This window comes from Panthera pardus, unplaced genomic scaffold, assembly GCF_024362965.1.
Source record: "Panthera pardus isolate Hobbes unplaced genomic scaffold, ASM2436296v1 HiC_scaffold_13, whole genome shotgun sequence".
In the NCBI taxonomy this organism is placed as follows: Eukaryota; Metazoa; Chordata; class Mammalia; order Carnivora; family Felidae; genus Panthera; species Panthera pardus.
In genome coordinates, this window is record NW_026526688.1 from 179,043,066 (window position 1) to 179,115,154 (window position 72,089).

The window sequence follows — 72,089 nt, forward strand, 5'->3', positions numbered from 1 at the left end:
AGTTTGTTCTCTGCATTTAAGAGTCTCTTATGGTTTGCATCTCTTCCTCTTTGTAACTATTTTTCCCCTTCCCTTCCCCCATGGTCTTCTGTTAAGTTTCTCAAGTTGAGTGAAAACATAGGATATCTGTCTTTGTCTGACTGACTTATTTCACTTAGCATAATACCCTCCAGTTCCATCTACGTTGCTGCAAATGCCATGATTTCATTCTTTCTCATTGCCAAGTAGTATTCTATTGTATATATATATATATATATACATATATATATATATATATATATGTATATATATATATATATATAAACCACATCTTTATCCACTCATCAGTTGATGGACATTTAGGCTCTTTCCATAATAAAGCCAATTATATTATGCAACCAAGCAACTAGTAAATGTCTTATTTATTTATACTTTTCAAATGAAAATAGCAAGTCCATCAATAAATGGTTACAGGAGCATTATATAACACATAGATCAATGGAACATACTAGAAAGCCCAGAAATAAACCCACAATTAATCTTTGACCAGAGTCAAGAATATGCAATGACAAAAGTCTCCTCAACAAATGGTGTTGGGAAAACCGATGTCAACATGCAAAAGAATGAAACTGGACCACTTTATTATAGCATACAGAAAATAAGTTCAAAGTGGATTAAAGACCTAAATGTGAGAACTAAAACCGTCAAAATCCTACAGGAGAACATAGGCAGTAACCTCCTTGACATCGGCCATAGCAGCTTCTTACTAGATATGTCTCCTGAGGCAAAGGAAACAAAAGCAAAAATAAACTATTGAGACTTCAGCAAAATAAAAAGCTTCTGCACAGTGAAAGAAACATTCAACAAAACTAAAAGACAACCTACTGAATAGGAACAGATATTTGCAAATGACATATCCAATAAAAAGTTTGTATACAAAATATATAAAGATCTCATACAATTAAACACCCAAAACACAAATAATACAATTAAAAACAGGCAGAAGACATTAATAGACATTTCTCCAAAGAAGACATCCAGATGACCAGCAGACACATAAAAATATGCTTATTAACATCACTAATCATCAGGAAATGCAAATCAAAACCACAATGAGATATCATCTCATACATGTCATAACGGCCAAAATCAATAACTCAAGAAAAAAACAAGTGTGGATGAGAATGTGGAGTAAAAGGAACCCTCTTGCACTATTGACAGGAATTAAAATCTGTGCAGCTACTGTGGAAGACAGTATGAAGATTCCCCAAAATATTAAAAATAAAAATACTCTATGATTCAGTAATTGCATTACTGAGTATTTACTCAAAGAATATGAAAATACTAATTTGAAAGGATATATGCATCCTTATGTTTATTGCAGCATTATTTACAATAGTCAAATTATGGAAGCAGCCAAGTGTCCATTGACAGATGAATGTGGTATATGTATACAATGGAATACTATTCAGCCATAAAAAATGAAATCCTGGCATACCTGGGTGGTTAAGCAACTGACTCTTGATCTTAGCTTGGGTCTTGATCCCAGGGTCATGAATTCAAGCCCTATATTGGGCTCCACCCTAAGCATGGATACTAGTTAAAACAAACAAACAAACAAACAAACAAAGAAGAAGAAATCTTGCCATTTGCAGCAACTTGTATGGATCTAAAGAGGGTGATGCTAAGCAAAATAAATCAATAAGAGAAAAACAAATTCCATATGATTTCACTTATACACAGAATATAAGAAACAAAACAAATGAACAAAACAAAATAGAGAAAGAGAGAAAGAGAGAGAGAGAGAGAAACCAAAAACCAGACTCTCAACTCTAGAGAACAAATTGATGGTTACCAGAGAAGGGGGGTCTTGGAAAGGGTAGAACAGGGAAAGGGGATTAAGAGTACACTTATCTTTATGAGCACTGAATAATACATGCAATTATTGAATCATTATATTGTACGCCTTAAACTAACACAATACTGTATGTTAACTACACTAGAATTAAAATAAAGTCAAACAAAAATTAAAAATGAAATAAACTAAACCTAATGTTAACAAAAGATGTGGTATATATAATATTGAAATAAAATATAAAACATATTCAACCATGAGAAAGAAATCCTACAATTTATGACAACAGGTATGGACCTTGAAGGCATTATGCTAACTAACATAAACCAGACTTAGACAAATAAATTATGGCATCACTTATATGTGAAATCTTAAAAATCCAAATTGATATAACTAGAGAGTAAAATGGTGGTTATCAGGGACTGGGTGGAGGAATTAAGATGTTGATCAAAGGTATAGTTAAAAAAATTTTTTTAACATTTGTTTATTATTGAGAGACAGAGAGACACAGGGCGTGAGCAGGGGAGGGATAGAGAGAGGGGGAGACATAGAATCTGAAGTAGGCTCTAGGCTCTGAGCTGTCAACACAGAGCCTGACACGGGGCTTGAACTCACAAACTGCAAGGTCATGACTTGAGCTGAAGTTGGTCACTCAACCAAATGAGCCACCCAGGCTCCTCAAAGATACAGTTAGAAGATGAAGAAGTTCTGGGGGTCTAATGTAAAACATGGTGACATACAAGATGTCACTATATTGCATAACTGAAATATGCTATGAGAATAGAATTTAAGTGTTCTCCCACACAAAAAAGGTGAGGTGATGACTGTGTTGATTAACTAAACCAAAGGAATCCTTTCACAGGGTATACTTCTATGAATCACCACAGTGTATACTCTAAAATTCTTATAATTTTGTATGTCAGTTATACCTCAATAAAGCTGATTTTTTTTAAAAGAACAAAATAACATTAGTATTTAAAGATTTGAACAGTTGTTTCTATTTTTGAAAGGGGCGATACAAAAAGCAAGTCGGTCCTCCTGCCCTTGCTGACTTCAGAAATTTTTAATGCTTCTTTATAATTTTTTTTCAAGGATTGATTTTTTTAGTGCTGATATACTTAAGAAAGCGAACAAATTTTATATTATGTAGTTGTTTATTCAAGCTCCCATCTACATACAAGTAGTCATTTATCAATACAGAAAGTTCATATAAAAAACACATTAAAACCTGGAATATGATCACCATTGGATTTCTCTCATGTTTCCTCTTTCCGGACAGGAGTATTTCTTGGTGAACTTTATGAGGATCATATTATTCTATCTTATTAAAATTACTTCTACACTTAGCTCAAGATACCAGATTTTTTTGAGATTCAGGAGGCTTTCCCTGATTCAAATAATATGGTTCTTTAAAGAAACTTTCACAGTTGAGACATAATTCTAAACTGGCCCTCAATGCCTAAGTTCAAATCATCTCTTTTTTCCTTCCTCTTTTTTTTTTTTTTTTTTTCTATTTCCACTGAACATTCACATCACCTGCTCTTCATCTGTTCCTTTTTGGTTGTTTTTTTAAATTTATTTTGAGAAAGAGAGAGAGTGAATGAGAGAGAGCGAGCACATGCACTAGCAGGGAAGGGGCAGAGAGAGAGAGAGAAAGAATCCCAAGCAGGCTCCACACTGTCAGTGCAGTGATGTGGGCACCAACTGTGAGATTATGACCTGAGCCAAAAGCAAGTGTTGGACACTTAACCGACTGAGCCACTCAGGTGACCCGTCTTCATTTGTTTTTCTGTTTTCCATATAATCTTCTATTTTATACTTATTTCAAATTTTCTTTCTCGTCCACTCATTCAATCCAAACATTAGAGCCACTGTCTATAAATCCAACTTAATTGTAACCTTAAGTCTGTCGTGGTGTGGCATTGTATACAGAAGCATATTTTTCAAATACGCGGGAACCATATGTCCTACTTGATGTTCTCCAGAGAAAAAGAACCTACAGGAAGGCCTCCAAGCCTCCTATTCAGAAGTCGGAGGCAGGAAGTGGCAACGTTCTGTATACTATGAATTAGAAACATCATTACCAGGAGAGAAGAATGAGGTCATGGGATTTCATATTTCTGTCAAGTCTTACAAACCTACTCCCTGAGGCTCACAGCCTCTCACTATAATCTGCCTTTGAGTCCACCAGGATTAATCCAAACTTGCCATGTATCCCAATATACTTTACTAACCCTGAGAATACACAAATCTGTGTTTACCCTTCATTGCTGGGGCACTCACACCTAACTAATTTTCTTAATCAAAATGTCCTCATGTGTCCCTCAGGTTTAATGTCTGTCATCTACAAAACACCCTGCAGCTTCAAACTCTTCTCTGGACTTTTCTTTTATTACGTTCTAACTTACACTGAATGAGCAGCTGAAAGAATGACTAAGGGGCACAGGAATTGAGACAATCTGTTGAGCAAACTTTTCTTTCTTCATTTATTTTTTCCCCAGGAAAATTCTTTGTTTAAATGAAATGAGACCGTCATGGTGTAGCCCTAAATATATGCAAAAGGTTAAAGTGTTGGTTGAAGCTGAGCAGATAATCTTCTTGAACACTTTGGATATACTTAACATGTTTTGAAAACCAATAGTTTAAACAAATTGCCTTATAAGAAAAAGCTAAGGGCGCCTGGGTCAAGCATCCAACTCTTGATTTGGGCTCAGGTCATGATCTCACGGTTTCTGAGTTTGAGCCCTGCGTCAGGCTCTCTGCTCTCAGTGCAAAGCCTGCTTCAGATCCTCTGTCTCTTTCTCTCTCTCTGTTCTTCCCCTACTCTCAAAAACAAATAAACATTTTTTTAAAAAGCTAAAAGGAAGGTCTAGCCTACAAATATTAATCTTTAGGGAATGATGGAGCAATGATATCCAAAAACTGCATTGATAGAGAATGGACCCTGCTGAAATTTAAAAGCACTAGATCAATCATAATACATGAAACCAAAACCAAACAAAACAAAGTGATTCTACATGATTGAGAAAATTTAAACTGTTAAATCTTACTTCTGGAGTGATTAAAGCCAAGTGTTTAGAATATTGATTTGTAAGCAGGTTAAGGAATTTACAGAACTTCTTTTTTGGGGGGAGGGGGGTGGAGGAAGCCTTCTTGAAGCATTCTCCAGGCAAGTGATAATTTGAAAATCCAAAACAATATCTACCTAAGAGCAGAAAGTCAAGATGTGTAATTGGGTCATCCAATGGAATCAGGAGAATTGTTAGCAAAACATCCCCTGAAGCAATGAGGATTTCACAGTTCACAATACGATGGACTGAATACAGCAAGGGTCCACTTCTGTTCTGTAAACCGGTCTGCCAAGGTGCTCAACATAAGCAAGAGTGTTATTTTATTAGTGACATTATTTTTTAAAATTATCAGTGTGCTCTCACATCCATGAACTGAAAGCCCTTGTAAGGCTTTCTGGCAATGCAAAATTTAGCCAATTGAGAGGCTGACATTCACTCCAGAAACATAAAGTCGATGGTAGATAAATGAGTCAGAGCAGTGCCTTCAGCAAATTCCAGCTAACGATTCAGTTATAATTAGTGTTTTGGAAACACCATCCATGTTTGACTCTGACAGGGAGAGTTTTAAGTGTTTTTCTCTTTAAAAAGAAGAAAAAAAAAGACTGTCTTTTTTTGGTCACAGTTGTAAAATATGTGTGTGCAAAACTCCTGTCACTCATGAAATCTCTGGATCTGACTGTCAGAGGAACTTCAGGTATTTCCAGGCTGTTAATGAATAGGCCTCCATATCTGTATCTTGCACCTGAAGTCAAATGTCACAGTTAATGTGCACTGAGTATCAGAGTATGTTCCAACAGAGTATACAAGACACTCCAAATAGCAGCACCCCACAGTCCTCTCAGAACCAATGAGTATCAGGAACCTGAGGTGGTTTTTCTATGTATTTCCAACTCAACTGACTGAGAAGTGAATAATTCAATCAGACCAGGTTTACATGACATTTGATCTTAATGTTATTTAGACAATACCTTAAAATAAAAATTGGGATATACTGCTGAGCAATGCTATTATTTATTAATGCCAGCTATTTTAATTACTTAATCCATATTCTAATATTTATGCATATAATTTTCTCAGACTTTGTTTTTTATTTGAATGCCAGGATCCAAAATAAGTAAGATTCAGCATCTGTCATTGAGCTAAGAGTTTGTTACATACAAAAGTAATTTGACAAGTTTAACTCCAGGTTCAGAAACAACTTTTTTGGAAGAGGGAAATAAATACACAGTAGAATATTTTGCTTATAGATGAAATGTGCCTGTTGTGGATAATTTTATGAGTTAGTTTGGCTGGGACACCATACCTAGGTATTTAGTCAAATATTATTCTGGATGTTTCTTTGTGTGGGTGGGACTTATTGAAGCCTTTAAGAGAACACAGACTGATTTCCTCTCTTGAAGAAAAAATTCTGCTAGTGGACTATTTTTAGACTCAAACTGTATGTATAACTATATCTATTCAATCAGAAGACACAAGTGAGTGAATGGTTACAAATTAAAACAAAAAACAAAAAACAAAAACAAAAACAAAAAAAAAACAAGACTCATCTATAAGTTACCTTCAAGAGAGTTACTTCAAATATAAGGATGCACACAGATGAAAAGTGAAAGGATGGAAAAAGAGAATCCATGAAAATAGAAATGAAAAGAAAGCTGGAATAGCTATGTTTATATCTGACACAAGAGACTTTAAAACAAAGACCGTAGTAAAAGAGAAGTATGTAATGATAAAGTCTCAGTCCAAAAAGAGGATACAACATTTGAAAATATTTTATGTACCCAACATAAGAATACCTAAGTATATAAAGCAAACATTAACAGCCCTAAAGGGAGAAATTGATACCAATACAACAACAGTAGGGGGTTATAATATCACACTTACATCAATAGATACATCATCCAGATGGAAAATCAGTAAGGAAACACTGGCTTTAGACAACACATTAGACCAAATGGTCTATATAGATGATATGAATAGACATAGATAGATATAGATAGATATAGATATAGATATAGATATAGATATAGATATAGATATAGATATAGATAGATGACTAGATAGATATAGATATAGATAGATAGATATAGACATAGACATTAGGTATATAAAGAGGGAGAGAGAGCAAGAGACAGCATTCCATCTATAAAGCATCAGAGTGCACACATTCTTCTCAAATGCACCCAGAACATTCTTCAGGATAGATCATATATTAGGCCACAAAACACGTCGCAATAAATTGAAGAAGATTAGAATATCAAGCATCATCTCTGACCACAATTGTATGTAGTTAGAAATCAATTGCAAGAAAAAAAATACTAGAAAAACACAAATATCTGGAGGCTAAAGAACATGCTACTAAACAACCAGTGGTCCATTGAAGACATCAAAGGGGAAATAAAAAATACCTTGAGATACATGAAAATGGAAGTACAACAATCCACAATCTGTAAGATGTAGCAAAAGCAGTTCTAACAGGAAAGTTCATTGTGATACACGCTTGCCTCAAAAAAAAAGAAAAATGAAAAAGAAAAGAAAAAAAGAAAAATCTCATATAAACAAAATAACTTAATACCTAAAAGAACTAGAAAAAGAAGAACAAAGCCCAAAGGAAGATAATAATAAAGATCAGAGTGGAAATAAATGTAATAGAGGCTAAAAAACACAATAGAAAAGATCAATAAAACTAAAAGCCAGTTCTTAAAAAAATGATAAAATTTAGCTAGCTCCCCCCCAAGAGAAAAAGAGAGAAAAGACTTAAATAAAATCAGAAAGGAAAGAGGAGAAGTTACAACTGATACCACAGAATCACAGAGGATCATATGGGGCTACTGTGAACAATTTTGCGAATAATTATGCACCAACCAATTGGACAACAAAGAAAAAACGGATAATTCATAGAAACATACAATCTTCCAAGATGAATAATGAAGAGATAGAATATTTGAATAGACTGATTACTAGTAAGAAGATTGAATCAGTAATATAAAACCAAAATCCAGGAGCCAGTCAGCTTCACTATTGAATTCTACCAAAAACTTAAGGAAGATTTAATGCCTGTGCTTTTCAAACTCTTCCAAATAATTGAAGAGAAGGGAATGTTTCCAGGCATTCCAGCGTGGCTCAGTAGGTTAAGCATCTGACTCTTGACTTTGGCTCAGGTCATGATCTCACGGTTTGTGAGCTCCAACCCTGCATCAGGCTCTAGGCAAACAGTGCAGAGTCTGCTTGGGATTCTCTTTCTCTCCCTCTCTCTTCCCCTTCCATTCTCTCTCTCTCTTGCTCTCTTTCAAGATAAATAAATAAGTAAATAGATAAATAAAGAAAATTGAAGAAAAGGAAATATTTCCAAATTCATCTTACAATGCCAGCATTACCCTGATACTAAACCCAGAGAAGGACATCACACACACTCACACACACACACACACAAATTACAGGCTAAAATTAGTGATGAATACATGTAAAAATAATCAACAAATTATTAGCAAACCTAATTCAACAATATATTAAAAGGATCATATATCATGATCAAGTGGAATTTACTTTAGACATGCAAGGATGATTCAACATCCACAAATCAACCAACATGGTATATACCACATTCACAAAATGTAAGATAAAGGTCATATGATCATCTCAGTAGACACATAAAAAGTTTTTGGCAAAATTCAACATCCACTCATGATAAAAACTCTCAACAAATTGTGTATAGAGGAAATACGTCTCAACATATTAAAGGCTGTATATGACAAACCCACTCACTGCTAATATCATATTCAATAGCTGAAAGCTTTTCTTCTAAGATCAGGAAGAAGACAAGGATGCCCACTATCCCCACTTTTATTAAATATACTGAAAGTCCTAACCAGAACAATTTGGCAAGAAAAAGAAGTAAAAGACATCCAAATTGGAAAGGAAGAAGTAAAACCATCTCTAGGTGGAGAGGGCATGATACTATATACAGAAAACTCTAAGGACTACACACACAAACAGACACTCACACACACACACACACACACACACACACACACACACACACCCTGTTAGAGCTACTAAATGAATTCAGTAAAGTTGCAAGATACAAAATTGATATATAGATAAATGTTTAATTTCTATACATTAGTAAGAAACTATCAGAGAAATTTTCTAAAAACCCCATTTACAAAAGCATCCAAAAAAAAAAAAAAACAACACCTGGGAATAAATTTAACCCAGGAGGTATAAGACCTATACACTGAAAATTATAAGGAATTGATGAAGGAAATTGAAAAAGTCACAAATAAATGGAAACCTATTTCATAGTCACGGATTGAAGAATTAACATTGTTGAAATGTCCCTACAACTCAAAGTAATCTACAGATTCAATGCAATCTCTATCAAAATTCCAATGGCATTTTTCACAGAACCAGAACAAGTAATTCTAAAATGTGTATGGAACCACAAAGACCACAAACAGCCAATCATTCTTGAGTAAAAGGAACAAATCTAGAGGTATCACATTTTCTGATCAAACTACGGTGGTATTGACATAAAACCAGGTATAGATCAATGGAATAGAATAGAAAGCCCAGAAATAAACACAGACACACACACACACACACACACACACACACACACACACACACACAATTAATGCCAAAGAAGCCAAGAAAATACCATGGAGAGAGGACAGTCTCTTTAATAAATGGTTTTGGGAAAACTGGACAGCCGCATGCAGAAGGATGAAACTTGATCCACTGTCTTATACTATATGCATAAATTAACTCAAAATAGGTAATAGAATTTAATTTAAAACCTGAAACCATAGAAGAAAACATATGTAGTGAACTCTTTGACATCAGTCTTGGCATTCAATTTTTGGATCCTACTTTAAAAGCAAAGGCAGTAAAAGCAAAATAAATAAATGGGACTACATCAATCTAAAAAGCTTCTGCACACCAAGCAAAACCATCAGCAAAATTAGAATACAACCGGTTAAATGAGAGAAATTATTTACAAGCTTCATATCTAATAAGTAGTTAATACCTAAACTATATAAAGAAATGGAACAACTCAATAGCAACATCCATCTGATTCATAAAAAGGGCAGAGGATCTAAATAGATATTTTTCCAGAGAAGACATACAGAGGCCAACAGGAACATCAAAAGATGTTCAACATTATTAATTATCAAGGAGATGCAAATTAAAAGCCCAATGATATATTACCTCACACCTATTGGAATGGCTATTATCAAAAAAACAAGAAACAACAAATATTGGACAAAATGTGAAGAAAAGACTAATCTTGTACATCATTGGTGGAAAATAACATTGATGCAGCCAGTGTGGAAAACAGTATGAAGTTTCCTTAAAACTTAAATATAAAGGACCATATGATCTAGTTATTCTACTTCTAAGTAGTTATCTGAAACAAATGAAAACACTAATTTTAAAAGATATGTGCCCCCTATGTTCATTGCACACAATAGCCAAGATATGGAAACAACCTAAGCATCTATCACAGATGAGTGGATAAAGAGGATGTGTAATATGTACAATTGCATATTATGCAACCATAAAAAAAATAAAATAAAATCCTACCATTTGTAACAACATAGATGGACCTTGAGAGTATTATACCAAGTGAAATAAGACAAATAAATACAAATACCTTATGTCTTCACTCATGTGGACTTTAAGAAACAAAACAAAACTCATAGATACAGGGAACAAATCAATGGTTATCAGGGGAAGGTAGTTGGGGGTAGATGCAATAGGTTCTGAAGTACGTTAATGGTATGATGATGGATGGTAACTAGACTTATTGTGATAATCATTTTGTCGTATATACAAATATTACATTACTAAGTTGCACACCTGAAACTAATATAGTGTTATATACTAATTTTACCTCAAAAATAATATAAAAAAGAATACAGTGCTATAATGATCATTAACCCAACTGCTAAACAAAATGAGAAAAAACTCTAATATAAAGCTAATTTAGGAATGCCTAGAAGAAAAAAAATTGAAATAGTATAAAAAAGATTTAATCATATCCCACAAGTGACAAATATCTATGTAGCTATTTTAATTCTTGCTGTTGGGTTTTTATATTGTTACTGGGCACCAGAACCAGATTATGTTCCATACAAATCATACTTGGATATGCTGTAGATCCAGGAGGGCTGGAGTCCCAGTTAGCCTGACATTTGAGAATGTAAACTAACTTTAGCTGAGACTGTGTGTGAACAGTTGCCAATGAAAGTACACAGTCAATTCATCCATGAGTATATTATCAAGGTCCATGTGTATTTTAATGTTCAGTCAAGTTCATGTATCAGAAAGTGTATATACACATAGTTTTGAATGGATCCGTGGCTGTATCAGATAAAACGGTATGTGACTCACTTTATGTGTCATCTTTCATCATATATATATATGTATACATATATATATATATATATATGTATATATATATATATATATATATATATATATATAGCACCATGTGTTGTCTTAATAGTTCAGCAGTGGGTCCTATATTAGGCATGAAGCCATATTTCTGAGATACTCTAAAAGTCATCTTGCTAGATTCACTGATTTCATAGATAAGGTTTTTATTTATGAAAAACATACAATTAGGATTGTATAGCAAGAACTAGAAGAACTGTATATAGAACTAGATATTTTCTCCATAATTATATTTATGTGAGGTATGGCGTATGAAATCAACAAATATGCAAAGCAGTTGGAACGTTCCTTAGTGAGACAGCATTTGTACAGTCACTCCTAGAAACCCAAATAACTTGTAAACATAGAGATAGCAACTGTATGTATATTAAAATTTGCAGATAGCTTTCCATGCATGTAAGAATTGATTAGGTATGGTCCTTTGATGGAAGAACTTTCTGGTTCAGTGTCTCTTCCCTAGAATTTCCTTGTTGAGTCTTCCTCATCGGGGCATGCTGTCTCTGTTTCTCCTTCCTGTATTTATTTTCCAGTCTAGGCTCCCTAATTCCAACTTCTTTCATGATTCACTCTTCTTCCATTCTTCTACTACCTTCTTCCTCTGAAATTACTCTTCCTCCTTGATAGCTTTTTTCCTCACTAAACATTTGGGGACTTGCTCAGCATTGTGTGTACTTTGAATTATCAGAGAGTTCAGGCTCGTATGCAATTTCTGGAACTTTGTAATAGATTCCTAATTTGTCAGCCCTACTTCAGCCCTACCTACATGGATCACTCTCTATATGGACACATTTTTAAAACTTAACTCAAACTAGTTCAGTTCTCCTGACAACCTTTAGTGTCTCCCACTTTTCACAGCATATTTTTTTTTTCAAATTTGATCACATCACATAAAGCCCTCCAATTGTCTTATCTCTACCTCTTTGGCCTTATCTCCCAGACAAGCTCCCCCTGGTAATTTTTATTTATTATGGCTTGTATAAGCCTCTGGGACTAGTTCAATCCAATTATCCATAGCATTGTCCCCAGAGAAAATAGATCAAGTGTTCTAAAAAAAAAAAGTGACTTACAAATCACTTTTACTAAGTTCTATATGCAGGACTATTTTTTAAACTTTAACTTGTATCCACTAAGTATCATATGTCTAAGAATTCTAGGACTTTTTAGGGCCTCCACATCTATAATGGGAATTTTTCCCCTGATCAAAAAACATTTTGAACATGTCCTAATATTATATATTACTATGATGAGAATGGTAAGAAATTCCAATTGCATCTGTGGAAATTTACATTCCAGGAGCAATTGTAAAATTTCAAAACTTTAATTACTTTTTATTATATGTGGTGTATCTATAAAATTTTTCAAAGTAGAAATAACTATTCCTACAACCCTCTTAGAATAAGAAAAAAAGAAAATCAGAACCTTTAAACACTGAAGAAGAAATATTCATAAGGTGTTTATTACCACAAAGAATAATTTTAAAAACTATATACAAATTAAAACCATAAAATTGAATCCTCAAACAAATTTGACTTAAAAGGCAGATCAATATTTAAATTCTTAAACACCACTCTATTTCATACTTTTAGTATTAAGATAACATTGAAACCTGAATTGAATTTAGCTTCTTCCTGGTAAAATAGAATAACAGAAATTTGCTATTTAAAATAAGAACTGGGAAAAAGTGTTTAAGTCAACAAAAATCCTATATTACATGCATATATGAAGCCAAATAAAGTTATATAAACATCCTTTTCAAAATAAAATGCTAGCTTAAATATATAATTGTATGAGGTGCATCTGGAGATACTTGCTCAGACCATATTCAAAATATGATAAACCATGGCTTAACCCAAGAGGATAAAGAAAAGTCTCTATAAATTCCTGTATGTTAGACAACAGCTTAGACTGCCTGCTTATTTGTTACACATCCACCCAAATCGAACTAAATAAATATCTTTTAATAGCACAGTTTGATAACAGTTCTGACAAAGAAAACTGCCATCGGCAACTTCTAGCTGCCAAAGAATACTGCATTATTATAAGGTATTGGCCAAAGATATGGACTCACAGAAAAGCAATTAATTAGGCTCATATGTCTGTTTCTATTTTAATGCTAGAATTAACCATTTGATTGACTCATTTTATTAAAATACGACATTCATAAAATAGCTTCAACTGAAGTCTTGGGACTTTCTTGCATATGAGTGCTGGCTTCTTTTTCAGTAAGGAGGCCCAAGATTATCCCATTATATCCAAATTCATTCAAACTTCAGCCAACCCAGATATCCCTCTGAGCTTCAGCCTCAAGTATTCATTTATTCAGCAAATATCCACAGCCAGCTACTATGTGCCAGGCATTATGTTAGGCACCAGAGACATGTTATCAGCATTTGCCCGGGAAAATTTATGTTAAAAGCTATCCCGAGTAAAATGTTTCAGGGACCGGTTTATCTTGAGAAATGTTGCATGTTCTGCTATGCTCTCAAATAATCAGAGCCTATCTTTTTTTTAATTTTGAAATGCTTGCAAGAGTGTATAGTTAAAAACAAAACCACACATATTAGAATGGCAACAATCTAAAACAATGGCAACACCAAATCCTGGACTATCATTCATTGCTGGTAGAAATTCAAAGTGGTCCAAGGGTGCCTTGGTGGCTCAGTCGGTTAAGCAATCTGACTCTTGATATCAGTTCAGGTCATGGTCCCAGGGTGGTAAAATCAAGCCCACCTCGAGGTGAGTGTGGAGTCTGCTTAAGATTCTCTTTCTCTCTCCCTCTGCCCCCCTCCCCCACTCTCGCTCTCTCTCCCTCTCTTTAAAAAAATAATGCAAAGTGATTCAGCCATTTTGGAAGACCATTTGGCGGTTTCTTATAAAACTAAACATAGTCTTACCATGCAATTCAGCAGTTGCATTCCTTAGTATTTATCCAAATAAATTGAAAATTTATGTCTACACAAAAACCCAAACATGCATGTTTAGAGAAGCTTTATTCATAATTGCCAAACTTGGAAGCAACCAAGATGTCTTTCAGTAGGTGAATGGATAAACTGTGGTACATCCAGACAATGAAATATTATTCAGTACTAAAGAGAAATAAGCTACCAAGTCATAAAAAGACATGAGATTTGAAATACATAAATAAGTAAAAGAAGCAAATCTGAAAAAGCTACATATTTGTATGATTCAAATGGCACAACATTCTGGGAAAGGCAATATTCTAGAAAAGGTGAAACGATGGACATAATAGAATGATTAGTGGTTACTAGGGGTTAGTTAGGAGGGAAGGATAGTTAGGGAGGGCTTAGAGGGTTTTTTAAGGCAGTGAAACAATTCTGTATGATACTATAACGGTAAACACATGTCTTATACATTTGTCAAAATCTACTGAATATATAGCACCAAGAGAAACCCTAAAGTTAAGTTAGGACTCTGGGTGATATGTCATGTACATTCATCAGCTCTAACAAATGTACCACCCTGGTGGGGGTACGTTGATAGTGGAAGAGGCCTTGCATGTGTGGGGAAATCCCTGTCTCTTCTTAATTTTTCTATGAACCTAAGGTGCTGTAAAAAGTAAAATCTACTAAAAAAAAAAAAAAAACCTTTTGATTTACTTGATTATGTGACTTGTGTCTCAAGAAATTATTACTATTTCTTTGTGGGATGAATAATCTCCACACATTTCAGAAACACTTAGCCCATATGATACAAAATGAATCAGAAATAACAGTTTCCAAAACAACTTACAAGGAAACAAAAGCTACTATAACCAGTTATTTTGGCAGGTTGACTAAATCAAGGAAATCGGATTTCATCTTGTATTCTCAGTAGATAAATCAGTAATAATCTCGACTCATATTTTAAGCAAAAACTCAATTTTAACAAACATTTTCCTTTGAAGTCAAGATTTGCAACAATATAGGTGATACTCTCATTAATTCACTTATTTAATTTTATTTTTTTTAGCTACAAATCTATGTTGGCAAACTTTTTCTGTTAGGGGCAACGAGTAAATAATTTAAGATTTGGATGCTACCGTGGTCTCTGTCACAACTCACTTCTGCAATTGTAATGTAAAATGCAGTCACAGAAAACCCGCAAATGAATGGAGAAAGCTTGTGCCAATAAAACTTTATTTATAAAACAGGAAGCAGGCCAAAGTTTTGCTACTCCTGGCTAGCTGGTAAGGATAAAAATTTGAAAATTACTGCCTTAAGGAAGTTAGAATCTCATGAAGGAAATATATGTTTGTATTTCATTTTAACTCTTGTTTTATGGAATTGTAAAAGAGGAACGATTGACCAATGAAAGAAAATGCACAAGTGAGACATTTTTTTTTTTTTTTTCTCATGCTTCCTGGGTGAAGAGTGCCTTATCATAGCACAGGTTGCTATTTCGTTAAATATTTGGTTGCTCAAAAGAAGATTTGTCCTCTTCTTTACATATTATTCTGGAACGTATGGGATTACAGATGATATTCATTAAGAACTCACCCACACACCTCCTACTTTCTTTAACAACTTATGGTAGAGATATATCAGAAGATATGATGGAAGGGTGTGTGGGAGAGTCAGTAATTATACTTAGCCAAGGAAACCCACCACAAAAGGCAAAACCTGCTATTGAAAAGTAACAAGGCTGCAAAACAGAACAACCAACAATGAGGCCTAGAGGTAAAACAACAGTAAGAGGGAAGAGCATGTGACATCCTCCAGGGGAAGACAAAAGGGATTACAGCATATCTCACATCAAGAGTCTCCCCTGGGGAGACTCAACCCCAACTGGTCTTGATTGTGAGGTCATCACTTCCAAGATTTGGCCTTCCTAGTTTTCTTAAAGTCAGGGTAACACTGGAGACTTGGGAAATTAACTACCAGAAAGTGAGGGAGCTTTAAAAAAAAAAGCTTATCTTTGTTTTGTTTTAGAGGGTTTTTTAAGCCTTAAGAGTTAATTGTGTCTGAGGCACTGATAATACGTTTGAGGTGAACATAGAAATTAAGACTTTAAAAGATAAAAGTCTAAGCCCTTCTTCCATGCCTGGGGGGTCACCCATCAACTGTAGGGTGACGGGCACTAATGAAGGTGGTATGGGTTAGTTTTGGGGCTCCCACCATCTCTGGAGTGGGAATCTGGCTCTTCTTTCCCTGGAATCTGCAGTCACTTCAGAGCTTTTGAGTCTATTCAGCACGGCCCTCCACAGGCCTACAAATCAAGACTCTGCCCCATCTGTTTCCATAAGAATCGTGTTAGATTATCAGTTCTAACAAGCCCCATTGCTCTTTCCCATGCACATGGACACTTCCTAGCAAGACCTGTTGGTTAGTTGTATATCTTTGGCATTTTTTATGGTACCAGGTGACTGTAAAGGCCAGGACATTTGTTGTGACTGGCACCCAATATTTGATTTTCTCTTTTAAAATCATGCCATGGAAATTAAGATCTGGGTGTTTCTATTCCCCATTACTTTAATACCTCCCTCCTTCCAGATTTGCTATACCTACTGCACCTCAACCTGAGGGTGCTCTGGACTTCCCCTTCTTGGTCCTTACTAGAGACCTCCTTCAGCAGGTTGTACACACCTCTGTCTAAGCTGCGGCCCCTTCCAGGCATTTGGCTTTATCAGTGCATAACATGAACCAAGCTTTTCACTTCTGTGGAACACAAGTGACTACCTTCTACCCTTTTGCTTCCCCTTTATTTTAATATACTATGAGCCATTGGATAAGAACTTGCTAATGACCAGCATGATAGCTTCATAGTCTGGTTCCAGGGATATGAGCGCTTCTTTCTGAGCAGGGAAATTATTTAACATTGGAAGTGGTTTCCTCTGAACATCAGATCTTGGGTATAAGAACAATTAAAACTGGTAGACCTCCCTCCTCTTGCCTAAAAGAAAATACCCCTGTATTTATCAAGGTCCTTATCTAGCCCCTTGCCCAAGGGTTCACAGTACAGTGTTTGTTTTTTTAGAAGCCCCATTTGCACAGATGTTCAGTGACTCAGAATGCTCTACTGTCTTTTCTTTAAGAAAGAATTGAAATAGGGGCACCTGGGTGGCTCAGTCGATTAAGCGTCTGACTCTGGGTTTCAGCTCAAGTCATGATCTCATGGTTCACCCTGCATCAGGCTCTGTGCTGACAAAGCAGAACCTTCTTGGAGATTCTCTCTTTCCTCTCTCTCTGCCCCTCGCCCGATCACACCCATGTGCTCTCTGTTTCTCTCTCTCTCTCTGTCTCTCTGTCTCTCTCAAAATAAATAAATTAATACTTTAAATACAAAAGAAAAAAAGATTGAAATACACTCCGATTGTACCTCCTTCCTCCCTTGCAACTCCTGCCTGTGTTTGTATGGAATCCTAAACCATTCTGAGATGGACATATTGTCTGTAAACCCCGGGGTAACTGTCAAGCCATGATCCAGACTTCAGGTTGTTCTCTATAAAATGCAAAATAAATGTTTCTATTAACAATGAAACAAACAAACAAAAAAGATTTCCTAGGGAAAGTAGTCCAAAGGCCCTAGGGCTGGATGACCTGTTAAAATAGATCACAGAGCAGACTAAAGCTTTGAACAGGAGTCTGAACTTCATGTTTCTCAACAAGCATTTATGGAACATTGACATGATGGTTAATTTTGTGTGTCAAGATGACTGGACACAGGGATGCCTAGATAGCTGGTAAAACATTATTTCTGAGTATGTCTGTGAGGGTATTTCTGGAAAGAAACAGCATTTGAATAGGTAGACTAAATACATATGATTGTCCTCACCGGTGTTAGTAACCATCATCCACTTTGTTACTGGATGTTACCTGAATGGGATTAAAAAAAAAAAAAAGGAAGACTTGTTTTGTTTTGTTTTGTTTTCATCTGGGACATCTATTTGCTCTCACCCTTGGATATCAGTGCTCCTGATTCTTGGACCTTCAAATTTGGACTGGAACTACACCACTGGCTTTCCTGGGTCTCTTGTTTACAGATAGCTGAACATGGGGATTTTCAGCCTCTGTAATTGTGTGAGTGAATCCCTCATAATGCATATCTATCTATCATCTATCTATATATCTATCTATCTTGTTGGTTCTATTTCTTTTTTTTTAATGTTTATTTATTTTTGAGAGAGAGACAGAGACACAGAGAGAGTGTGAGCAGGGGAGAAGCAGAGAGAGAGAGGAAGGCACAGAATCTGAACCAGTTTCCGGGCTCTGAGCTGTCAGCACAGAGCCTGATGTGAGGCTTGAACTCACAAACCATGAGATTATGACTGTGCTGAAGTCTGCTGCTCAACCGACTGAGCCACCCAGGCGCCCCTTGTTGGTTCTATTTCTTTAGAGAATCTTGACTAATACAACTGAGTATGTTTATATTGCCACTAATAGTTGCTGTGGGTGATAGAAGAGAGAGTAAATAATTCAATTTCAGAAATCTTTAAGTTGGGGGTATAGGATATATAAATAGATATAAGTATGAGTGTTAAGCAGTTACATAATGTAACCCACAAATCCCATCTTCTAGAAAATGTTTTTTAAACATAATAGTACCATTGTACAAATCAAAGAGAAGATAAAAATTAAATACCATTTTAGTGTATTTTTTGAGAGCTCAGTTGGCAATTAAGTTTGAATATGTGAATATTTAGAAAGTATATGGTTCAATTGAGACTGAAGGGACGGGAATGAGAATGAGAATATACGTCATCATTTCAAGTTCAGGAAATTCCTGTTCTCATATTTTACTAATTTATTATGTTATGTTCAATAAATCCCTAAGCATCAGTTCTTCAGGCTCATTCTATGGTTTTCTACCCCAAGCACAATGAATGCCTTACTAGTTTTACCACCATCTAGTGGTAAGACCAAGTGATTGAAAGTAAACTCTGAATAGAAGAATCTAAGTATAGATGAGATACATTCCACTTCGACTTTACAACCATATAGCTGATAATACTCGTTTCAGATTCTTAGTGCATTATAGAAGCAGACAGGGTGCTAAACTTTGTAAGTGAGAGGTTTAAAACAAAAATTTTAGGAGATATTTTAATTTTTTTTTAAACTGATTATTTATATCCTCAAAGAAACCTCAAAAGAGTACCTGGCGGCGCCCGGTTCTTCAGTCGGTTGAGCTTCCGACTTCGGCTCAGGTCATGATCTCACAGTTCATGATTTCGAGCCCCCTGTTGGGCTCTGTGCTGACAGCTCAGAGCCTGGATCCTGCTTCAGATTCTGTGTCTCCCTCTCTCTCTGCCCCATCCCCACGCATGCTCGGTCTCTTTCTGTCTTAAAAATAAATAAAACATTAAAAATTTTTTTAAAAAAAGAAAAAAAGAGTACCTGTACAATTGTTTTATATTTGGTCTTAAACGCAGGAGGTGTTTTTTTTTGTTTGTTTGTTGTTTTTTTTTTTTTTTTGTTCTCTGAAAGGAGGTGGAGAGAATAATCTCACTCTAATTGTGGCTAAATTGTGAGACGACAGAATACAAATGGATGGTAAATAGCGGATCTAACCAATGGCAAAGCTAGTGTTCAGAACTGGATTGCAAAAGTTAATCTAAACCAGTGGTTTTGCTAACAGGAATTGAGCCAACATTTTTCTGTGTTTTCTTAAGAGAAATCTTCAGCTAAAATAATCAGGTAAGGTGTCATATGATGCTCCTTTATGTACATGACTATAGATACTATTAATATCAAAAGAAAATTTTAAAAATAAAAATTAAGAGTGATTACAGTAATAAAAGAGGGATAGAATTGGTTTTATTTGTTTTTTGTTTTGTTTTGTTTTTTGAGAGGAAAGCTTTAATATTCATCTGAAGTAGTGATGATAAAATGCTTCTGGAAACACTGTAGGAGCAAGATGACCTAATGTTAGTCTCTCTTCAGACAAAACAGAGTCAGGAAAACAGGTGTTAAGGCACCTTGTGCACACTGATACCAAGTACGAGTTCATTGATAGAATTATGTTGCCTCTGAGAAAATACCAATTAACATGGAAAACAAAATTATTGTAAATGAATTAATTAATGTGTGCAAAACATAAAAACCTAAAATGGAAGCTCTGAAAAACACTTTAGAAATCATTTAATCCAGTTCTCTCATTTTCAAATAAAAAAAAATGAGGGAGCTAATTCTCCTCAATTTTTTTCAATTGTCAACATTTGACCTAGATCGAACGTGTGAAACTTTGCAGACCTAATATGAAAGAATTACTGTTGCATCTACGTCCCCATTAGTCTCTACATGGTCCTAACCAGTTGTTTGTAATAGCTGTGAAAACAACCCAGATGTCCGGTGTTCTTACCTTCTCATACACTTACATCTTTTCCATCTGTTCGTGTACCCACTTCTACCTAGATAGAGGTCAACGCAGCATGAGTTGTCTTAGGAGAACTTACACAAACAAAAATCTTAGTGAGAACTATTCACTGTGTCCATTCAATTAACAAATATTTACTTGCCATCTTCTAAATGCCAAGCACTATATTAGGTGCTGGGGATAAATAATCAGCAAAAAGATCAATGGGCTTTGCCCAGATCTTGTAATATAAGGGAGGAGAAAGACTAATGGAATAAGCAAGAAACCAAATCATATAAAACATTACTTCAGTGGATAATTAATGTGGTTGGGGAAAGCAAAGAATGCTTCCCCATGAAATTAAGATTTAGCTGAGATTCAAGACAAGAGTCTGAGTTAATTTAATTTAATTTAATTTAATTTAATTTAATTTAACTTTATTTTAAAGTTTATTTCTTTTGAGGGGTGCCAGGTCACTCAGGTGTTTAAGCTCCGACTTCAGCTCACGGTTCATGGGTTGGAGCCCCGCTTTGGGCTCTCTGCTGACAGCTCAGAGCCTGGAGCTTGCTTCAGATTCTGTGTCTCCCTCTCTCTCTGCCTCTCCCTTGCCTGTTCTCTGTCTCTTTCTACCTCTCAAAAATAAATAAACGTTATTGTTTTAATGTTTATTTATTTTGAGAGAGAGCACGTGAGTGGGGGAGGGGCAGAGGGAGGAGAGAGAGAATCCCAAGCAGGCTCTGCACTGAAAGCACAGAGTTAATTTTAAGAGCTGGTGTATATGTCGGTATACATACAATCAAAATGTATAGTTTGGAGAACTGAAAGGAGGTTTACAGACAGTACGTTTTTCTTAAGTAAGAGTAAGATCACTCCCACTACAGAATGGAAAACTCTTTGGAAAGATTCCACAGAGGATATATACTCACCACTTAGGAATGGATAATTAAGTATGGTATACTCTCAATGAAATATGTGTCAGTCAAAATAAATGGGCTATTGGAGACATAGAGAAATATGAATGTATTGCTGTAACAATATATTGGTGGAAAACTATTTCAATATAACATTCTTCTTTGCATCTTTTTAGGATTCTTTAAAAATGATTAGCTCACTGACTGTACAGAAATGGGCCCCAGGTGAGATTTGGCCAACAGGCAAAATCTACACACATGTACAAACGCACACACACTGGGCTTCATGATAGTAGTTGCCTCGGGTTGAAAGAAAGGTGGGATGGGGAAAAGACCATAGATAGATGTAAAATGTGTTAGTGCTTTAGCTCTTAAGTTGAATGATGAATTAGAGTTTATGATATTAAAGATTAAAAAATACAAAAAGAGAAGGCCATTCACAGACTAATAATGATATTATATTTAAAACTTTAAAAACACACGTCGTAAAATTCAGTTGAAATGCCTTAAAAGTCAAGCATACAACAAAGATGAGAGAGAGGGAAAGGGAAAGACAACAAAAATTAAAACACGGAGCACTAATATTGGGCTGGGTTGAGGCTGGCAAATTCTTAAAGGCGATATCCTGAATCATGAGTGAGTTGTGTGGGTCTTTATGTGTGTATGTATATGATGGATGGATGGATGGATTTATAAATTAAGGTTTGCTTTGAATTCTCTTTTGGGGATGGTGGGGGAGGAGTGACACGAAAAGTTTGCTTTTCTATAAGACCACTCCCACTATACTATGGAAAATTCTGGAAAGAACCAACAGAGGATATAAACCCACCATTTAGGAAGCTATAGATGAACCCAAAGTAGTTTTGATAGTATCTGAGGTAGCGTAATAATTGTGGAAATGGGGGGAATTAAGCTCACCTTTAAAATATGTAAAAGGTAACAGATAAAGTTTATAAACTAACAGAACATGCACATTGAAGGCAAAAAGATTTCAAGAAGGACTGTCAAATTTATGGAACCTGGAAAATTAGATAGTTTTTAGAGCTAGGCTTAGGGAGTAATTTATTTATTCTAAAATTTATTAAACATTTATTAAATACTGATTTGTGAGTCACCGTTGTTCTAGGTACCAAGATAGTAATGTAAACAAGAGCTGCAAATTTCCAGCTTTTGTACAGTTTCCACTTTAGTGAGAAGAGCCAGGTAGCAAAGAAACATGCAAGCGGATAAATAAGGTCGTTTAAATTCTACATTCTGTAGAGGAAATAAAACAACAAGATGAAATAGAGAGTAATGGGGGAGGTGATGAAGCTATTTTAAACAGGAGATTCACAGATTTCTCTGAGAATGACACTTCAGCAGAGACCGGAATAGTAACGTCATGAGTTTTGGTTTTAGATAATGTTCTCCTTGAGGGATCTTTGAGCTATTCAAGTAAAGATGAGAAAGATCCAGTAAAAGAGACAGAAAAGCAGTCATGTAAGAAGAGATGCACCGCCTCTGTAGGGGAGATAAGGAGGGATTAACCTTTCACATCCCCTAATACCCAAGTTTAATGTATACACATTTTCACCTTCCTGTTTCTAACAAAAATTTGTGAAATTTGGTAAATGTAAATGCAAAATGCCCAATTAAATTTGAATTTCACCTGAATATGGATAGTATGCATGGATGTATGTATACTCACGCACCATTTGGACATACTTGTACATAAAATATTTAATAATTATCTGAAATTCTAATTTAATTGGACATCTTGTATTTATCTAGCATCCTTATTCCAAGAAACACTCAGCTTTCCTAACTTCCTTCTTCCATCCACCTCTCTCTCTCATCTTTCCTTTACCCTCCCTTCCCTTCCTCTTCTGCCTTTCTTCTTCCCAGATTTTCCACTGGAGACTTTAAAATCCTCACTTCTGTACTGAACAGAGCAGAGTGGTTCTGTCCCTTCCTGTCTTTTCTAGTATGTGCACAGCTCTCCTTATCAGGACGTGGATTGTAATAAAAACCAGCCAAGAACTGACTTACCCTGGAAGTCAGATTGGAGTCCAAAACACATGCTTACATGTGTGTAGGCCCAGATCACAATAAACTGCCAGTAGATAGAGTGCAGGAACGTTATCTGTCTCATCTCTCTTCCCTATATTGGATGATAGAAAGCAACTGAAAATATTTTTTTTAATTATAAAACACAGGAAATTTGTGAGGTTATATAATATATTACTGACAATATTTATGTAGAAGTGTCTGTTTTCTCATCTTTAAAATGTGAGGGTTTAATACCAATAGTAGTAATAATAATAACAACAGCTAATGTATTGGCTAATTACTACCTTCAAAGCATCGTATTAAGCACTCAATATGTATTAACCTAAAAGTTCATCTCACCTTTGAAAATGTGTGGTTCGTTGGTCTCAGCACGATCTCAGATACGACAGACCCTAACTGAGGAGAACTTAGAGATACATTAATTTTCCTGGATTCCGTTAATAATGTGATGCAATTAAATAATAATATTTAAGTAATTCTAGGCAAAAAGAGGTTTTAAAGTTACCATGATTGGAGCACCTGACTGGCTCAGTCAGTAGAACATGTAACTCTTTTTTTTTTTTTTTTTTTTTTTTTTTTTACATTTATTTATTTTTGAGACAGAGAGAGACAGAGCATGAACGGGAGAGGGGCAGAGAGAGAGGGAGACACAGAATCGGAAGCAGGCTCCAGGCTCCGAGCCATCAGCCCAGAGCCCGACGCGGGACTCAAACTCACGGACCGCGAGATCGTGACCTGAACTGAAGTCGGACGCTCAACTGACTAAGCCAACCAGGCGCCCCAACATGTAACTCCTAATCCCGGGGTGTGAGCACAAGTCTCACATTGGGTGTAGAGATTACTTTAAAACATAAAATGAAGTCTAAAAAAAAAAAAAAAAAAACTAAAATGAAGTTACCATGATCATCATAAAATAAAAGAACATTACTGGGAAAGTTCTTAGCAATTTGTGTTGTTTTCTCAGTTAACTCCCAAACTGGTTGAGGAAAGCTTCTACAGTGTGTCATAACTTGGCAGTTCTTCTCTGTGAGAGTCATTCACAGACCTAACGTTTCCTTTCATGTGACACAACGTATATGGTTCATTGGGTGAAACATCAAACTATGCAGTTGCGGGGAAAAAATATGTTCTTCATGGTGGCAGTAAGTTACTTTAGAATTTAAAAACACATGCCTTCTATGTGGTTTATTGGGCTTTACAAATGTTTCATTGAACTGCATTACCCCTGCCATCAGAGGGAGGTGACTATGTTGCAAATATTACAATAGACAGCTATTGAAAGGCTATTGAGCTGAGAAAAGAACGCTGCAATACACAGCATGTGCCATTAAAAGCATGAGGAAATACATATAGCAAATTACATTAAAAAGCTATGATGAAAGCGATGTTGGCATTAGAGTGATTTGAAACGACATGAAGGTCATTCCCTTTTGGCTGTCTCTGAAGACAGTCTAGCGCACAATGGAACCACAAGTTCCTGTGTGCAGTGAGCCATGGGTGAACGTGAAGAGCCAGGCAATTCGTTGGTCCAAAATCTGAAAAGGTTACCTTACCCACACCTACCTTTCAAAAGAATTTTGAGCATGTGAAGCCCATTATGTACAGGAACACCTTATGGAAATAACTTTTTTGTAAGTTCTTCAGGGAGCTTTTGCTGCATACGAGCCCCCTCAAGTTTTAGTAGCTTATAATGTCAAGCGTCAATGGGCTCATGGTTTGCAGGTTGGCTAGGTGTTTCTTCTGCCATTGCACAGGTTGGATGCTCAACATTGCACATACGGGCATCTGTTGTCAACTGGAGGTTGCCTGGGGTGTCTTCCTGGCCTCTCCCTTGTCCTGGGCCTCAACTGTGATAGCACTGTTTGCCTTGTGTGGTCTCTAATCTTGGGGGGGGGGGGGGTGTTAGCTTGCAATTGTTCCCATTGCAGCAGCAAGGACAACAGAGGGACGACGGAAGCGTAGAAATCGTCTTGAGGCCCAGACTTAGAAATGGCACAACAACTACCTCATCGCATTGTGCAAATCGTTCATGAGGCCTGACCACATTCAAAGTCTGAGGAAAGAGGGTCTACCTTTTGACAGGAGGGGCTGCGATACTCCCGTTGTAAAGGCTTGAAGGGAAGGGAAGAATGGACGGCCATTTAAAAAATCTACCCCGGCGGTAGAGTGAACATGTGTCCTGATTTTGGCACCCAATCACTTCCAATCAGAGGTTCTTTGGAGAATTCACCACTTTGTCAGGACTGCTTTCAGGAAAAACAAAAACCAAAACACAGAACTGGAAACCTTGCTATGCCAGCAAGAGTGGTCTCACTCTGTCACGTGGCCTAGATTTAATGAATCAGTTGCATCTTTGTGAGATTTTTGGCTGGGGAAGGGAAGGCACTCTGAGCAATGAACTCTCTGGTCAAGGTAGTGGATCACTGCAGAGAAACAGGTGGCATCCCTCCCAGGGGTGGCCTCTCACGGGATATGTGTGGCCTCTGCCTGTGTCGTATACAGTGGGGTCTCTGAAGTGTGTCCCAGGGTGGCATAGGTCCTGGTTGCTCAGCTTCTAAGCCGGATTCCCTGGCTCTTCCAATGAGTTGGTGGATTTCTAATGTCATCAAATCAAGTCCTTAAATTAGCCAGAGTGGCTTCTGTGGGTTAAAAACGAATAGTCCAAATTGACAGAATAGGGACAATGAGTATATTTCCTCATTTTTCAGATGGAAAGGATAATATGTGTGGAGAAATGATCTGGTTCATAGTTAGTACCTAATGAATAATAGTCTCTATTGTTTTGTTTTCTAAACATTTCATGAAACAAAATTCCTTGTACCTTCTCAATAACACCAAACAGCCCTGGTGAGTTTCAGTTTCTTTTATACTTAAGTGTAAGGCTCACAATTAATTTCTCTTAATAGTCTAAAGACTTCAACTTACTTTTCCCTCACTTTTCTAAGCAGAAAATAGTAAGTCTTCAGTAGAAGGTGAGGATCTGAGCTCATACCTACCACATACAAGACATATGTAAGTCTCTTATCTACTTGGCCCCTGCTACATTCACACAGTTGGGAAAGTAGCTATCTTGTTTACCTCAAGGATTATTCTGAGAGTCATATGAAACATTATAAGCATAAAAGCTTTGACACTATAGTGTTCTGTACACATAAGGGATTACATTTTAAACAAGGAATTTTTCAACTTCCCCATCTGTGGTATAAACAAATACAAATTTTTAAATATTTAATATATTTTCAAAATTTATCTCCATTCTGAGCCTCTCTAGCATCTGTTTATATGTGTCCTCAACCCAGATTTAATTTAGATTGGTCTTTTCATATTTTGGATTGAAAACCTTGACAGTAAAATTCTGCAGAGTAAATATTGTTTACACCACCAGAGGAGAGTTTTCTTCTGAGCCTCATTTCAAAAGAAATACCACTTATCTTTCCAGTACCTGGGACACCGACCTACGCAAAATAGGTCATAAACTAATTTAATGTGATAATGACCAGGGGCACCTGGGTGGCTCAGTCAGTGAAGCTTCTGATCCTTGGTTTCTGTTCAAGTCAGGATCTCATGGTTTGTGGGTTCAAGGCCCACACTGGACTCTGCCCTGGAAGCATGCAGCCTGCTTGGGATTCTGTGTTTCCCTCTTTTGCTGCCTCTCCCCCAATCATGCTCTCTGTCTCTCAAAATAAATAAACTTTAAAAAACTTTAAAACAATAAAATGGCAATGACCACTAATAATAGCAAGACTGAATAATGTAGTAAGTTAACTATGGAATAAAAAGTCTTATAAAAATAATTATTTTGTGTTTCTGGCATACCTTATGTTTTATTAGTTTATGCTAGGGGTTTTCTCTTTAGAATTTTGACCCAAATCTTTCTTCCATATGCAGTATGATCCCTTTGTCCCTTTCTCAGAGGATTTGCGCAGACTACTTTATAGTTTACAGATTTTTATTTCCAACATTTCAAACTTATTATTTTCTTTTAGGTGCTACATGGGGGAAAAATCACCTAAGCAATGAACAAAGGCATTAATAATTATACAAAGTTGACAATAAAAAGAGCAATGAAATTATGTAGTATAACAAAAATTGAATTTAAGAACTGATTACATAAAAGAATACAACCAATTATAAGAAACATGCAAGCATAATATAATGCGTAAAACCACAAAAAGGAAATACAGAAACAATGGTAAGTAATTCATCAAAAGTGACACCTTAAATTAAGTAAAGGGCAAGTGAGAATTTAGTTAAACTTCATCTTCTTTCAATTATTTTATTAAAAGTTTAGTTAACTTTTCAAAAAAGAGTAAACTTTCTGTGCCTTTTTTGTATTTATCCTCTGATAATGATTGAATTTTTTTTTTTTTGCTAACTCTTTTGTGCATGAAATGTACCAAGTTCTTGTTTTCATTTTAGAAATTATCCACCCCGAAACCTTAAGTGAATCGTCCATCAGACAGTATCAGTCTCTGCGCCAATACTTAAAATCCTTCACTGGCTTCTCAGATGTCTTTCAGAAAAAATCCAGCCTCTTAAGAGAACTACGGGTGCTTACGTGAGCTCACTTCGGCTACTTTATCTTCATAATCTATACTATTCAGTCATCAACTTCACACCAGAATGACCTTTCTTCTGCTCCTCTTCATATGCCAAGACCTTACATGATCTGACTTTTATGTACCTCTCTAACATGATTTCATTCTGTTCTCCACCTTACTCATTGTTTTCCAGCCACAGAGACTTCCATTCCGGTTCATGACCACATGAAGACATTTCTCACCTCTCAGGGCCTGAGGCTTATTATTCTCTTGGTTCCTGAAATAATTTTTCCCCTTAGTGTAGGACCTGTTTCTTCTTGACCTCCAAGACTCAGCTCAAATATCACATACCCAGGGGTGCGTGGGTGGCTCAGTCAGTTGAGCATCTGCTCAGGTCATGATGCCAGGGTCTTGGGATTGAGCCCCATTTATTGCTTAAGTTTCTCTCTTGCTTTCCCTCTGTTCCTCTCCCTTACTGTGTGTGCTCTTTCTCTAAAATAAAATTAAAAAAAAAATAGCAACAACAAATAACAAAACACAAATATCACACACCCAGAGAGAACCTTTTCTTTACTACTCTATCTGAATGGCCTTTCCTGTCAATCTCTATCATCTGATTATTTACTCCTAAGTAAAAGTGTCTTGGTTACTTGTTTTGCTATCTATCTCCCTGAAGAAGTGGTAAGCTCTTAGCAAGCAGGGAGTCTGTTGTGATTATGACGCCCCACTCCCAAAACCTCCAGTGGGGTCACCACAATAATAATTCCTTGACCTAATAAATAAATCTGTTGCTATCCTTTGTGAATTAATATTCTTTCTCTTTTACTAAATCTTATATTTTCCGTAAAATACTTGACTTATGAAATCACCACACAAAGATTTTTATAATGTCTATTTATTTTGATCACCAAAAGTCTCATAAGTAATAGAGGTGTTTTTTCTTCTTTTTTCCTATCTTTAAGTTTTAACCACATAGCATTTCTCTTGTATATTTATTATCGTAACATGCTCGATACCATTTCTGTGTTCCAGTGACCAACCTCATTTTCAAACTCTTGTATGTTCACAGGGCGTGGCCGCCTGAGAACTACATTTCCCAGAATCACAAGCGTGCAAAGTCATAGGTTAAATTCCATAATGAGAAGCACTTACGTGTGAATTATAAGGCAAAGGAGCAGCAACTGTTAATATTGTTCTTGTAACAGCAACAAACGGCTCACGGTCTTTAGCAGATACTGGACACAGGTTTTCCAGTAACTCCTGAACCTTGTCCAAATAATCACTGATATGGTTGCTGCCAGCAACCAAAATCATCCATGAAGGTTTCCGACATTTCTTGTACTTCTTGATGAGGGACAATAGCTCTGATTTTGTGCTCCCAAGCTTTTCAACGTATGGGTATGTATGTGTTTGTGCATATGTTTTAAGTTTCTCATTCCTTTTGCAAATGTTCTCTTTTAAATACCTATAGAGTATTGTACTTTCTTGACATAACCAAACACAAACCAACTATTTGTATGAGTCTGAATTTTCTCCACATATTTTAATTAAAACAACATATTGTAATGAATGCAAAGCAGGCACAGATAAGAAAATTCAGTTGCTTTCTGTTGAATAAGATGTCAAATTTGCATGAAATGAAAAATATAGTGAAAATAACATTGCTTTGCAACTTTGCAAATTTGATATCTTATTCAACAGAAAGCAATTGGTAGTAATTGGTGAAAATTGATCCCTTACAAACAAATTTTAAAACATACTGATTGATTCTCTGACCGAATTTAAGAATTCTTTTCACTGCCATTTTTGTGAGAGGTTTTTCAAATACTCTCAATCTTCAAATACTAAATGGAGAGAGACAAGATTTAAATCTTTGAATCTTTGAGATGGAAATAAGCATTAGACTAGTGGCGAAGAAGAAGAAGAAGAAGAAGAAGAAGAAGAAGAAGAAGAAGAAGAAGAAAGAGAAGGAGGAGGAGAAAAAGAAGAAGGAAAAGAAGAAGAGGGAGAAGGAAAGGAGAAGGAGAAGAAGAGTGGGAAGAAGAAAATTACAGCTCAAGAAATAGATCAGTGGGAAAAACACAAAGATAAAATGGAGGAAAGCTGACCCTACTTGGCTCACAACATCAAGCAAAGTTAATTTCCTTCCTTCAGCCTGAAAGATATCACAGTTAGGTTGTGGTCCAAATAGATTGCATTGACCTAGGAGAGACAGAATGTGTAATAACACGGCCAAGTCCAGAGTGCATATGAAATAAAATCAGTTGACTCAATAGCCAAGGGGGCCATATGGAGTAGATTTCAGAGTTTAAATTCATTTTTTTGCATCATTTTGGCCAATGAAAGTTCTGGTTTGCATCCAGATATTCATGTAAGGATGGGCCAAAATGACTGATTCAAATTAGAAGCTAACCCCATCACAAAGAGTTGATGATATCTACTCTCATATTTTGTGGCTTAAAATTCATATGGGGTATGATATGATTTCTTTTAAAATCAAGATTTTTATGACTCGCTTAGGAGTATATCTATAATAGAGAAATATATTATTCTATATATTTGTTTATTTATATATTTAGGTCTCTTCTATTAGTGCATATGCTCAATGAAAGGAAGGTGTTTGTTTACTTTCCCTCTGTTATATCACAATCACTGAGAATAGTGCCCGATTTGTTGACTAAATGAAGAAATGAATTGCTTACAATATGACTAAATTCTGAATGGAAATATACTTAGGGCTAATAGAAATATTATGACATTCAACTCTATAGGCTAAGTATCTTTCTATGGAACTATTACCTTAAGCAGTTTTCAAACATTTTGGTCTTAAGAGCCCTTTACACTAATACAAATGATCAAAAAATGCAAGTGACTTTAATTTATGTATATTATAATGCTATATTAGAAATGACCACTATGCATTAGTTTATCTTAAAATAACGATAATAAACTTATTACATTAAACATAAATAGCATACTTTTATGAAAAATAACTATGCTTCGAAATGAAAAATATAGTGAAAATAACATTGTTTTACAACTTTGCAAATTTGATATCTTATTCAACAGAAAGCAACTGAATTTTCTTAACTGTGCCTGCTTTGGGTTCATTACAATATGTTGTTTTAATTAAAATATGTGGAGAAAATTCAGACTCATACAAATAGTTGGAAAAGAAAGGGGTGTTTTAATTGCCTTTCAGAACATTGTTGATATTCGTCTTTTACACTATACTAAAACTTGTGAAATGGTGACTACTTTAAAGTTTATTTGCAGTATAGAATCTGAAACAATGTAAATAAACTTGTCATACTTTGTTACATCAAAATCTCATTGATCTACCATGCACTGTGAAAGGATGTTTTACCCTTGCATGATTTTTTAAACATGTTTTATGTATTTTTGTGAGACAGAGAGGGGGGCAGAGAGAGAGGGGGACAGAGTATCTGAAACAAGTTACATGCTGACCAGTGAGCCCAATGCAGAGCTCAAACTCATGAACCATGAGATCATGACCTGAGCTGAAGTTATCGGATGCTCAACTGACTCAGCCACCCAGGAGCTGCCCTGCTTGATTTTGTGACATCACACACTGTCATTTAGAAGGCATTGGTTCACTGAGTGATTAAAATACTATAAGTGATCACACATTTCATCTTATAATTTAAAAAAATATATATCATTTATAAATATCACCTCCTGTCTCATTACCAGTGTTCTTAAGGACTGAAAAGTTGTCAAACTCATAGAGGTATTCAGATTTTCCAAAATTCAAGTCTTCACTCTGAACATTCACAATTTAGTATTGGCCAATCCACTTACAGTCGTCTGACATGAAATCACATCGTTTAATTTTTGAGAAAATATTTGTCAAATACCCAGTTCTAAATAAAATATCTGTCAATCAGTCCTTCTGTTGATATTCCCTGAAAACAACAGCAAACAAACAGAAAACACCTACTACTTCAGCTATAATTCAAACAATTGCTATTGGTTTTCCTGGGAATAATTGTCATACTTTGGTATGCAACAGTATGTTAACAGTATGTGTGACAGTTGTCACTGCTTTGTCATGCTTTTTTCTGAGTGTGGAGCTGAAAAATACAACGGTTACTAGTACAGTTCTTGCCACAGTCTTGATTGATGCTAAGGTGCCAGAAGTTTTATCCATGGTCACTTTTTTTTTACCATTAAGGCAGAGTTATCAGTGGGGAAGGGGTGATACAAATAATGTTTTAGTATCACTTTGATCAAATTGGCCTCGTAAAAGGATTTCAGGGGACCTGTTATAAACATTCAAATATGGACCTAGAATCTGTACTAGTTTGCTGTGCTGCCATGACAGAATACCACGGACTGGATGGCTTAAACAACAGAAACTTATTTGCTCATGTTTCTGAAAAGCTGGGCGTCCAAAATCCAGGTTTCAGCAGGCATAGTTTCTGTCAAAGCCTCTCTCTTTGGCTGGCAGATGGCTACTTTCTTGCTGTGTCTGCATATCACCTTTTCCCTGTGTGTAGACATCATAGGTGTCTAACTTATGTTCTAATCTTCTCTTTTTATAAGGACATCAATCTGATTGATTCAGGTGAACCCACATGACTTTTCCTTAACATGAATTCCCTTTTTAGAGGCTTATCTCCGCATATAGTCCCATTCTGAGCTACTGGGGTTTAGAACTTCAACATATGATTTTCGGGGAACAAATTTCCGTATGTAACAATATTCTTACCATCACCCAGATTTAAACCCTGTTAATGTTCTGGAATACTTTCATTTAAAAATCTATATACATATCCATATATATTTATTAATTTAAGTCTAAAATGCAAAATTATTCTACAAAGACCCTATGAGTAACTTGTCCTTTAAAGTAGAATGTTACAGAAGAAAAACAGAATATTAGGTAAATAGTATCCATCTTGGTCATCTCCTTACAATTTCAGTCCACCTTCAGCTTTCTACTATAAACTTTGATGACTCTCCTTTTAGTAGTTTAGGGTATTTTACAAATGTATTTAAGTGTGCAGAGATTCTCTTTAGGATAATGTATGGATATCTTGTGAACTATCAAATCCCCTTTGAAAGTGTAGGCAGAGCCCCAGCCACTAAGCTCAATGGCTGTTTAGGGCTCCCAGAAAACTGCTTTCTAAGAAGTAGGGAGGGGAGTTGGGGAAGGTTATAACAAGCCTAAGAAGCCTGCTTTTTTAGTCTTCAGGTAAACTTTTAGGAAGGACCTTTTCATCTTAGTCTAGTTTGTTGGATCAAGAGAATAAAGGTGCAGATTCTTATGTCAGTTGCATAATTTTTACATTTATCCATGTCAATTAACATTCACTGCGTATGTGTGGAGCTATCAAAAAATTAAAAGTCCCCAAATATATTTTTTATAAATACTTCTTTGAAATCAGTTTCTGTGTCAACTACCTCAGGAATTTTATCTCCCGATCTTCCTATGACAGTCTAATCTCTTCAGATGATATTTGAGGAAGAAGCTTTTAAGTAACTGTTACTTTCGTTTTATTTCCCTAACAAAAACTTTGAACAAATACATGGTATCTCAACCCACTAATTGTAAAATTTAAATAAAGAAATGCACACATATGCATACGTAAATATCAAGTAATCTTTAAATCATTTTTCAACAAGTGATTCACAAATTAGCCAACATAAAGTAAGATGTTGGATTATATATGGAAACCTCAGTTTATTGTTTGTTTGTACACCAGTGTGTGAGCTCAACTATGTATATTTGTTCATCAATATGGGTTTATTTTTTCTTCTCACAAAATTAATAATTTCTCATTTAATAATTACTTCATTTTGAGAATGAAATTTGTTAAAAGATAGACTTCAGTATTTTTTTAATGTTTATTTTATTTTTGAGGGAGGGGAGAGCATGAGCAGGGGAAGGGCAGAGAGACAGAGAGAGAGAGAGAGAGAGAGAGAGAGAGAGAGGATCTAAAGTGGAGATCCCAATGTGTGGCCCAAAGTCACGAACAGTGAGATCGTGACCTGAGCCTAAGTCAGATGTGTAACCAACTGAGTCACCCAGGCACCCTGACTTCTCCAGTATTTTATAATCTTACTCTACAAAAAAAAAAAAAAAAAAAAAAAAAAAAAATTATTGTTCTTAGGCTCAAAGGCCAGGTCATCAATTTAACCAGTAATTCTCTAATTCCATTCTCTAAAGAATGTTCTTTCTCTAAAGAATAGGGACAATTTCACTTTTTTCTTATATTAAACTTGGGTCATGTTTAGCTTTTTCTCCTATTTCCTATTGTATATATTCTCTAAATTTTTATCAGCAGTTTCACTAATAGCAACAAAATATAAATGCTCCCCCAAAGCAACAAGATTAACATGGATTTTCCTAATTTACTGCATGGTTGGTTAGCTGTGTACATCATAAACGTTTAATTTTAAAAAGAACATTGAGAATGAAAAGACATCCCATGGTCATGGATGGAAGAATAAATATTATTAAACTGGCCATACACCAAAAGTCATCCACAGATTCAATGCAACCCCTATAAAAATACCAAAGACAGTATTCACAGAATTAGAAGAAACAATCCTAAAATTTGTGTAAACAACAAAAGACCCAGAAGATCCAAAGGAATCCTGAGAAAAAAGAAGAAAGTGAGACATATCACATTTCCTGATCTCAAATTATACTACAAGGCCATAGTAATAAACACAGAATGATAATGATACAAAAAGAGACACATAAATAAATGAAACTGAATAGCAAGCCCACAACTAAATCAGGGCATTTATGATGAACTAATATTCAACAAGGAATTCAGTAACCCAGTGGAAGAAAGGCAGTCTCTTGAAAAAAAAAAAAAAAAAGGTGCTGGGAAAACTAGAAAAACACATGCATAACAAAGAATTTGAAACCCCTATCTCATACCACTCACAAAAATTAACTCAAAATGAATCAAAGACTTAAACATAAAACCTTGACTCCATAAAATTCCTAGAAGAAAAGTAGGAAAGAAATTCACAGATATTGGTCTTTCTAGTGATTTTTTTTAGATATATTGAAACCACAAAAAAAAAAAAAAAAAACAAGCAAAACTCAACAAATAGGACTATATCTCATTCAAAACCACAGAAATACACACAATTAATAAAATGAAAAGACAGCCTACAGAATGTAAGAAAAAATTTGCAAACCATATATCTGATAAGGTGTTAATATCCACAATATGTAAAAAACCAGCACTACTTAGTAACAATAGCAACAACAACAACAAGAGCAGCAAAAACACTCCAAGAAAAGGGTGGAAGAACTAAATAGACATTTTTCCAAAGAGGACATCAAAATGACCAACAGAAGCGTGAAAACAATGCTAAAGACATCACTAGTCATCAGGGAAATGCAAATCAAAACCACAGTGAGAGACCACTTCACACCTGTTAGAATGGCTATCATCAAGTATACAAGAGACAGCAGGTGCTGGTGAGGATGTGGTGAAAGGGACTCTTATATACTGTCATGGAAATATAAATTAGTCTAACTGCTATGGAAAACAATATGGAGGTTCCTCAAAAAAAAAAAAATCTATATAATCCAGCGGTTCCACTTCCGGGTATATACGCAAAGGAAAAGAAAAGAGAATTTTGATGAAATATATGCAAGTCATGTTCATCACAGCATTATTCACAACAGCCAAGATATGGAAACAACCCAGATGCTTATCAATGGATGAATGGGTTATAAATATGTGGTACATATACACAACAAAATGTTATTCATCCATGAGAAGGGAAGATATCATGCCATTTGCAACAACATGGATGGACCTTGAGCACATCTCAAGTGAGAAAAGTCAGAGAAAGGCAAGTCCTGTATGATATTACTTACATGTGGAATCAAAAATAAACAGACAGGGGCACTTGGTGGCTCAGTTCGTAAGTGTCCGACTTCGACTCAGGTCATGATCTCATAGTTCATGGGTTCAAGCCCCATATAGGGCTCTGTGCTGACAGCTCAGAGCCTGGAGCCTGCTTTGGATTCTGTCTCCCTCTCTCAATTCCCCTCCCCCACTCATGTTCTGTCTCTCCTTCAAAAATAAACATTAAAAAAATTAAAAACAAACAGACAAACAAAAACCCAAACCCGTGAAAAATAAAACCAGAGAGTAAAATGGTAGTTACCAGGGCATAGGGACCCAAGAGGCAAGACTGATGGTGTTTAAGGGTATAAACCTATAATAAGTAGTAAATAAACCATAGAGATCTAATGCACAGTATAATGAAAGTAGTCAACAATTCTACACTATTGCAATTTAACATAAATATTGCTCAATGATTTTTTGTTTCTCTGGCTGATTACACTTAGCATAATACCCTCCAGTTCCATCCACTTCTCTCATATGAGGACTTTAAGAGACAAAACAGATGAACATAAAGGAAGGGAAACAAAAATAATATAAAAACAGGGAGGGGGACAAAACAGAAGAGACTCATAAATATGGAGAACAAACAGAGGGTTACTGGAGGGGTTGTGGGAGGGGGATGGGCTAAATGGGTAAGGGGCACTAAGGAATCTACTCCTGAAATCATCGTTGCACTATATACTAACTAATTTGGATGTAGATTTTTAAAAATAAAAAGTAAAATAAAAAAAATTAAAAAAAAGAAAAAATATCGCTCAATGGCATTCATATTACAATGTATAAATTTATCAAGATAATACAAGGCATGCCTTAAATTTACAAAGTGTAACATGCCAAATTTCCAAAACAACAAAAAAAAATAAAAAAGCCTAGTGACTACTTCTTCCTTTATTCTGGAAGTATGCTTTAGCACCCTTTTAGCTTCTGAATTATAGAGCAAATTTATTTTTGCACTCAATTCATTTTTAATCCAAATATTTACACACCCATAGCAAGGTTACCCGTCATACATAAAATACGTAAGCCATATAAAATCAATGTATTCAAATATAGCTCATACATGAAATATGTATAAAAGACGTGTATACATATGTATATATACATATGTATACATATAAAGATGTATATATATGTATATATACCTATATATACATATATAAAGATGTATATATAGGTATATATACATGTATATATGTATACGTACATATATATACATGTATATATATAGGTATATATATATATATATATATATATATACACACACACACACACCTATAGGTTTATATATATATATATATATATATATACCTATATATGTATATATACCTATATATATGTATATATACACATATATATACATATGTATACATACATATATACATACATATATGTATGTATATAAATTTTTATATAAATATAAATTTATATAAATATATACATATACATGTATATGTATATATATGTGTACATATATATGTGTATGTATATATACATATACATATATATGTACACATATATATTCATATATACATACACATATACATATATACACATATATATACATATACATATATACATATATACATATGTATACATATATATGCATATATATGCATATATACATGTATATATATACATATGTATATTATATATACATATATATGTATATATATATATGGATGTTATCTAGAATGCATCTTCGCTCATTAATAAAATTCACACTAAAAATTGTGGCTTAGTTTTAAAGTCAGGAGACTGGTTCTCTATCTACATAAATGAAAAATATTTAACCCAAATAGCAGTTTCCGTACTATAGCAGGCATTCTTAATTTCCATTGATTCAGAAATCCTTTCTTCAATGCACTGGAACTAGTTTTGATTACTCTCTGAAAGCAGTATGGCGATGGCTCAGGCACAGATGTTTCAGTGTATAAAGAAATCATATAACTATAAACATCTTAAACCAACAATATTTACTTTAAAAAATTATGTAAATGTCCCATATAGTGAAACCATTGCAAATGCTGTATTTATACATGTAAATGTACGTGTACATGTAAATGTTGATTTATTCCCAACCATTTTGTTGCAATGAATTGTGAACGTTCAGCTTCATATGCATTTAATTGTGACACTTTGGCAATTAATAATTTCCATTTATGATATGTAATTGCAGTTCTTTTCCCTCAGATGCTCTTCTTGTGCAAATCATTGTTGTCACAGTAAGTGCATCAAATTCATCTTTTTTAATTACACAGACTGTAGAAATCCAAATAACAACAAAATATTTGGGTTCAATAAGGGTGATGATTTAAAAAAAATTAATGTTTATTTATTTTAGAGACAGAGAGGCAGAGACAGAACATGAGTGAGGGAGGGGCAGAGAGAGGGGGAGACACACAATCCAAAGCAGGCTCCAAGCTGTGAGCTATCAGCAAAGAGCCGGGCACAGAGCTTGAACTCAGAACTGCAAGGTCAGGACCTGAGTTGAAGTCGGATGCTTAACCAACTGAGCCACCCAGGTGCCCCAATAAGTGTGATGTTTTAGGGGGTCTATAGATACTGGTACTTTTAGTCCCCAGGGAATTGATTGCTTTGGTGACTTTAGCAGGAAGTCTTTGTACTGAGTCTCTCAAGATTATTGACTAGTTTTTTGTAGATACACTGAAAGTATAGTCACATTTTCAGGGATAGCCTCAGGTTAATTGGGTTTATGAGACTGATGTATACAATACTGAAATGTCAACTGACTAATTTTCAATAAAAAGTATAATTATCCCACAAGTAAAAATACTCGTACTGGCATCATGTGTACAAAGCCAAAGACATATTCTTGGCGTGTGTTGAAGATCATCAAATATTTTGAGTATCTTTGAAAGCTTTGGGCCTTTTCGTACAACAATTAAACACGTGCATATAAAAGCAGTGTTGTATTTATAAATTTGGGCGGAAGTATATTGTCAACCACATCACTCCAATTGCTTTTAGCAAGTAGCTTCTGCTTTTGGAATAAACTTGACATACAAATTGAACAGGAGAGTTCAAATAAAGGAAAACTATAATCAAGAAGACCTTGATAAAATGCCCTCCTGGTAGAGAACACTGTTAAGTTATGTATATATTTAGATCATGCAATGCCTGGGAAACTTCATTCCCAGACATAGTTTGGCCACAATCATTAGATCTGGCAAATGGAAGAGGACTGCAATTTCTGTCGCCAAAGAAAGCAAAGTCCTTGGGAGTCAGTATACTCACAACCTTAAGGGGTTCGTGGAGAAAATCATTATATCGGTGTTTCTATGTGTCACATATTTTTATCCTGTGGTAGACTGACAATGTTGAATTGTACTTGAGCTCTCTGACCCTGGAAAATAGCAATCATTAAGAAATTCCCTCACCCTTCCTACTGTAAAGAAACACCCTTCTGCATATGACTTGGGTAAGACTTACTAATGTCTTCCCGACTCATCTATAACAAGGCCAGAGAGATTTCCAAATTTCCATTATTTCTGTCATCAATAATTAGCGGAACTGCTTGTTCCCACTAATCAGTCAGGACAAAATGCTTGTTAGCCAAATTTTAATTAAATGTATTTGTTTCAACCAGGCTCCTGAACTTTGATGAAACTTCAACCAGCGCACCACCCCTCCTTAAAGGCCCTCCTACGATAGATGGGCCTCAGGGTAAAACATTTGCTAACTTAGTATCTGATCACCTCATTCTTTCATCCTCTTCCTACTGGACAGTTTACTCCTTTTAGAAGAAAAACCCTTTTGGTAGTATCAGAATAGTTCCTACATCACTGCAGCATATTAAACATCTTTGCTATCTACCAAATCAACCATCAGACAATATCCAGTGATATTTTGGTGTTGATACTTGTCAAACATAAATTCATATGATCAATTTTTTTTTTTTTTCGGGGCACCTGGGTGGCTCAGTCGGTTGAGTGACTGACTCCTGATTTTGTCCCAGGTCATGATCTCACGGTTGGTGAGACAGAGCTCCATGTTGGGCTCAGTACTGACAGTGCAGAGCCTGCTTGGGACTCTCCCTCTCCGTCTCTCTCTGCCCCTTCCCTGCTTGCACTCTCCTTCTCTCTTTCAAAATAAATAAATAAACATTAAAAATGTTTTTATATTCTAGCCATGGCAGATATTGAAACTTCCATTAGAGAAATATAATTACAGTTGCTTTATTCCTTAAAAAAAAAAATAACATTTTTAAAAGATTACATTTATGGAGTTTCCGGGAATGATTGCCACATATTTCTACGTGAAAACACAGCAATAAGGGTGAAAAAAGTAAAAGTCAATAGTGTAAAAGAGAAAAGGAATTGAAAAGATGAGATCACATTATGAAAGTCCATAATAATGGATATATAAATAGGACAGATAATAGAATTGTATCTGAACAAACTATCAAGGTAAAACATAATTTATTTAATACAGCATGTGTCTGTGCCTCATAATCTGACATAAATCAAACCACACTGTGGAAAGTTATTGAGATTCTCAATGAACACAACATTCATTATAAATATTCAACAAAAATGGAGTATGTAAAGCAGGGGATATGATTAGCTACAACAAAAGAAATTCATTAAAACAAACAAAAACAAAGCTTTTCTTCCTATAAGAGACTCTGTGACGGGACACCGGGGTGGCTCAGTGGGTTAAGCATCCGACTTCGGCTCAGGTCATGATCTCACAGTTTGTGGTTCAAGCCCCGCGTTGGGCTCTGTGCTGACAGCTCAGAGCTGAGAGTCTGGAGCCCGCTTGGGATTCTGTGTCTCCATCTCTCTCTGCCCCTCCCCTGCTCATGCTCTGTCTCTCTCTGTCTCAAAAATAAATAAAAACATTAAAAAAATTTTTAAGAGACTTTGTGACTACCAATTACTAATCAGAACAATTTTAGACCTCTAATACATTTTAATTCAGTGCATTAAAATTGGAAGAGACAGCTTGTCTTACACAAACTTACTTCAGGGCCATTTCCATCTCTTTCATTTTATTAAACTTATATCTGCATACACAGGATATAAATCATTCTAATAATAAATTCTGATCAAACAAATCAGCAAAGCAAATCAATACATTGGAGGAAAAAATATATATCTCATCATGCGGGATTTAAGTGGAGAAACTTTTAATTTTCTCATGAAGCGATAGATAAATGAAATGAATTCCAGTGTTTATTGCCTCATTTCACAGAGATGGGGTAAAGACTAAGATACTTACCTTGAAATAGGCACCCACCACTAGTTTGAGAGGTTCTTAATTGACATAATTCATATACCATGATCTCTATCTGATTACACAGCTTTTCATTACTACAAAGAAACCCCATACCCATTTGCAGTCACTCCCTATTCCCTCCATCCCCTAACCCTGCACAACCCCTACTCTACTTTCCATTTCTATGCATTTCCCTATTCTGAATATTTCATATATATGGAATTTCAAAAACTGTGGCCTTTCGTGTCTGACTTCTTTCACTTAGCACAATGGTTTCAAAGTTTATCCGAGTTATAGTCTGTAACCATCTTTCATCCCTTCTTATAGTCAAATAATATTCCATTGTATGGATGTATCATGTTTTGTTTATGGATTCACCAGCTAAAACATACTTGGTTTGTTTCTCCTTTTTAGCTAGTATAAATACATTACAGATATTCATACACAAAATTATGTGTGAATATTTGTTTCCGGTTCTTTCAATATATATATATATATATATATATATATATATATATATATATATATATATCTAGGAGTAGAATTGCTGGGAAATACAGTAACTTTATGTTTAACATTTACAAAGAGCTGTCAAAATATTTTACAAAAGGGCTGTGCCATTTTTATTTTCTCCAATGATGATGCATGAGGGCTCCAATATTTCTAAATCCTTGCCAACGTTTGCTTTTGTCCATTCTTTTGATTTTAGCCATCCTGGTGAGTATGGAGTGACATATGATTACAGTTTTGATTTGCATTTCACTGATGACTAAGATGTAAGGCATGTTTTCATATGCTAAGTGGTCATTTGTGTACTTTCTGTGGAGAAATATCCATTCACAGTCATTGCTCATTTTTTAACAGATGTTTGTTTTTTCTTGTTGAGTTTTAGAAGCTCTTTATAAATTTTGAACTCTAAATCTTTATCTATGATTATGATATGTAATTTACAAATATATTTTACCCTTATATAATCTTTCACTTTCTAGAGACTGTCCTTTGATGCACAAAAGTTTTTAACTTTTATGAAATTGAATTTATCTTTTTTGAAAGAATTGGTTAGGTTTCTTTATTTTTGAGAGAAAGGGAGAGAAAAAGCATGAGTGGGGCAGAGAGAGAGGGAGAAAGAGCCCAAGCAGGCTTTGAGCTGTCAGCACAGAGCCCAATCTGGGGCTCAGTCTCACAAGCCATGAGATCATGACCGAAGCCAAAATCAAGAGTCAGCCTGTTAACCTACCGAGCCACCTAGGTGACCCTTGAATTTATCTTTTGTTGCTCATGCTTTTGGTATAATATCTAAGAATCCATTGACAAATCTAAAGTCATGAAGATTTACTCCCTTTTCTTCTAAGAATTATATACTTTTTAAAATTTTTATTGTTTTAGAGAGAGAGAGAGAGCACAAGTGGAAGAGAAGGGCAGAGGGAGAGAGAGAGAGAGAGAGAGAGAGAGAGAGAGAGAGAGAGAGAGAAAATCTTAAGCAGGCTCCAAGCTCAGCATGGAGCCTTACATTGGGCTGGATCTCACAACCCTGTGAGCATGAGTTGAGGTGAAATCAAGAGTCAGAGACTTTCTACCTACTGAGTCTCCCAGGCACCCTAGAATTTTATACTTGTAGCTCTTATATTTAGATATTTGATCCACTTTCAGATATTTTTTTATACATAGTGTGAGGTAGAGATGCAAACTTATTCTTTTGCATATGGATACCTCCTTGTACCGGCTCCATTGTTTAAAGAGATTGCGCTTTCTGCCTTTGAATAAGCTTAACATTTTTTTTTCAAAAATCAATTGCCTATAAGATCAATTGTTTATACATTCTATTGATCTGTATGTTTACCTATACCAGTACCACATTGTCTTGATTACTATAGCTTTGTGATAACTTTTTGAGAATGGACAGTGTAAGTACTATAGGTTTGTTCTTTTTCAAGATTGTTTTTAGTGTTTCGAGTTCCTTTAATTCCCATATGAATTTTAGAATCATCTACTCAATTTCTTCTAGAAAAAACATATTTGGTAGGGATTGCACTGAATCTGTAGATGAATTAGGGGAGTGTTGCTATCTTAACAATATTAAATCTTCCAGGGCACCTGGGTGGCTCAGTCGGTTAAGCGTCCAACTTCACCTCAGGTCATGATCTCCCACTCCGTGAGTTCGAGCCCCACGTCAGGCTGTGCTGACAGCTCAGAGCCTGGAGCCTGCTTTGGATTCTGTGTCTTCCCCTCTCTCTCTGCCCCTCCCCTCCTCATGGTCTGTCTCTCTCTGTCTCAAAAATAAATAAAAACATTAAAAAAATTTAAAAAAAACAATATTAAATCTTCCAATCCATAAAAAGGAAAATATTTCCATTTATTTAGGTCTTCTTTAGTATCTTAAAATGATGTTGAATAGTTTCAGTGCACAAGTGTTGCACACATTTTTAAAAAATGTATTCCTATTTTATTCTTTTTGGCAATATTATAAGTTGAAAAGTTTTCTTAATTTAATTTTTAAATTGTTTGTTGCTAGTGTAAAAATGAAATTGCTTTTTCTATGTTGACCTTGTGTCCTTAACCTTGTTAACCTAATTTATTAGCTCTATTTTGTAATGTATCCCTTATAATTTTCTATATACAAGATCATGGCATCTTCAAATAGAAATAACATTAATTCTTCTGTCCAATCTGGATGACTTTTAGCTCTAGATCTTAGAAAGGAAACAGTCAATTATTCAAAATTAACTCTTTTTTGCATATGCCTTTTATTAAAGACATTCCCTTTTCTTCTGAATTTAAGTGTCTTGATCATTAAAAGATATAAGATGTTGTCAAATGCTTTTTATGCATCTATTGGCATGATCAAGTACATGTCTTTTATCGTATTAACATAATGTATTACATTGCTTTTTGTATTTTGCAACAACTTTGCATTAATGCCATAAATCTCACTTGGTCATGATTTGCAATGCTATTTTTTACATGTTACTGTGTTTTGCTGTTATGTTGTCGAGAATGTTGAGAAAGTTCTGTGTGTATTCATAAGAGATACTGCTCTGTCTCTTATATTTTTGTAAATTCTTTATCTGATTTTTGTATTATGTTAAAATTGGCCTCATAGAATGAATTGGCAAGTGTTGCCTACTCTTCTATTTTGTGGAAGAGTTTGTGAAAGATTGGTGTTAATTCTTCTCAAAACGTTTGGTAGAATTTAACAGTGAAGCCATCTGGTCCTGTGTCTTTCTTTGTGGAAACTTTTCTAATTACTGAGTCAATTTCCTTATTTGTTATAGGTCTTTCTAATTTATCTATTTCTTATAGAATTAACTATGGTAATTTCCATCTTTGTAGAAATTGGTCCATTTCCTTTAGTTTATCTAATTTGATGACATAGACTTCCCTTATAAGTCTGTTTATTTCTGTAAGGACAGTGGTAATGTGTCTTCTTTCATTTTAGCCCTCTCTCTCTTTTAATAGCTAGTTTAGCTAAATATTATTCTATTGTGTTGATCTTTTCAGAGAACCAACTTTATGTTGATTTTTCTCTATTTGTTTTCTATATGCTCTTTCATTTACTTCTACTCTACTGTTTATGACTTCCTTCCTTGCTTGCTTTAGGATCCTTTGGTCTGCTGGTTTTAGTTTAAGGTGGAAAGTTAGATTATTGCTTAATTGTACATGTATTTTTTGTAATGTAGGCATTTACAGCTGTAAATTTTCCACTGAGAATTGATTTTGCTACAGCTCATGAGTTTCCGTACATTGTGCCTTCACTTTTATACATCAAAAATTATTTTCTAATATTCCTTGTGATTTATTTTTGATCCATTGGCTGTTTAAGAGTGTGTTGTTTAATCTCTATTTATTTATAAATTTCCCAGATTTCTTTTATTGATTTTTTCCATTAAGACTTGTTCTATGGACTAGCAAATAATCTATCCTGGAAAATGTTCCATGTGCATTCTATTCTTTTTGGTCTACAGATATACATCAGGTTTAATTGGTTTATAGTATTATCTGAATCTTCCCTTTCCTTATATATCTTCTATCTATCTATTAATTGGAAGATGAGTATTGAGGTAAATTCATTTTTAGTGAATTGTCCCTTCAATTCTGGAAGTTTCTATTTCACATATTTTGAGCTCTATAATTTGGTTCATGTGCATTTATACTGGTATGTATATACTTTTGCATCAACTCCTTTGTAATATAAAATATGTTTGTTCACTCTAATAACAAATTTTGTCTCCAAGTCTATTTTCCTTGTATTAGTACAGCCACTCTAGCTCTTTTTTGGTTACTGTTTTCATGGAATATCTTTTTTTCATCTATTGACATTCAATCTATTTATGTCTTTGAATATAAAGTGTATCACTTATAGACAATATATAGTTCTATCATGTTTTGTCATCTTTTCTTTCTAACCCATACTGCCAAGCGTGACTTTTAATAGAAATTTTAAATCTATCTACATTTAGCATAATTATTGATGATGTAGGACTTATTTTTTGCCATATGTTCCTGGCTATGTGTGTGTGAGTGTGTGTGTATGTCTGTATCATATTTTTTTTCTTGTATTCCTGCATTTTGCCTTTTGTGTTAAATTGGTACTTTCTAGCACACCATTTTATTTCCCTGTCATGTCTTCTACTATAATTTTTAGTTATTTCTTAATAAAATTCATAGTTAACTTAATTTACAAAACTCTAGTCCAGACTAATACCAACTTGAATTCAATAGTGCATAAAAATTTTTCTCCTCTACATCTCAGTTATCTTTCCTCTCCTTTGTTCTGCTATTTTTGTACAAATTACATCTTGGCTCATTTTATGCCATCAACACATTATATAGTTATTGCATTATGAAGTTGCCTTTTAAACAGTTGTCTCAGATAGAAGAAGAAATTGATTAAAATGTCTTTTACATATTTTTACACTGTCTTTTACATTTACCTATGTAGTTACATTTGCTAGAGTTCTTTCTTTCTTCATATGACTTAGAGTTACTATCTAGTATCCTTTTATTTCAGCTTGAAAGATTCCCTTTAGTATTTCTTTACGGCCGGTTTGCCAGTGACTACTAAGTCTTTCAGTATAGAATGCTTCATTTTTACTTCATTTCTGAAGTATCATTTTGCTGGATATAGAATTCTTAGTTGACTATCATTCTTTCAGCACTTTGAGTATGTCTTCTCACTTGCCTCCTGGATTTCATGGTTTCTGATGAGAAATTAGCTATTAATCTTATTAATTCCATATATATAATGAGTCACTTCGTTTTTGCTGCTTTCAAGATTATCTCTTTATGTTTGCTTCAGTGGTTTGGTTATAAATTATTTATATGTAGATCTCTTTGAATTTCACCTACTTGATATTAGTTGAGCTTCTTGGATGTATCAACTAATATTTTGTTTTTGTTTTTGTTTAATTAAATTTAGGAAGTTTCCAGACATTAATACTTGAAAAAAATTCTATCTTTTTTTAAAATATACATTATGTGTCCTCAGACTAGATAATCTCAAATGAATTTCAAATTTGTCATTTTTTTTTCCAATTCCTCAAACCTGCTATTGATGCTCTACGTTGAATATTTTAGTTGTGTTTTCAAGGCCAGAATTTATATTTTGTTCTTTTTTGTGTCATGTCTAGATCATTATTGATACCTTCTATTTGGTGAGATGACATCCTCATATTTTTCTTTATGTTTTTAGACACGGTTTCCTTCAGTTCTCAGAACATATCTTTAAAAGCTGATTTAATGTCTCTGTCTAGTAAGTCCAACATGTTGGCTTCCTCAAGGATATTTTCTATTGATAAATCTGTTTCTGTGTATGAGCCAAATTTTCTTATTTCTTTGCATGCCTCATAATTTTTTGTGTCAAATTGGACATTTCTAATAATGTAATGTGACAACTCTATAATATAATGTGAGAGCTAAGGTTTCTCTCCCTTCTCAGGGTTGGTTGTTGTTGCTGTGTTTTTGTTGTTGTTGTTGCTTGTTTGTTTTGTTTTGAATTTTTGGCTTGTTTGTTTGATATTTTTTAACTAAATCTTTAAAGCTTGTATTCTTTGTCGTGTGTGGCTACTGAAATCTCTGATTAACTTAGTGGGAACTTATTGGACAAATGGATAGATATTCCCTTAATAAGTCTCCTAGTCTTATCTGAAAGATTATACATCTTGGGACATGTCTCCAACAGGTGGTTGAAAACTCTATCTTAGCTTTTACTTCCTAATTTCTCAGATTCTCAAGGTCAGCCAGTGTTGAGTTCAGGGCCTTCTCAAGTTTTTCCTGAGCGTGTGCAGAGCCTTATCTGTGTGCCTGTCATTCTATTCCCAGAATACTTTTGGTGTTTTTAAAAGGCCCTATGAATATCTCATTCCCTGGCTTTTCATTTTAAGCATTTTGATTAACTCCTTGTTTGGCCTCACTGTTTCAGGTAGCTCTGAAAAGAAGCAATGATCTCTAAATATTTGCAACACACACCTCCAAAGAGAAGCCTTTTCTCACTGGGGGAGCTTCAGCTCAGGTCAAATACAGCCATGTTTACAAGTAGAATCTTCCAGGGAATCATCAGACAAAAATTATTCATTTATTGAGGACGAAACTTTGAAGGAGCATCAGCCTTTCCTTCTCCCTCTGCTATTTGCTAGAATTCTGGATTTCACCATGTTTGTAGGATGTTAGTTTTGGGCTACTGGAGAGAGAAATGATAAGAACAAGATTAAAAAATGCCAAAAAAAAAAAAAAAAAAACCATTGACATTGAGATTTAGCCTTTTTATTTTTTTTCCTTTTTTAATGTTTATTTATTTATTTTGAGACAAAGAGAAAGAGCATGAGCAGGGAGGGGCAGAGAGTGAGAGAGAGAATCCCAAGCAGGCTCTGCATTGTCAGTGTAGCTCCCACAAATCCATGAGATCATGACCTGAGCTTAAATTAAAAGTGGGACATTCAAACGACTGAGCCATGCAGTAGTCCCACCTTTTTTCTTGTATTAACCCCTCCTCAATCTTCCTAGAAGCCTTCTAATTTCTAGCAGACAGAAGAAGTTGATTTTTGCCATTTTTTCTTACTTTTTAAAATCTTTTTCTTGCTATTATGGAAACAGAAAATTTGAAGTTCCTTAATTGACTTTTGTGGCGTTTTATTTTGTTTTGTTTTTGCTGATATAACTCTATCTAGCCACTAGTTTCTCAAGGCATTCATGTAGGTCCCAGTATTACATATTTTTGTATTACAAACGTTTTAAGCAAGGTGGGGCCTGGTTTATTGCTTCTTTTCTCATATGATATGGAGATTTTGTTATCATGAGCTCTTCTGATCAATTTCCAACTCCCGACATTATGGACCATCAAGCAAATAAATGTTCATTATCAGCATATTATGAAAGTCCATTCTTTTTTCATTTCGTAAGAGTATATAAATCCAGTTATTTCCATGATAGTAGCTAGCAATTTGTTTGGAAGCAACGACTTATAGTATGAAGACTACTACTGCTTCAGTGACAAGAGCCAATTTTACTTAAAATCTATAAGGCTCAGTTCCTTCAGAGGTGTCATAAGAGCACTCTGGCTATTCCTTATACTTGTTGTTGCTTAGAAAAAATAAATAAATAAATCATTCGTGCAAACCATATAAGTCATGTATAAGCCCATAACTTAACATTACTTATTGTTGTTGTATTTCCTAAGTTGTTCTACTTCTCTTATATCTTGTTCCCTCACTGAATCTATTTTATGACTCAGTTTGTTCCTCTGACTTAGTATTTGAAAAAAAAAAAAAGAAAGTACTTTCAAAAGCGTATCACATTACTAACTTGGTTTTCCTTCTACTCTGGCGATTAGTCATTTACATGGCATGAGTGGAGAGTAAAATTACTCTGCAAAGTGTAGCTAAATGACAACTGTTACCTTTGTCATAAATTTCACCTATGTTTGATGTGGTATGCACAAAGACATAAAGAGAAAATATAATGAGTTGTTTTTCAATCTCATTTTCTCACTTAGAACCATTAAGGGAAGTAAAGAGTTATATTCTGTATCAAAAAGGATTGCATTTATATTCTTTCATTTCTAAAATAGGTTTCTCTCTTTGAAATGGAAACAGTTTCCTAACTTAAAGTAGGTAATTACACACTCCATTAAACAAGTAATTAACAGATTACAATTTGAAAAAAAGGAAAACTTGAAAATGAGCAATTCGGATTCTGAATGTGAAGAGTAGCGTTATAATTAGCATAATACCTTTAGAAATAGATTAACAAGTACACAATAAAAGTGGAAGAAGAAACAATCTGTTTTCTCCATACAGATTTTACACAACAAATAGTATTTCATGAGTCAAACATCAGCATGATTTTAACAAAGCTTGGTCTTGGATGTGTTGCTACAGTACTCTAAAATTCAAAAATATGTTGATGTATAAAATGTTTGCTATCCTAAGAGGCTATGCTCTTCAGAATCAAATGTTTTAAATTGTCTTTCAACAATAATTCCCCGAGGCAAGTGGTCAATACTAGCAAGCCCGACATGTGTAATTCAAATTGGTAATCTGAAATTGCAGAAACAAACAAAGAAATAATAAATAAATAAGTGAGGCTCAGTGTTATATATGTATAGTTCATTTTCACTACAACATGGAAAATGTGTATAAAGGGAATTTCAAGGAAACATACACACTAAGTCTCGATTACCCTGCCTTTTAAGAAAAAGCAAGAAAAAGTATCTATGCTAAATGGGAAGAATGGTCCACTCTCCTTGCTAACTGACTCTTGAAGAAAAAAATTAAAAGACTGGGTAACTGAAGGCACCACTGACAGCTTCCAAGGGTAGTGATAAAATAACAGTCCAAATAATAACCACTCCTACAAGAAGATTTTCTTTTTATTCATGCAAAATTCTGGGCTAACCTTGATATCACAATCACTGCAAGAAGAAAAAAAAGTAGACGGTTCTTCAAGTTGGATCTTCTGATGAAACTACCAATAAGCTCTTTATTACCTCCTGGAAAAATCATGAGTGGGGCAGAAGGTGCAATCCAGTTTAAAACCTGTGCTTTTGACAGAGATCCGATAATGATCTCTTTTCTGAAATTTGAACTGACCCTGTGGAGTAAAACTAGTTCATTTAAATCATTTTGGGGGAGAAAAAAGTCCATCAACTGTTTTGCTAGAACCCATATGTTGTTTTCATCCCATATTGAAAATAAACAAAACAGATCACTCTAAAAAAAGAGGATTCCTCCTACTAGCATACTAAAAACAGACATTCAGTAAGTTCAAATCTGCCAGCGTGGAGATGCCACTGAGAATGTCAAACAGATACTGACTTTTGAGTCATCATTCCTTCATGGCAGTGAAGAGAAACTTCTGGTCGCATGTTACTATTGCATTTGCCTTAAAACATTGGTTTCTTAGTAAAAAAAAAAAAATAGTAGTTTGAATTGAGATATCAAATGCTTTCTAAGTAAAAATTAAATTCAGGTCAGGTCAAAGACACTTTCTTAACTCAGTTAAGAAAAGTAAGAAGTTCTGCGACTCCCTTTATAGCTCTACTTCACTTGTGCCAATTACTTTATAAACTTCTGTTGTGATCCTATGCTAATCCTTAAGTCTTATGTATATCAACATATATGTAGGGTTTTTCTGGAAATGTTTATTTAGTGAATACTTCCATAAAAGTCTATGACTCATGCTGGCACAGACTTCAGCTGTTATAGCATATCCATTTAGGTTCTGATAGTACAAGACTTGTGGGAAATGGGCTGAGCAGGTTGAGCGATTACTCTCTGACATATTACTTAGGCTTGTTTTTAAGGTAGGGATGCAGAGGGTGGCCAGTATAGAGCCCATCCAACCTGAGTTTTCTGCATATAAAGAATGACTTTTTTCATAAATCATACCGCATTTCATAACAGCAGATAATGCATCATCATGACTGTCCTCGAAGTGGCAAATTCAGGATTTGTTCGCAAGAAATCACTGCTTAAGTGCTATGCTTATGCCCTAAGCATTGTGTTTGAAATTGAAAACTGAATTAGAAATACACCAGAGCCTTAGGTCTTGGGCATAACTCAACAATTACAACCACTTTTCCAAAGATCAAGAATACTGTGGAAACTATATCAATTTCACAGGGCAATTCCAGGCAACAACTTCCTGAATGTAGATTTCTCAACAGGTTTCGGAATTTCCTTCTTTCTCATTTCAACCATCGATTTTAGCAATCACATGTCTTCTTCAGTTATTTTGATATAGAAAAATTATCCAGTATCTCTCTATCACAGGTCATACCCTTACGCAAATACTAATGCTCTGAAGATAGTGCTGATTTCAAGGACCCTCTAGAGCTGATTGTAGACAGAGACTGGTGGCCAAGATTTACCAGATTTCTTATAGCTCAAATTGTGGCATATTCACACACAGTCATCAGTGCTGGTGGGTCGCTAGTGGGCAGAGGTTTTAATGAAACCTCAAACCATCTTCAACCATCTCCACTTAGACGTAGCGAGGGTTTACACAGTGCATAGAGAGATATCCTGGAAGCTTCATGTCTGCGCTGTTGTTAAAGTACTAATTTTAGCCAGTATTTGTGGTGCTTGGGATAGTTAAATTTTATGTGTCAACTTGACTAGGCTATATTGTCTTGTTATTGATCAAATACTAGCCTATATATTTCTGTGAAGTTGTTTTGTAGATGTGATTAACATCTACAATCAGTAGACTTTGAATAAAGGAGATTACACTTCATAATGTGTGTTTCATCCAATCAGTTGAAAGCCTTAAGAGCAAAGTTGAGTTTTCCAGAGAAGACAGAATCTTGCCTCAAAACTTCACATAGAAATCCTGAGTTTCTACTCTACTGGATTGCGCTATGGATTTTTTGACTCAAGACTACAACATTAACTCTTGCCTGAGTTTCCAGCTGGCACAAATGCCAACCCGCACAATCACATGAGCCAATTCCTGAAAGTATATCTGTTATTATGGATATGTATGTGTCCCATTGGTTCTGTTTCTGTGGAAAACACTGACTGATACAGAGCTATCACAAAGTAGAATTCTATTTTATAACTATGGCCAGAGGTAACTAATACACAAGGTCCAGAATACAGATGGGACCGTTTAACAGCATCAGTGTTAATTTTTTGTGAAACAATTCTTTCTAAATGACTGAACACAGCTGAATATAATTAGAAACATCCAGATAGATGTTATTAATTGTTCACTAGAGTATTCATCAGCTCTAGAGGTGAAAGAATGTTATTTGTGTTAAAAAAAAAAAAGTCATTGAGAGTACTTCATCTATGTTCAATACTATGCTAAATTCTGATACAAATGTGAAAGATCTTTCCAAATCTATGGTGTTCTTAGTCTAGTGAGACAAATAGATGGCAGAACAATGAAAGGGATGTCCGGAACAATATTCTAAGCAGAGGGAATATCATGTGCTGAAACATCGTGAAGAAAATAAGCTAATGAGTTTGACAGTCATGAAGATAAATGAATGTTGAGAGTATATGCACATGTGAGCATATTGCTGAGGAACCGAGCTTGGTTGGTAGACCACAGTCAAAATGTCTGAGCCTTATTTTTCTTATGTACAATTGCTTTCCGGGGCAAAAAAGCAGAGGTGTTTTTATGGAAATCAAAGGAACTTATTTATAAAGTGATTTACATACAGTATTCACTTCAAAATATGGTAGCTTTTGATATTTTAATTCATGAGTAGCTTTGGTTATATTTTAGTTGACCTTATAAAGTATTGTCTGGCAGATACATAATGTCTGGCACAGTGATCACTGAGCACATGCCCCTTCTTCACCTTCGTTTCACTACTGTTGGCTACTATTTAGGCTCTCATATGTCAAGCACTTATCACCATGTCTGGTACTTAGTAAAGGCCTGGATATTGATAGTTAGCTTTCCGAAGACACACACCAACTTGAATCTTTTCAATCCACCAATCACTTAAGTGCCTCTTTCACTAATGTTCAAAACCTTTAATGGAGTGACTTCAACATAATGCTATCACCCCTAACTAGTTACATAACAAAATGCAAAGCCAGGTTTTTGACATAAATAAACACTAAATTCAGGAATATGAGAAACCCTTTGACAGTGGGTAACCACTTGTTTGGGAATTGAGGCACCTGAGTTTTAGAGCTAGCTATAGTACCAACTGATTCTTACAATATTTAAGTTTTAAAAAAAGCAAAAAAAAAAAAAGTACTGAAATTGTTCGAATTGTAAGTTCACTGTCCTAAAATGAACAAATTGAATTAAATGATTCATAAGGTCTCTTTTGGCTCTAATATTCCAGGATTGAAGATGTTTATGCCCTGGGAGTCATGTATAGGCAAATCTTACCAAAAGGAATTATAGCATGATACTGCTAAATCACTGATGTCCAAGCAAGTGTGATGAGACTTAATTATCTTGGGATCATAGTATCAAAGAAAAAAGAAAAGAAAAGAAAACTAATGTGTGACCAGATTTTGGAGCACATAAGTACTTGGATGTCTGAATTTCCTAGGCTGAAAACCCAGAATCATGTCTCTTTTTTCGTCCTTATAAGACAAACTTCTTGAAAATCAGAATACTCCTGTAAAGTCTGCAGAGCCAACAATCTGTCCTTGGGACAAATGTTTGAGACATGAAATATTGCCTCTGAGCGTTTATCTAGAGAAAAGAGGTGAAATAATCTTGAATGACTAGGGTTACTATCTTAGGGTTATTGTTGGTTATGGAACCAATAGTCAGATAATGCTAGATAACTGTAGCAAGTGAAGATTGACCACCTGGTCCTGTAGATATTTCTCTTCTTTCAAATATTGACAATACATTTCTTCATACGCATTTTTCGCTGTTAAGTGTTTCTCTGGGTAGTGCTCTTTTCCCAAAGGACGTAGTTGATGTATTCAACTGTTCTCTTTTTATTCAAGCACCAAGATTATGGCTGGCTGTGCCAAGAAGTAGCTATGCTCTTGAATGTCACTTTTATTGTCACAGCCTGTCCTAACGTTTGACGCCAAGTGTGGTGTGTAGGTTGGGTGGGTAGGTTGACTAATGAAATCTGTCCAGTAATCACATGTGGCAAGTCACTTATCATGATCTCAAATTCTTGAAACAACTGTTTCTAAGGCCTGGAAATATTTATAAATGTCTAAGCAAAGTTTTTCAGGTACTCTGATCAATAGATTTATTTTCTTTCCACATTAGACAGTTATATCTCCCCCATGGCATAAGGGTTATAAATCAAATTCATTTTGAAACAAAATGTTGTGCATATTTTTATCATCAATAGCAATACATTTATTATACCAACTCTAATACTGATAACTTCTTTGTAAACTAAATGTAATAAAATCTCTAACAAATGAGAATCAAGGATTTACGGAATTTCCAATTTGATCCAGAAAACTGATCTTTCTCATGAAAGATTCTGTCAAACAAGCATTTAAGTAAGCCTGTGTGAATCTAGTTAAGCAGATTCTTTATGCACTTGACAGACAAGATGGCGGATTTTCCATCATGATCATTCAGTCATTATTTTCACGTGGGTTAAACATCAAGAAAGATTTATCTTTCTATTTTTTGGTTTAGGATAGTTTACCAAATTGTCACGTTATATACAACACCTATTTTTTTTTTGCTCTAATTGTTTACCAGCTATACTGTTATTTACTTAGTATTTTATATACATTCTTTGCCTAAAAATGAATTATGCGTGCTTTTATCACTATTATAATAATTAACGCCATTATACCAAAATATCATTAAATGTTAAAGATCAACAAAAATCGTCATTAAATGAATCAATGTAACAGTTGCACACTTCAAAACTAGCTCTTCCAGAATTAGAAAGAAAACGTCTATTACTACCCAGTAATCAAGTTTTAGATCCTTCAAACTTAATTAAGATGAAGCTTACGTTAACAAGATAAGCTATAAACCTTTTTATGTTAATCAATTCTGAGAACCCCAACTGAAATATATACATATTTGGAAACTACAACATTTATTTAGCTGCTGTTTGTGATAAATTCTGACTGAGTGTTCATTGTTAATTAAAATAAGATCAGCAGCTTTGAATAACGAACTTCTGCTTCAAGAGGCCATCTGAGCTGTTCCCCAAATTGCATTCTTCTGAATGTGTCAAGGAATCTGGTGATGTTTGCAGCAACTGGAGACAAAAGCATTTCTTAGTGATACAAAAGTGCTTTCCAATTTGGGAAGTTATATGTGAAGACCTTTTACTTTGGCCATTCACCAACAACGTTTTTTGGAATGTTCAAAATACTGTTCAACACGAAGTACTTCCGGTGAGTTTATAACTAAGTCGTCCCAACACATAAAATAATATAACATACCATGGTCAAGGCTTGATGGCTGATGCTCCAATTTTGCCATCAATGAGTTCAGTCTGTCTTGAATGTGGAATACTGATATAAATGGATTTTATAAGACATTAAATTAAGGCTGTTCCACAGGGCTGATAGATCTGCAAAATATTCTAATAGACAAACGCAGTCCTACTGATGCAGACAACGTCACATATTAAAGGTTTTAACCACAAAAAAAAAAAAAAAACACACACCAAAGTTGTTCTTTTGCCTCAATAGAAAAGGGAAGGCTTTCAGAAAAAAAAAAGCGGATGTTAGTAAAACTAAAAACCTTAATTGTTGCAATTTCACAATTCTAGACAAATTTTAGAAAACATTTCAAGAGTTTAGTGGCCTCTCTTTATAGTGATAGGGTGTTTTTGCTTTTATATGACTCCTGAGTCTTCCACATTTCCTGGATGGCATGGAGTAGAGGGTTGTTGGTGTAGGATATGGAATATTACTTTCCTGTGATAGAATCTGACTATGTGGAATACATTCTTTTTTATACCTACTATGACTGGAGTGCTCTTTGTGCTCGTGCCAATAAATCACTTTCAGATTATGTCACAGATTTATTAAATAAGTTCTAAAATCTCTACTCCAGTTGTCCTGACTGGGCAAAACTGTCACAACTTAAGATCTCCATGGTCACAGGATTTAACTCATTTATGCTACACTGAATACTAACTAAAAATCACGCCAGAGGATTAATGCATTTAGAGTGAATGGATTTTATTCTAGTTGTGATAGTATTTATTGCCTTAAGATTTTAGCTATCTCTGTAATTTTACAATGAACTGTGTTCTTTGACAGAAGCAACTTACCAGTTCCTTTGCTTGTCCCTGCTTATTATTCTAAACTATTTTGGCAGCAGATATGATAAGTTTATTTACAAATCACGCCAGTAATGATAAGCTTTTGCAAGGAAATAAAACACGATAAATGAGTATTTGAAAATATTAGCATTTCTATCCAATTAGAGTGTTAACAAGTTTCTAAAATGCTTGGACATCTTTCCACATTGCTTACTCTTTGGAAGTTTCACAATGCTGCTTGAGGTCAGAGCATATCGTATCAGAATTGGGGAGCCTCTCTTAAACTTAAAGGAAATAGTTTGTTCTTATTTACAGTTTCATAAAAATCTACATTGTAAATATTTTATCATACTTTCAGTATTTCCTTTGCAGCTGTTGCTTCTACAAAATGAACAGAATTTTAAGGATATTAATTTGTTTCTCTCTCTGAGGACATGCACAGGTTTTATCACAGTCAAACCTAACAATATTAATAGTGTATTAGTAATAGTAGTTATAGCTAAAATTTAATGTCAATGCTATGTACCTGAAATTATTTTGATAACGTTAATCATATTAACTTCTTGACTCCTCATATCATAGTTAAGTAACTTTTACTTCTATGTATTAACATTCTCTTCTTTCAACCACTGATATGAAATAGGTTCAATAGAGAAGAAACCGTACACACACACACACACACACACACACACGCACAAACAGTACAAAACCTATTCCCATTCACACTTAACTTTATTTCATTTATGCATAATTGGGAGGCTTAATATTAACTTCTTGAAATGTAGTCACAATACTCTTATAAAAAAACTAAGATACTATATGTTATCAGTATATGAAAACCCATGCTTCCAACTTATATCACCCTACTATTCATGCTGACAAACCATAATGGTAAAACATTTCATTTTAAGAGGTTAATTAACCTTTTCTGGACTTTCTGAGCGCCGAGTCATACTAAAGCACGTGACCACGTCACTATTTACTTTAGCTCCAGGCTAAAGCAGTAAAATATTTATTAAATATTAAACGGGGGTGTTAATTATATTTTTCTAATGTGCATTAAAATAAATACTCAGGGTCGCCTGAGTGGCTCAGTTGGTTAAGCGTCCGACTCTTGACTTCCACTCAGTTCATGATCTTGTGGTTCGTGGATTCGACCCCACATTGGGCTCCATGCTGATTGGGATTCTCTCTCTCTCTCCCTCTCTCCCTCAAAATAAATAAATGAACTCAAAAAAAAGTACCCAAATATTACACTAACGATTTGGTATCTGTAAGGCTTAAACTTGAATAAAATATACAACGTACCTGTAAAATCTTCTAATACTTTAAAGGTGTTCCTTTGAGTTGAGGGGAAATAATAACTTCACTTGACTTTCACATATTTCCCATGGATGTTAGGAGTCCCTTTCATCATTGTTAATGCTTGTGTTACCCCCTTGAGAGTGAAAAGAGAGCGGGAAAGGGTAGGCTTGAAGGAGAAGAAAGGGCAGAAAATCCCACACTCACACTGTGGGAAAAGTCTGTCTGTTTTCGAAATCCACAAATAAGAAGATATGGCTATCGCAGCTGTTAGCCGGGGGACTGATGACTGCCCATAAAAGATTGCAGCAAATGAAGATTGTATTGCCCTTCTCTACTTTCTAAAATGACACGGAGGCTTGCATGTTCTGGGCACCATTCCCAGAAGTATAGCATTCTCTCCAAAAATCCACAGATGCTCTTCTGGGAACGAGGTGGCAGCACAAATGAGCTGACAGTGTGCGACCATTCCTGGAAGCACTGCCTTCTGGAGAGGAGACTTTCAGGAAAAAAAAAATACCAAATTCAATTCTCTTCTGTTCTTCACGTATCTTATATATTTGTAAAAATCACAGATTAATATTATGTGGGAGGAGAAAGTAAGTTTCTGGCTCTTTGGAGAAATCACTAACAATTTTTTTTGACAAAGGCGGGCCGCCTGGGTGGCGCAGGCAGTTAAGTGGTTAAGGGGTCCGACTCTTGTTTTCAGCTCAGGTCATGATCTCAGGGTTCATGGGTTTCAGCCCCACATGGGGCTTCACTATCTGTGCTGACAGTGCAGAGCCTCCTTGGGATTCTCTCTCTCTCTGCCCCTCCTCTGCTCGTGCTCTCTCTCGCTCTCCCACTCTCTCTCTCTCTCTCAAAATAAATACATAAATTTAAAAAAAAAAAGAAAAGAAAAGAAAAGAAACTGGAGGCATGTTGGTTTGAGTTACAAAAGACAGGAGTTTCTGAGGCACCATATGAGGAAACGTTGGAAACAGTTACTGAACCACCAACAGAGCAATTAATTATGCTTTGCCCGAGAATACCACACTGTACTTACATGGAAAATAAAATACTTACTTTTAAACTATAAAATACTTCCTTAAAAATTAAAACAGTTGCAGACAATGCAGTCCTGCAGTATCAAAATTGATTGCACTTTACAGTGATTTTCTCTTAGATGCATAGGCTGATAACTTTTTTTTTAATTTTTTTAACGTTTATTTATTTCTGAGACAGAGAGAGACAGAGCATGAACGGGCGAGGGGCAGAGAGAGAGGGAGACACAGAATCGGAAGCAGGCTCCAGGCTCTGAGCCATCAGCCCAGAGCCCGACGCGGGGCTCGAACTCACGGACCGCGAGATAGTGACCTGAGCCGAAGTCGGACGCTTAACCGACTGAGCCACCCAGGCACCCCATATAGGCTGATAATTTTTAAAAGTGACCTTAGAAATCATCTACCAGTGGCTTCTGAGTGGCTCAGTTGGCTAAGCGTCCAACTTTGCCTGAGGTCATGATCTCGCGGTGGGTGGGTTGTGGGTTGTGGGTTCGAGCCCTGCATCAGGCTGTGGGCTGACAGCTCAGGGCCTGGAGCCTGGGTCAGATTCTGTGTCTCCCTCTCACTCTTCCCCTCCCCCACTTGTGCTCTGTCTCTCTTTTCAGCTCAGGTCATGATCTCATGGCTCCTGAGTTCCAGCCCTGTGTCAGGCTCGGTGCTGACAGCTCGGAGCCTGGAGCCTGCTTCGGATTCTGTGTCTCCTTCGCTCTCTGCCCCTCCCCCGCTCATGCTCTCTCTCTTTTTCTCTCTCTCTCTCTCTCTCTCTCTCTCAAAAGTAAATAAACATTCAAAAAAATTAAAAGAGAAACAAAAAACAAAAATCTAGAAAACCTGTGGAGGGGTCAGTATGCTCATTTTGAAATAAAGAAATGGAATTCAATTCAACCAAGCTAATTTATAAAATGTTTTGCAAAATTACAAAACTTAAAACCATAAGCTTTTTTATTTGATATAACCTATCATTCTATATACTAAATAGTCACTCTCAAAATGACTATATTTTAAAAGTTTCCTACTTTATATTTTTGTCAAATTACATCAAAGGAACCTCTCTTTATTGTATATGTAGTAGTTACTTTTCTGTTTTTAATATAAGAAAGACTCAATTGTAACTTCTCAAGAGGAAAATCAATTTAACAGCTACTTCATCAGTTGACATACAAGTGCAAAGAACAAAGTTTTCTCATTCACAAAGTTTTCACTTTTAGATGCATAAGGAATAAATGAATTATTTTGCAATACAAAAATATCAAACAAGTGCCCTCTGATGTTTCATATTGGTAAAATTATTCGTGATAGAAAGATAGAAGGATCATAAATTAGAATATCATTATTCAGTTTATTCTTGAGGCTCTTTGATAATTGTCTGTTTATACGTCAGTCTCTCCTACATTGTATCAAAGTGATTACAGGTAAGTGTCATACTCCATTTATCAATAAATATGTAGTTTCTAGCACAGGACTTCATATATTCTAGGTTTTCTGTAAATTCTTTGTGGAAATTAATGGTTCTGGCAGTATATTCACCAAAAAAAAAAGAGCCACTACATTCAGTAATTCAATCAAAATCAGAATAAGAAACAAAGAAACTGAAAGTTATCAGTCTGATACCACGTCTTGAATGTTTTTAGTGTTTCAACCCAAATTGTTGAATACTTTTATGGTGCAGTTCTCTGCCTCTAACCTCACACTTCTTTCCCTACATTTCTTTATTAAGACACTTCATTGAAGATCACACTACAAGATGATGAGATAAGGTGACAACGCAAGTTCATTGGTTTTTCCCAATATTTGTCTTAATATGTGAGTTGCTTGCCAGGAGTAATGCTTTTGGCAATTTCCTGAGGCTTGTTCATTTTCTGTTTTGGCATTCATTTTTAATTTATCTAGCACTTACAGCATATTTATTAAAAGGTGGAAAATGAGTGAATATATTCACAGATCCATCATGCCATTTTGCTGGTAGTAAAAAGTGGAAAGACAGAAAATGGCGTTTCTCCATCACTTACATCCAAGCACAGTGACTTCTGATTGATAGACAATCTAAAAAACAAAGCAAACACATATTAGAAATATTTCTACAGCTTCAATTGCCTGACTTGGGACAGATATGTTTGTATATTATTTGGGCAGTACGTTAAGGCTTGACAGAGCACTTATTCTATCTACTGATCTGTCATGCTACTAAATTTTCTTGTGGAGTTATGCCAGTTAAAAAAAAAAATCTTCCCATGATTACATTTGACAGACCTATTGTTCTGTGCATTTTCAGGTAGCAGTCACTCAAATATAATGATCTAAACGGATTCCAAATATTGATTTCTTGGCAAAGATTCTCCTACTGCCCCAGAAAAAGAATTGTATGAAAAACCATTATACAATGTGCTTGTGTGTGTGTGTGTGTGTGTGTGTGTGTGTGCATAAGCTGGTCCCGCATATTGGTCATTTCTTTTTTCAGAGAAAGAGTGACACAATCCTCTCAAGTACTTCAACATGTCCAAATCAGTGATAATTCTTTAATTAGAAAAAAAAATTAGTACAACAATGCAAAGAAGAAGAAACATAAAAGAGAGAGTTGGAAAACATTTTGATCATTTTCTTTGATATGAGCAATTACGCTCCTTACTCTGTGAAAGAAGGTTTAGCCAATTTCATAAAGCAAGCCAGCAAAATGTTCATAATTGCTAATGTTGAAATGCATGGTAGGATTGGAAATCACATGTGGCATTAAAAGTTTTATTCCTCAAGTTTTCAATTATCCATTCAACTAATACCATTGAGTACCTATTTCATGCCGGCTGCTTTTATAGAAACCAAAACATATGCCATTAAATAAAACAGGTAAGGTCTTGCTGATCTTAAATGCTAGTGGACAAAGATAGAAGTAAATTAACAAATGAACATATTATTTATCAGGTAATATTAAACACTACAGAGTAAAAAAAAATAGTAAATAAGTGAAAGAGGAACATTAAGGAGAGCATCTAGGCAAAGGGAATAGTAAGTACGAATGATCTGAGATGGAAAAATGTCTGGCATGTTGAAGAACACGAGATATAATGGTGGAGGTTTATACTTATGCTAGATAAAATCATAGAGGTGCATATTGTTCAGGTTTTTTATTACAGAAAATATACACAAGATAATATTTACTATTTTTACCATTTTAAAGCACATCTTTCAGTGGCATTAGGTACATCCATATTGCAGTGCAACAATCACCACCACTGGATAACTGCTTCCTCCTCTTAAACTGAAACTGTGTATGTGATAAATAGCTCTTTCCCATTCCTCCCTCCCCCTAGCCCCTGGTAACCACTAATCTATTTTCTGTGTCTATGATTTTGACTATTCTAGATATCTCATATAAGTGAAATCATACAAGAAAATTCCTTTGGTAGCCGCCTTGTTTCACTTGGCATAATGTCATCCAAATTCATCCCATATTATAGCATGTGTTAGAATCTGATCCATTTTGAAACTGAATAGTATTCTACTGTACATATATACTACATCCCAGTCATTTCATTGTTGTTAACCCTTCTTGGCTATTGTGAACAATGCTGCTGTGAACACTGCTGTACAAATATCTGCTCGAGTTCCTGTTCTCAGTTCCTTTGTGTGTATATCCAGAAGTAGAACTCGTGAATCCTATAGTAATTCTATATACAATTATTTGAGGAACTTCCATACTGTTTTTCATAGTGTGTTCATTTTGAAATAAAGAAATAAATGGAATCCAATTCAACCGAGTTAATTTATAAAATATGTTCTGCAGAATTACAAAACTTAAAACCACAAGTTTTTTTATTTATTGTAATGTATCATTCTATATACTAAGTATTCATTCTCAAAATGAATTTACTTTCCCACCAACAATGCAAAAGATTCCAACTTCTCCACATCCTTTCCAACTCTTGATATTTGGGGGTTTATTGGTACTATCCCTATCCCTCTTACGTTGTGTGAACAGATATCTCATTGTGGTTTTGATTTGCACTCACTAATGATCAGTGACGTTGAACATCTTTTCATGTGCTTATTGGCCATTTGCAAATCCTTGGATAACTGTTAACTGAAGTTCTTTGCTTAGTTTTTAATCATACTTTTTGTTTTTGTTGTTGTTATTGTTAAGTTGTGGAGTTTCTTTATATATTCTGCATATAAATGCCATATCAGGTATAAGATGTAAAACCACTTTCTCCCTTTCTGGGGTTGCCTTTATATCTTATTAATAGTGCCCTTCAATGTGAAAAAGATTTTAATTTTGATAAAGTCCGATGTATCTATTTTTCTTTTGTTTCCTTGTGTTTTTCATGACATATCTAAGAAATCATTGCTGGATCTAATGTCACAAAGCTCTTCCCCTATGTTTCTTTTTAATGACTTTATGGTTTTAACTTTACATGTAGGTTTATTATCCATTTTGACCTCATTATTTTTTATGATATGATAAGGTAAGGACCCAACTGTATTCTTTTGCATATGGATATTCAGTTTACTCAATACCATTTGTTGAAAAGACTGCCCTTTATCTGTTAAATAGTAAAGCCATCTGATCTAAGGGTTTTCTTACAGAGAGGTTTTTATTACTAATTAAATGTTTTTATTAGTTATAGGTTTATTTTTATTTCTTTATGATTTAATTCTTGTAGGTTTTGTGTTTCTGGGAATGTGTCCATTGTATGTACATCACCCAACTTTTAGTGTATAATTGTTCATAACACTTGTTTTTTTTAATCCTTTATTTCTTCTTTTTATATGCATTTATTTTTGAGAGAGAGAGAGAGAGTGCGAGTGGGGGAGGTGCATACAGAGAGGGAGACATAGAATCTGAGGCAGGCTCCAGGAACTGAGCTGTCAGCATAGAGCCCAATGTGGGGCTCGAACTCACAGACTGCGAGATCATGACCTGAGCCAAAGTCGGACACTTAACTGACTGAGCCACCCAGGGACCCCTATAATCCTTTTTTTCTGTAACATTGGTAGTAATGTCTCCACTTTGATTTCTGATTTTAATAATTTGCATTTTCTCTTTTTTTTTTATTATCCAGCATTGCTAAAATTTTATCACTTTTTTATTTCTGAAGATTTTGTTGACTTATTCTATTTGTTTTATATTCCTTTCTTCTGGTTGCTTAGGTTTAATTGATCCCTTTTCTTTCTATTCTTCTTCTTTTTTTTTTTTTTAATGCTCCTGTATTGACTTTGGCTTTTACTCTGAATAAAATGTGAAGCCCTCAGAAAGTTTTAAAAGTAGAAGGGCATAGTTTGACATATTTTTAAATGATGACTTTTGGTTTGTGCTAGAAAAATATCTGAATAATATAAGGGAAAACCAGAAGACCAGTTAGGAAAAAAACTAGGGGGGGGGGGGGAATTGTGGTACCTTGAACAGTAATGGTTATGGTGGATAGAGTTTTGACATTATGAAAAAAAAAATTGAAAGTTGTATAGCAAAGTTTGTTAATAGATATGACATGGGATGTGAGAATAAGAGGTGCCAAGCGTGATGGTTCCAAGGGTTTTGGTCTGAGCAAGTAGAAGAATGGGGTTCCTGTGTATGATGAGAAGTATACGGGGGTTTGGGAGAAGATAAGCAATTAACTTTTAAACGTGTTAGGTTGTGATCTATAATAAACACTCATATGGGAATATCAGGTAAACATTTGGAAATACAGGTCTGGGGTTCAGGAGTAGAGATATACTTTGAGAATTATCAGACCAGTATTTTCCACAATACATTTGGATAAAATTTTCTGAAAAAGTTAAAGTACATTGGGGGAAAAAGATACCAAAAGATTAATCCCTGAACCACTCCAAAATTTAAAGTTCAAGAAGATCAAAAGGACTCAGCAAAAGGAGGAGAGCTGCCAAACTGCCAGTGAGATGGCAAAAGAATAAAGAGATAATGTTCTCTTGGAGACAAACTGGGGTTGGTTGTTTAGGAATAGAAGAATAATAAACTGTATGAAATAATATCAACTCTATAAAATATATTTATGTAACTGCGTAGGAGCTAAATATGAAGCCAAGAGAGGATTTTACGTTAAATGAACAATTCAGCAAGATTTTTGCCTTATCAAATGATCGAATAGAGAGAGGATATTGGCAACAAAGCTGGACCGATGTTCTTGAGTAGTAACAGTGTCTGGGATGTGGTGCTCAAGTGGAAAGGCTGGCTTTTATCAGGAGCACGTGGAGATCACCCATAGTGACAGACAATAGGCTTGGCAGCTGGTAGGCGTACAATAGTGGTTGTGACAGCACGTAGACATTATCTTCCTTTTTATTCTCAGCAAAAACAAAACAAACAAACAAACACAAAAACCCAAACCACGAAAAGACACAAGGTGGTTGGTTGAGCCCGGGAATGGGGTAGAAGTTCCTAGACATTTGAAGAGAAAGTAGAGATGTACAGTGTTCCTTTGGAACAGTGAGAAAGTGCAGAGAGTAAACAAGTGTAATAGAATGGCTGGAGAGAACTAAGGACCCCCCAAAATTAGCAATCCAAACACTGAGGTCAAACCATATGATGGCATATTCTTGGTGACCATATCGTAAAGCATAGGTGCATACTTGAAGTAGGTGGAGAGTTAGAGTAAGCAGGTTTGTGGTCTGCAAGTGAGGGTAATGAAGTAAGAGAAAGGAAATGTGATTAATTCTAATGAGACACCAAGGTATTCAAGCTAAGCAAGAAAGAGTTAAAATGTGATGCTATTAGTTTTCTTTTGTTGCAGTAATAAATTTCTACGAACTTAGTGACTTGGAACATCACGAATTTATCATCCTACAGTCGGGAGGTCAAAAGTCTGATTCAAATCTCACTTGGCTGAAATCAAAGTGTCAGAATGGTTGAGTTTCTTTCTGGAAGGTTCTAGGGGAGAAACCAATTCTTTGTGCACAAATTTTTGGCTTTAGAGGCAGCTGATATTCCTTAGCTATTGACCTCTTTTCTCCATTTTCAAAGCCATCAATAGAGGTAGTCTTTATCATGTCTCATAAGTGACATATTTTTCTCCTCCCTTCCTCTTTTAAAACCCTGATGTTTATATTAGGTCCACCCAGACAATCCAGAATAATCTCTCCATCTTGAGGTCTTTAACAAATCATATCTACAAAGTCCCTTTTCCATGTAAAAGAAAATATCCATGGGCTCCAGATAGTAAGACATGGACATTTTCTGCTTATTAAAGTTAGGTGAAAAAAATAGTAGGAGGAATGGATTTTAGGACCCAGTGATTCGAAGACTTTTAGGACCCAGTGTGGCTGAGGCTGTAGTTGCTTCCTAATATCTATTTTCTGTTATTCTTACTGTGCACAGAGCTGAACATATTTTCAAGTCTCTCTTACAAGTAGAAATAGCCATAGGACTGAGTTTTGGTCAATGGAATACAAATAAAATTGGTATATCATTTTTAATTTTTATACATAAAGTCATGTCATATGAGTTCCTTCTCTTTTCACTATAATGTCTGTAAAAATTACTATTTACATTAAAATCAAAATTAAATAGAATTAAGGATTCAGGTCCTCAGTCACACTGTATTTCAACTGCTTAATAGCCAAATATGACAATTGGCCACCATATTGCTCAGTGAAAATACATAATAGTTTTTATACTGCAGAAAGTTCTATTGGTTACTACTGGGCTAAAGTAAGGCAAAGCCAGAAAAGGGAAGAAGCTTGGTTCCCTAATTGACTGCATATAAAAGAACTCGTCCCCACTCCTGATTGACATTGGACTCTTCCGGGATCAATAAATAAAATTTTCTTGTGTTAAGCCAGAGAGATTTTGCATTCTTTATTATAGCAGTTAGCACTCTATCTAACACAGCTAGAAAGAAAAGAAATGAATACGGTAGACATTATGAGGCACCACACAGATTTCCTTTTGAAAGTAACAGACTTATTAACCCAGCTAATAGAACTGAGGAAATACAAAGGCCCGGATCCCTTGCCCCAGTGTGAGAAAGGTCTGACCAGTCACCCAATTTTCAGACATCCTTGAAGTGTCATTTAACACCTCCCTTGAGGTTATATGATTTATCCTCCTGTCCAGTCCTTCTTACTTTCCTTCCCTTATACAGTGTTTCTGTTTCATTGTGTCATTTTCAAAAGCACTCACTAATAGACTTCCTGCATGCTAACCACCATCTCAGAGTCTGATTCCTGGGGAACACAACCTACAACAATTGATACTGGAATGGGGCCAAGAAAGCAGATGCTGGAATCATATATATGAATTGCATCACCTGCCACCTAGATATTAATAAGGACCCCATCATCAGTTGTAGGTGAAGCACAGAGAAGCCTTATTTCCAGTTGATGCTTCAGTTGTTAAATCTTTTACTAGTGGTGAACTGAAATGGTATATTGTTGAAAGTGAATGCATTAGTAGATATCAGATATTTGAGAAAAATGGCAGAGAAAGTAGCTATAAAGATAATATTAGGTGGCTATGGTTGAGTTTATTCGATGCTCTGAAGCAAAGATAAGGAAAAGCTGGCTGCAGCACAGCTAAACTCTAGTACTGAAATTCTAGAAGGCCTCTTTAATAGCATATAGAAATTCTCTCATCTTTTGTATATAAGACAATAACACAGATATAGTTGAGGATCAAGCCCAAGACTTTACTGGGTAAGGATACCCAAGCTCCCAAGAAGTTTGAACTCTTATGCAAGACCTGGACTGGGAAAGAGTAGACCCCTAATATACAGAATAGAAACATTTTGACTGATCCCATCACCCCTGAAAAAAAAAATCCTAATTTCCAGATATCTTAGGTATATCCTTTCCCACTTAAGACAACATTACTTCTCAAGCCCTGCCCCAATATTCTCTCCCTGGCCACAGGCCAATAATTAAGATTCATAATGTAACAAACATAATCTGTCTAAAGGCATTCCATGACTGATTAGAGAGGAAAGAGACTACACCCCCAAAGGAGCTTCAGGATTCAGCCAGCATATATTAGCAGGAGCCATGAAAATATGTATGAGACTAGAATCTGAAGATGCTCGATCAAGTACAGTGGGTTGGATAAAGGATAATTTATTGATTTGAGTCATCTTCCAGATTATAGGCTTTTCAACCCTGGTGAAGACCTCAGGAGATGGGATACTCTATTGGAACTGTGGGAAAAAGCAATAACTTAGGCAGAGTAAGGTAGATATTTCAGGCAGTCCTGATAAGCAGTAGAAGAAAGGATTAGAAGACTTAAAAAAGTGGGCTTGCTTAACTGTATATACTATCTAAGGCTGGAAAACCCATCAGAGGACGTTATTCCTCTAGGGCCTGGAGGATACATAATTTACCAAAGCAATAAGGAAGGCCTTGACGGGAGTGGTACTAGCATTGCTAGAAGTTTACTGTCACCTCTCCTCCATAATCCATGTTTGGTGGGAAAAGGTGCCATCAAGAATTGTGTTCAGGGGCACCTGGGTGGTTCAGTTGATTAAGCGTCCAACTTTTTAGCTCAGGTCATGAACTCTTGGTTTGTGACTTCAAGCCCCATGTTGGGCTCTGTGATGACAGCTCAGAGCCTGGAGCATACTTCAGAATCTGTGTGTGTGTCTCTCTCTGTTCTTTCCCCACTTGCTCTCTCTCTCTCCCTCTCTCTCTCTCTCTCTCAAATAAATAAAGATTAACAAAAATGAATTCGGTTCATTGATTGCAAGAAAGGTGATAGTTTCCCTGTGAACTTGAAGCTAGTTGTCAGTGATTAACTCAAATGGAAAGTACTACACAAGTGTAAATAGTAATGATGTCCCCAGTCCTCCCACAAAGAGCCATTTACTCAAGTGATAAGGAAAGGGAAACGTGAAAACATTTCAAAGACATTTGGATGCAAAGTCCAAGGATCAAAGGAAGAGGAAGCATAAGAGATGTGAATAATAAAAGGAGTCCTCACCCAGGTTTGAATAACATTGGGCTGCTGAGTCCATAATCCATACACTCTTCCACGTGCACATATCTTGCCCAATGTGCTAAGTTCCCAAGATCCTGAATGTAAACTTGGCATAGGAATCCCTGGTAATTGGTAGGTGGATGAAGGAAATGCTACTTCTAAAGACCTTAAAGAGGCAGTATCAGTATTGGTTCTCATCAAATCTCCATTTAATTTACTAGTCTGCCTGCCAAACCAGGGAGAACTTGGAGGACAACAGACCATTGCAAATGAAAAGTATTAGCCCCAGTTGCTACTATGGGGCCAGATGTGGCTTCTTGACTAGAGAAGATTTATGCAGTCTATGATATACGTATGTCATCTTTGAAGGAGTGAATGCATTCTTTTGTATCTCTATCTGAAAAGTGTGTCAGAAATGGTTCATATTCACATAGAATGAACAACTATATACAGTGATGGTCCCTAGTTGTACACTAACTTACGTATCTTTGATACAATAAAGTCTGTGGAGATCCAGAAAGTCTGAACATCCATTATAATGTCACATTGTTTTATTATATTGATAACTTGCAAATCAATTTAAATGTGTACAAAGTAGTTCTTCACAGTGGCTAAAGCATTATATGGCTTGCCAAGACTAATGTGCTATAGAGGGTAAAGGTAAAACCCTAAAAAATTCAGATGACTTCCATATCAATAACATTTTATGAGTCTAGTGATGTGTTATTCCAAGATACCCTTTCAAACATAAAGGACAAATTATTGGTATATTACCTCTCCAGAGGAAGCGTCATGAAAGGTAGGCCTGGTAGACCACTTCAGGTTCTGTTCTTCAGGCAGAATATTCCCTGGAAAATTTGGAATACTGTTCTGTCTCATATAATGGGTGATGTAAAAAAGGCTCCTAGTTTGGGTTAGCAATCAGAGCATGGACCTTCAGCAGCTCTAGGATGTAATGCAATTCTGCACCTTGGAATATACAATGTGGAAGACTTTATTTAAGAGAAATATCATTGTAAGGAGATGATATAAATGTAGCCCACCGAAGGAAGGGAGAACTACTGAGAATGAATAGAAGCACAATCAAAGGGCACAGAATGTTGCAACAGCTGCCAAAGTGCCTCTCCCTCAGTTCACTCCTATACTCATAGGAATTAGGGGTTCCCTCCTGATTGTGAGGAAGAGAGGCTGGGGCTTGTTTCACAAATTCATTAGTTTGTTTTGGGGTACAAGCTAAAAAAATGGTGGCCAACTCTTTTGCGGACCATGTACACATCACTTTGAAAGGCATTGGTGAGAGAAATATTCTAGCAACGGTGCAAAGCTTCCGGTACTGGGAACATCGTCAGACAAGTAGTCTGAGTTTAAAAGCATATGAAGACTTGAAGATAGTGGCAAATGGTTTGGCCAGCCATCAAGGATATGTAATGACAAAAAGTTGTAGATTATACAAGGGACTCTGGAGTAGAGGTACATGAATGGCCTTATGAGAGAGGGAAAAAGTCTCATGTATCTCATATTAGTGTCCATCAAAGAGCAGCAGCATGGTATACAAGATGACTTTGCTGCTTTTCTCAAGCAGTGTCTCTTATCAGACATCCCAATATAGCCGCAGCACATGAGTTAGTAGCTATGTTAGCAAAAATAGAGTCTGTGAACTTATTCCAAGTCTGCTCTAGCTACTGCCACCACTGGATGTACACCTTATAATCAACAGAAGCCAATCAAAGGTCCCTGATGTATTTCCATCCTTTGATGAGACTACTCCGGCACTTTACGGCAAGTTAGCTTCATTAGGTCTCCTCTATTCTAGAAGACAGGCAATTTCTTTTGGCATATTTGGCATACATATTATGTATGTGGACTTGCTTTTCTTACAGGCAAGACCTGAGCAAGTGCCATATTTTTATAACTTACAGAGTGTTTGATCTACAAACCATGAATTTCACATACTATCTCGTGAGAACAAAGAACCCTACAGCAAAAGAGATGTGAGCATAGGTCAATGACATTCTCCACTACGCAGATGCCTTTGGTCTGATAAAAGATTGAGTGGCTTGTCAATGCACCACTGAAACACTGAAGGTAATATTTTTGCAAGGACAGGACAATGTACCATTCTACATGACACTGGATACAGTGTGAATCAACTGTAGGTTGAACAATGCTTTGACCTTGTTGGGTAGAATACATAAATCTGAAAGCCAAGTAAACTAAACAAGAATGACCCTGCTTACCTTTATTTCTGGTGACTCATTTGAAGAATCTATTCTTCCTATCCTTGCAACTCTAGGATTTGCATGTGTAGAGGCTGTAGTTCCCATAGGGAGAAAATTTTCATTAGTGGATAAATCAAGATTTACTTTGAATCAGAAGCTGTAGCTGCTGCTTGGACACTTTGGACTCCTTGAGTGAAAGAAACAGAAGGAAAGAAGAGTTTTTATCTTGGCAGAAAGATAGCCTTGTTTGTTCAGAATCAGTAGGATACTATCACACATGAGGCTAGCAATGAGTATGTTTGCCACCTATGTGATCAATTTGACATTTCTTTGTACTCCCTTCATACATGTTGATGGAAAATAGACAAAGACAGTAACATTATCTGAAAATGGCATAGTGATCAGAGGCTCAGAATTCTTAGGAATGAGAGTATGATCAAGTAAACAGATAAGCCACAAAGACCACCAAAGATGTTAGCTGAGGCTGAAGAAAATTTAGCTTTTACTCTGAGATAAGCTTCAGCAGAAAATGCTAGAGTTCTTATTAACCTTCCTCTTTCAGGTGGTCCCTAAAAGCAAGGCCCACAAGAATCCTAGGATTTATACAAAAAAAAAGTTGATTTGAGCAAAACACATGTTCATTGTTGTGGATGCTGTAATGAACCACCCATATCACTTTTCAGGAAAAAGGGAATTTTGTCAGATGAACCCTTCAGCTATCACCAATTTTAGGTATATGCTCAGCTGTAAAGAACTTCATCAGAAGTTAAGGCCCTGCCTAGAGAAGCCCACGTCCAAAGACTCTACCCTCCATTTGGAACAAATCTGAAAGGTTGTCTCATTTTCATAACTGCCTGCAAAGTTATCTGAGTGTTCTCTTAATACTACACTACAACTCAACCATTTCTTTTTTTTAATGCTTTTATTAATTTATTTTTGAGACAGAGAGAGACAGAGCATGAGCAGGGGAAGGACAGAGAGAGAGGGAGACACAGAATCCGAAGCAGGCTCCAGGCTCCGAGCTGTCAGCACAGAGCCCGATGCGGGGCTCGAACTCACGAGCTGTGAGATCATGACCTGAGCTGAAGTCGGACGCTCAACCGACTGAGCCACCCAGGCGCCCCATCAACCATTTCTGA

The 72,089-nt window shown here is 35.4% G+C and overlaps 1 long non-coding RNA gene across 1 annotated transcript; it reads right to left on the reverse strand.

Moving 5' to 3' along the window:
- Positions 1–47,815: 47,815 nt before the first annotated feature.
- Positions 47,816–58,066, reverse strand: LOC109260978 (uncharacterized). The gene is made up of 4 exons (XR_002077214.2): positions 57,785–58,066; positions 55,647–55,718; positions 50,185–50,379; positions 47,816–47,971 (listed from the first exon to the last, which is right to left on the reverse strand). It is a non-coding gene; the product is annotated as an uncharacterized LOC109260978 (long non-coding RNA).
- Positions 58,067–72,089: the final 14,023 nt, after the last annotated feature.